Below are 72,089 nucleotides of genomic sequence, written 5' to 3' on the forward strand. Positions count from 1 at the left end.
GGCTGGCGTCGATAAGCAACGATCAAAGGGGATTTTCCCCTGTTTTCCTTTCTGGTTCTTTATTTCACGTTTAGGATTGAAGGGTTTCAAACCCTAATTTGGGGAAGAAGATGAGGGCAATTTGGTTATTTAGATCAAAATTCTTACGTTTAACGTCTACAATTAATGGAGTGGGTGTTTTTGTTACTTAATTTGGAAAGCAAGGGAGGTACGTGGAATTTCCCAAACCTCACAGGTGAAAGTGTACATATTTCCCCCCTTTTTTTTTTTTTTATAGAAATATGGGGATCCTATAGACACATTAGGAAATAAGCATTAGGGGTGTTGCTTAAATTATCAATCCTAAAAATTAACTATTAAAGGTGGCTTCATGACAGTAGTACACATGACTTCCCTTCTCTCAGTAAATTCATCTTTTACTTAAAAAAAAAAAACATAAATAGGGAGGTAGATATTTGTCCGGAAGTGTGGCCTACACCAACCGTCTCGTCTATCTCTCTCCTTTTTATTATTGCCTCTAAAAGCATTCTATAAAGACCTTTAATACTCTTTTTTCTTGTAGTGACAACATTGGCTATTCACCCGGGATAAAAAATTTCATACTTTTAGAAGTTTGTCAATTTCTTTATGGTTTGCAGTTTGACTTTATGGAGCAAAGGCTTTTCTTCTTTGCTGAATCAGCTTCTTCTTCAAGTCAACACTCAGCTTGCGCTCAATCACCTCTCTGTCGATGTTTGGCATGTTGTGTATTTCAACCCTAGTAGGATTCTCAATATTTGGTGGTCTCCAATGTCTCATACATGGTGGGATAGATTTGAAAACCATATTGAACATGCTTAAATCTAGTCATATCTGAACGAGAATATTCCTAGATACCAATTTCTCAACTTTGAATCGTAAATAAACTATAAGCCATTCAATAGTGATGAAAATAGGAAAAAATTTGGCTGGCAAGTAAATACTAGCTAGAGAAAAACAATGGAATTATGGAAAACAACATGCTTCTTCTTTGTAGCTCTCTCGGTCTCTCCTCCTCTTTGTACCCTTGGACTGAGACCAAAAGAAGCACACAAGAATGCATGAAAAATAGTTTGGTGAAAAACACCAAGCGTAAGCCTGTTTTGGAACATGAAGATGGTGTGAGTCTAGTTTTAGTTGTTTAGGTTAAGAATCATCCAAGTGCGTAATCTTTCAAAATAACATCCGACAACAAATGCCCGTACTTGTAAATTGCTCACATGTCAAGTTTTTGTCTCAAATTTAATCATTTACATACCCTCATATGTGTTCAAGCCCCATGTAGTCACCTTCATAGTCCTAGATTTTCTTGGTTTGTTTTGTCACCTGACCAAATCGGATTGGGCTGAAAGTTGACACGTGGACAAAGAACCTGTTGGGGGGTATGATGTCTTGTATTTGGTCACTTGGTTTAGTGGGTAGATTTCGATGGATTGTTAAGAAGCCAAAGGATTTTTGAAGGACTATATTGGCATTTCGGTAAAATTTCTGTATAGGGTTTCGCTACAAATATGTAGCAAGCGTTCTTCTCTGTAACGAAATCTGAGAGAGGTGTGAGGATGAGTGGCTGTAACCCTATTTATTCTTCATTGAAAGTGAAACAGATCTCATCTCATTGTAGTAATAGGCAATCTTGTTGAACCACGTAAATCCTTGTGTTCGTTGTGTGATTGTTGTTTGTGATTTCCATTCTTTTCTACATCGCGTTAGGATTTGTTTTCAACAAACCTTAGGGTCAACTCGTTCATAAAATTTAGGACCCACAAAAATGCCATGTGGTAGATATTTGATTTCATATTATCGTCATGATCAAGATCCTTAAGCTAAACTTAATGCACATGCTTGACGAGCATATTGTGTATACCATGGTTTAAGTAGTCGGTATCTAATTGCCCATATCGGTTGATCCCCGATTCGGTATCGATGTAATGGTATGGACTAGGGGTAAATCTATCTAAATCTTTTTCACCAAAAATGAGGGTAAACCGTCCGATCGAAGCCTACAAACCATAGTGTGTATCAATACCAATTACTTAAACCATGGCGTGTACAGTTGAAAATATTTCCTTCCACTCCAACATTTGATTTGCAACTCTCTCTCTCTCAATTTGTCCTTCCTCCTTTCAGGAGATAGGGCAACTATACTCGAGTGGATTTTGAAGAGTTCAGAATAGGGACCAGAATCGATTGCCCCAATTCTGATCCAATTCCATTAAATCGGTGGATCGATTGAAATCAGTCAATGAAGCCCTAAAATTGGCCATGAATCATCCTAGAACCGGCTTCTGAACCATTCCAGGTTTATTATAATTGGCATCAGCCACGACAATTCCAATTCAAATTGGCAGATCCAATCCCAATTCCTCAAACCCTCATTCAAGTGATAAAACATTGCGAATTTACAATAAACACAAAAGATAGCTAGGAGCAATAGAATAATAATAACTAACTTAACTATCAAATATTAAAATTCAAATTGGCTTATGTGCCATATCTTGAGCCTGTACCACTCTTTCTGGTTTCTGGTGGGCTTCTCACTTTTGCATTTTTAATTTAAGTTGAATGCACGGTGGAGTCTTCTAGTTCTTCATATTTGACCCAAAACTGATCGATCTAGCCATTCCTTGAGGCAAGTTGTTTCCCATGTGCTCTCCATAACCATTCATAGAGGGTTCTAAGTTGCAGATTTTCCATTTACTAAATGCGTCATAGAAAGAAAATTGGTTATATTCAGGTAATTTTTTGGCAGGGCTAATTTGGTCCATAAAGAGACACTCATCTTCTGTATTTTTGGTTGCGCTCTTCTTTGAGGTCTTAAGGTTTTCTTAGAATGTATAAATAGGAATGAAGTTCTCAAGATATTCTCTCACCCTCATGTTCATCAATCCTAGCAAACATTTCCGTCATCCCTAGTATGTTTCTTACCTAAGTTCTTAAAAAATGTTGGTTGCCTCCAATGTTTCATATAACTTTGAAGTGAAAATAAACTAAAAGCTATTAAAAAGTTATAAAACAAGATAAAATATGGGTTGAAGGGTTAATACTAGCATCCTATCAGCCAGAGATGAAAACCAACTTGCTTCTTCTTTGTCTCTCTCTTTTTCTGTCGCTCTCTCCCCCTCTTTGTACCCTTGGACAGAGATCATAAGAAACACACAAGAATACGTGAAAAGTAGTTTGGTGTAAAACACTAAACATGTTTTAATTAGAACATGGAGGTGGTGTGAGTCTAGTTTTAATTCTGCAGGTTAAGAATCATCTAAGTGAGTACTCTTTCAAAATAACACCCAACAAAAAATGCCCACATTTCTAAATTGCTTACATGTCAAATTTCAATCTTAAATTCAATCATTTACGTGTCCTGTCCTCATACGTGTTCACACCCCCATCCCCATGTAGTCTTGTCCATCTTCGTAATTCTGGATATTCTTGGTTTGTTTTGCCACTTGACCAAATCGGATTGGACTGAAAGTTGACACATGGACAGAGGACCTGGGGGTCTACTCGTTCATAAAGTTTGGGCCCCACAAAAAATTTTATGTGGCAGAATATTTGATGCCAGGTGTGATTTCATATTATCGACATGATCAAGATCCTCAATCTAAACTTAATTCACATGCTTGACATGCATACCATGTGTACCATGGTTTAAGTAATCTGTAGCAGTACACACCATGGCTTGTATCGGTTTGGATTCAAAGTGTTTACCTCATTTTTTTGTGAATTTTTTTGATAGATTTACCCCTAATCTATAGCGTTACATCAATTCAAAGTTGGGTTGGCTGGATCAGATGGTTTTGCGCTCATTTTTATGAATTTTTTTAGAGCGATTTACCCCTAGTCCATACCATTACATTGATATAGAATCGAGGATCGGTCGATATGGCCGATTCGATACCAACTACTTAAACCACGGTGTGTACAGTTGAAAACATTTCCTTCCACTATTACATTTCCATTTGCATCTCTCTCTCTCTCTCTCATACACACACACACACACAATTTTGTCCTTCCTCCCTAAAGGGGATAGGACAGTAATATCCAAGTAGGGTTGAAGAGCTCAAAATACGAACCAGAATCGGTTGCCGCTGATTCTGATCCAGTTTCATTCTGGATCAATTAGAATCAATAAATTAAACCCTAAAATTGGCCATGAATCATCGTAGGACCAGCTTTTGTACCATTACGAATTGGTTGTAATTGGGATCGATCATGACCGATTCCAATACAATTGGCCGATCCAATCCTGATTCCTCAAACCCCCCCTCATTCAAGTGCATTTGTGAATTTACAATGAACACAAAAGATAACTTGGAACAATTGAACAATTAGTAAATAACTGACTTAACTATCAAATATTATATCTCTCATTTAAGGCATTAGGACCTATATAATTCCTAACTTAAAAACGAACATTATCGCAAAATTTCCTCGTTGTATTCAATATCTATAAACATCCACCACATAGTTAGTAAATTCGGATTTAAGAATTATTCGGAATAATTCGTTACATTTGCAGTACATGTTTAACATTATCAACCAATTATCAAATTTGGATAACATTTGTTTCATTAATCAAAAAGCATAACAAATATTAAAAATCATAACCAATAGGATCTCAAGTTGAATTTTGAGATGACTTGCAGTTCTTGACCATGTAAATTTTATTTTATTTTTGATAAAACTTCACTATGTGATTGTGATTAAAACAATAGGTCATTTTTTTTTACCTAAAATATTCAAAGTGTTGTTCTAGCACAAAAAGTAGCTCATACAGCACGTTTTGGGATTTTCAAAGGTTGTCCTTTCCCAGTTTCTGCTTTAAGCAAGGAACTTAGGGCAGGAAGACGTGCTCGTGCATTCAATTCAATAATTCAAGTTGAGACCTTTTGAATTGATCATGGATATTTTATTGAGTCATGTGTGCCAAAATGTTTGTTCTTAATGATTCTACAGTCTTAAACCATCAACCACCAAAAAAAATTGGAGTTACTCGACCATTTTTTGCTACCGTGCGACTTCTAAGTTCTAACTAAGTTTTTCTTAAAAAAAAAAAAAGACTTTTAACCAAGAATTACATAGGGGATAATTAATTTTTATCTTGTTTAGACAGCCATACGCATAGTTGTTTAAATCACCGAATAATTCCTCAATCCAAATACATTTGTTTTTTCGGTTTACCAAAGAAAGAAGGTTTTGAGTTTTTTTTTTATATAATGACTGAATAATTCGAATAAAATTCAGATTCGTCGAATTATTCGCAAATAATTTGATAAGTCTCTATATATGGCGAATTTTTCCAACTCAGCTCTTTGAGTTTGAATTCACTAAATTATTCACAAATAATTCGGTGAATTAAACAACTATGATCCACCATGGACGAAAAATCTGAACTTATCTGCATTTTCTAAAGGTAAGCAGGAAGTTGAACGACATAAGTTGATGTTTGGATTGGACCCAACTTCTTAATCAACTCTTGGAAGTTGTATTCTTCTGGTAACGTATCAAACAGATAATCTCCTATACATATGATTCTCTGAATTCTCTTTGGATTAAGAAATTGTCGTTGTCGAACTCGATCTGCATGACTATATGTAGTCATTCTGAATACAAATTTTTGAACATGCCTGAAACAAAAGCTACAATGCCACCCAACCTCAAATAAGATAATATTAGTTTGACGATAAGCCGTAGTATGGTGCGGAATGGTTGGACATTTAAGAAGCATCGTATAACATTTGGAGCCTCTCCCCCACTCTTTCTATTTATATAAAAGCCCTATTAGGGCTTGGTTGCTTTGCGACGTTCAATTTCCTAAACTTAGCCTGCCACTTTGGTGAGAGATCAGATTTCACAATATTAATTTTTTATTTTGCTAATTAAGAGGGAAGAGATAGAATCTAAAATGGATATATTGTCTCTTTTAATTATGGCTAAGAATTTAATCCAATTAAAGTGTATTGTATTGTCATAATTAAAGAGATATATAATTATCCTATTATTATTTCTCATAAAATGCTATGCATAATTAAACTCATTTAATTTATATCTAAGACCATCTACTAAACAATATCTCATAATGAACTGTAGGGCATGTAATCCAATATTGCCTAACCCCAATTCATTGTACATGTCCTTATCAGAGATTCTGTGATCGTGATCAGACGCCAAAAATATTTTGAAACATGTTTTAAATAATAACAATATTATATTTGATATACAAAAAAATAGTTTCGTAAACAATTTACAAAAATAACACTGGATCTAGATTCCATTCCGATCAATCACAAGCATTCTCTCTACTTGATATTCCCCAATAAAAAATGACACTGGATCTAGATTCCAGTCTGATCAATCACAAGCATTTTCTCTACTTGATATTCCTCAATCAAGAATAGCAGATTCTGTGTTGAGCAACTCTTTTATTCACGATGGGCTACCCCGAATCTATTGCACCGATATATAGTTGAGGGACATCAACCTTTTGGTGTACCAAAATCCTTGACATAACATCGCAACAATAAGGATTTCTTAGGTCAAACGGTCAACTGGAGACGAGTACGAATCTCGTCCTTATACTACTAGCAGTAACACATGTAAGATTCATACTAGATTCTTTTCTATACATATACACGTTGTGTAACTACACTTATGTTTTGAAATCAACATTTCTATTGACATACAATGTAACGACCATATAAATACAATGTCCGATCCTATCCCTAGCCAAGAACTATTTTAGGTGAATACCTATGGAACAAATTTATAAACCCATAATAAAATATCACACAAAGAAATAAATCCATGTATCAATCAAATTCGGGTTTAATGGACACGCATTTCCAACAAGATGTACATAGTCCCATTGCTACTGAACTTCTTTAGGAACTGCTGCAATATAATTACTTTAATTATTTAAATTTGAAATGCCTCTTAGAATTTCCCAGATTTTTCAAACTCTAAATAACATGGAGTAAGACTCCCATGGTTAATAAACTCCTCTTTGTCTTCAACTTAGCAGGAGAGATTTTAGTTCACTTAGGAATTTTATTTACTGAGGCTACATTGAGCTACAAGAGGACCTTAGTTTTACAAAATCAATATAACATGTGAGCTTAACCACTTTTGCTGACCGAGTGAGTGGATAATTGAGTATGATGTCCAATAGAATAAGCCCTTCTATTATCCACTTGAGTTGGTTCATGGTTGAACCAATTAACCACTAGTGTAATTATCCTGCTTGAACCATGTAACCTGAACCAAAAATTCTTGCTGCTGGCCGAACCTCCTTTTGTAATGAAAAAAAAAAATAAAAATTAAACAAATAATTGAAGCAAGAGATGAAAAATATAATTGATGTTGACACCGATTCCAAAATAAAATGTGTTGCACATGTACTGCTCAACACATAGATCACAAACTCCCCTTTTGCAATTGGCATTTTATAAACGGGCCTACATGGGTCCTGTAAAGCCCAAATTCCAAAATGGGAATGGGCTTTTGGGCCAAGTGAAAACGAGTGGTTATTTTCAGTCAATTTCTAGCCACGGTTAATTTGATCAATAGAAAGGCTTTTGTTAGAGTTTAGGGTTTTCTTGGAACGTGTAAGTACGAGTGAACTTCTCAAGATCTTCTCTTATCAGAAGGCCTACTCTAAACACACTCAAGGTCATGGTGTCGACGTACCATCTTAAGATGAAATTCCCAACTAGTTCGGGAGTTGGGATATGTAGAGGGGATCAAGTAGCATTCTGATGGCGAATTTTTATCACCTCAAGTACAGTACACCCTCAAGTGCACATCTGACGGTGCACCTTAAAGTGATTTTGTTTAAAACACTCCCCCAAGTGCATGTGCACCGTCAGATGTGCACTTGAGGTGATAAAGATCCTCCGACAACGATGTGATGGAATTAGCAACACTGCAGCCCACAAAGACACAAAAGCCTACCCAACCAACCCCAAGGCGAGAAGAAAAAGGAAAGGGAGTCGTTTCAATGGAATCCTTCCCCATTCACCTCCAAGACCTCCGCGATGGAAGAACCCAACGGAGAAGTGAGCTAACAAAAGAGCTAGTTGAGATCAAGCTCGAGGAAGGGAATGAAACCAAAAAGGGGCTTGCGACTAAAAGGAGCACATCGCAGAGCCCGGGATCAAGTTCCTTCGAGCCAATGCAGACATCTTTTGGACAAGCTTTGTTGAGATTAGTATAATCAATGCAAATTCTCCATTTCCCATCAAAAGACCTTGACGATGTAATGTGTCTATTGGGCAATTAGAATCATCACAATTAAGTGGTAGAATCATCAACAAACAACTACGAAAAGAAATCCTTGAACCCTAGAACGTTGAATCAAAATAATAGAGAAAAGAAAATAAATAGCAAAAGAATACGAATAAACACACCAATTGCATAAGAAAAAATAGATTTGCAAATGCGTACATGACAAAATAAAGAGACTAATTACAAAAAAAGATTTGCAAATGTATTTTTGTAATTATGCCCTAGCAAGGGTATAGCTGTATATTACATTCTTCAATTTCAGATCCGTTAGCATTAATTAACGGCGTGGACTGGCTTTAGGTTTTAGGGGATGCGTGTGGATTTATCAAAACCTTAAGGGGTATGAGGAATATTGGGTACATTTTAGAGGGTTCGTGTATTTAACCTATTTTTTAGTAGTCTATTAGACACTCTGACCAAGACTCTCACTCATATAAATGTATTGTATTTTAAACTTTCTCTGTCGGTGTTTGGCATGTTGTGTTGTTCTTCAACCCTAGCAGGATTCTCAATGTTTGGTGGTCTCCAATGTCTCAAATATGGTGGGATAGATTTGAAAGCCATATTGAACATGCTAAAATCTAGTTATATATGAACGAGAATATTCCTGGGTCCCAACTTCTCAACTTTGGAGCTTAAATAAACTAAAAGTCATTAAATAGTTATGAAACAGGATAAATTTGGCTGGCAAGTTAATACTAGCAGCTAGAGAAAAACAATGGAATTATGGAAAACAACCTGCTTCTTCTTTGTATCTCTCTCGCTCTCTCCTCCTCTTTGTACCCTTAGACTGAGACCAAAAGAAGCACACAAGATGTGAAAAGTAGTTTGGTGAAAAACACCAAGCATGTTTTGGAACATGAAGGTGGTGTGAGTATAGTTTTAGTTCTTCAGGTTAAGAATCATCCAAGTGGGTAATCTTTCAAAATAACATCCGACAACAAATACCCGCACTTGTAAATTACTCACATGTCAAATTTTCGTCTCAAATTTAATCATTTACATACCCTCATATGTGTCCATGCCCCCAAGTAGTCTAGTGCACCTTCATAGTCCTAGATAGGGCAGCAACAGGGTCGGGTTAGGCCGGGCCTTTTAAAACCCTATCTCAACCCTGAGTCCCCTTAGTTGGGCCCAGGCCCGAACCGACCCGACCCGACCCGACCCTGACTTAGGGCCCAAAAAATCCAACCCTGACCTGCCCTCGGGGTCGGGCCGGGCTGACCTTGATTGGGCCTTATTAGGTGGGAAGGGAGATGCATGGGCTGACCAAGCTGGAAAAAGGAGATGAATGGGCTGGTCAGGCTGGGAAAGGGAGATGCATGGGCTGGCTAGGCTGAAGAAGATGAAGAAAGAACAGGAAGAAGACAGGGTCGGGTTGGGCTGGGCCGGGCTTAGCATGAGGCCTCAACCCTGACCCGATCCGACCCTAACTCAGGGCCGGAAATTCCCAACCCCGACCCACCCTCAAGGCCAAGGTATCTCAACCCAGGCCCCGCTAAGCTCAGGGGGCGCTTAGGCCATCAGGGCCAAACTTGCACCCTAGTCCTAGATTTTCTTGGTTTGTTTTGTCACCTGACCAAATCGGATTGACTGAAAGTTGACACATGGACAAAGAACCTGTTGGGGGTTATGATGTCTTGTATTCGGTCACTTGGTTTTGTGGGTTGATTTCGACGGGCCGTTAAGAAGCCATAGGATTTTTTAAAGGACAATATGGGTATTTCGCTAAAATTCTTGTATAGGGTTTTGCTACAAATATGTAACGAGGGCTCTTCTCTGTAACAAAATTTGAGAGAGGTGTGAGGACGAGTGGTTGTAACCATATTCTCCATTGATAGTGAAACGGATCTCATCTCATCATAGACGTAGGCAATCTTGCTGGACCACGTAAATCCTTGTGTTCATTGTGTGATTGTTGTTTGTGATTTCCATTCTTTTTTGCATCGCGTTAGAATTTGTTTTCAACAAAGCCTTGGGGTCAACTTGTTCATAAAATTTGGGCCCCACAAAAATGCCATATGTTAGATATTTGATGCCTAGTGTGATTTCATATTAACGTCATGATCAAGATCCTTAATCTAAACTTAATTCACATGCTTGACGAGCATACTGTGTATACCATGGTTTAAGTAGTCGGTATCGAATTGCCCATATCAATTGATCCCGATTCCATATTGATGTAATGGTATGGAGTATGGACTAGGGGTCACTACAAGAAAACTCATTTTTGGCGACGGTTTTTTTCCGTTGCCAAAAATCCAAATCCGTTGCTAAAAATGATGGCGACGGTTTTCTATACCGTTGCAATCACCGTTGGCATAAATGACGCAGCCAAAATTAGGCGACGGAATAAGGGGTTCCATTGGGAAAAATATATTTGGCGACGGTTAAAATAATACCGTTGCCTAATTTTGGTTTTTAGCAATGGTTAAGAATTTACCGTTGCGGAAGATAATATTATGGCAACGGAACAAAGTTTACCGTTGCAGAAAACTACATATTTAGCAACGCTATTAACCGTTGTAAATAATAAAAAACTCCGTCGCTAAGAGCAATAAAGTTGGCCTTTTTGGCAACGGTATAAAAATAACCGTTGCCAAAACTAAAATAACCAAAAAAAATAAAATTAAAATCAGCATATTTCCTGTAATTACAGTCTCATTTGTATATTTCCTGTAAGTCATATCTGATTTTCGAAATTACAGTCTCATCATTTGTCTTAGAAAAGGAATTCAAGATTAAAGGCCCAAACAAGAAGGTATATATACTTCACTTGGTTGCTTCACCCTTGGAGTTGAAACTTCAGTAGATCTAGAATAACAGAAATAGATGAATTAATTATCCAGAGATGAAATCCTTGCCTCTTCTCCCTCTTTTACAACTCTTAACTAATCAATTAATACAAATATATTGTAGAACATATATCTATATAGTATGCTTATTTTCTAGGATATCACAACATGAGAGATTTCTTGAAGAAAAAGTTGGAAACTTATGCAGCTTATCAATCAGATAATTTTCCATTTCCAAGTTCAAATTTTGTGAAATACAATTTCCATATATTTTTTGTTGCATAAAAATTTACTTCCTGAATAAAACCAGTTAGTACTGACCTCTTCCACTTGATGCCTGTCTTTGAATTTGGTTGTCCCTTGTTCTGGGCAAGGCCTCCTTAGAAGGTAAACCTGTTTGCTGATGAAATTCTCCATCATCATTAGATAAAACTGACTGCATTCCACCATCCATGCCATTGTGATTATTTGAACCAATATTGGAACTTTTGAAGATCCCTCCGGAGCTTGAGTTTCAGTTTTGTCTTGCTCTGGAGGGGCACAAACCAACAAACTAAAGTAAATAGATGCCTTGATGGACTGACAAACATTTATAGATAGATAGACAGTTAGTTAGATATAGATGCTTCAAGTATCTTTAGTAAGGTGCATGCAAATAACATGCTTGATTGATTTGAGCCACTTCAAACTTCTAGTAAGAACATTACTTACCTCTTCCATTGATTGTTTGTCTAGGATCGCCCTGCTCCGGATGAGTCCCCAGAAGAAATCTGTTTTGCATCTTCTGCTCCATTTACATTAATATATATATGCCTTTGGTTGTCAGAAATTCCACCACACTAATGCACTGATGTGCGTACATTCGAAAAAGAGGAAATGGTGGGCTATAAAGTATAAATTCGAAAGAGCCATTACCCAATGCTCCTGTAGAAATTCCACCATATATACTAATGCACTTTAATTATAACTTTGAAAACTCTCTTTTACCCCAACTTAATGAACTTTAGGGAATAAGACAATGGGATTTTGAAAGAAGTTTGATATCCTAAATACACCTATACAAGAAAATCAGGTGCATCAACTGCTGCACCTAATCAAAAGAAGAAAATCAAATTGAAGATCAGAAGGACACATAATTGCAACCTGAGATCAAAATCAAAGTACAGAGCTACATGTAGCCAGAAATTCCTCATTACAGTTAAAATATTCAGTACTTCGAGATCAAGTGTAACCAAACAAACTAAGATTTGCAGAATAGGTAAGGCCAAGGAAATACTATACCCACAGCACCACACGCAGAGAGGAGAGAGAGAGAGAGAGAGAGAGAGAGAGAGAGAGAGAGAGAGAGAGATCATGCATTTTCAGCACAATTCCACCTCCACATTCTATTAAAGATGCTTGTGTAGACATTTTCTCTTGTAAAAAGAGAAACAATCAATTCTATTTTTTCCCTAAGATTTTGAAGAAAAAAACTTTAAGAAAAGATGAGTTGGCCATGCGTATTCTACTGTTGGATTAGACTCTGAGATGTCAAACCCACGTGCTATATAAGCTTCTTCCTAAAAACATAGTGATTAATTCAAAAACTACCCTTCATGCCAAACCAATAGAAGAAACTAGGTCTGCACTACGGATTGGAATGAACTCCCAAGAAGTTGGGAGGTACTGACATATAAGTAGCAGTCATTCTCTAAGCAACTGTGCCCCATGTCATCTAATTATAAAATTGAGTCGGGCTGGGGTTTTCCATTCAGATGAATCAAGTCTTAATACCATACAATGCCTCCAACTCAGCAGTACTACCAGGAAAATAGGGTTGTAGATCCTGCACTAGTATTCCAACAGTTCAAACTCAGTACAAGATATCAGGTATCCAGAAAACTTTATTCAGAAAGTTGAATACCAAATCTGAGACAACAATAAGAAGTATTCTGGAAATTAGCACACCAAACTAGTAGGAAAACTTGATAGAACAGGGGGGCCACAGTTGTTTAGATGCTAGAATAAACTGGTCTTTTGTTGGGATAAATTAAGTTGAAAAATTGAAGAGATATAACAGGTCGGGAATTCACCTGGAATCCCCTTTGGCATCTACCAAGTTGAACCTAAGAATCTACTCAGAGCAAGTACTGATTTGACAATGTGTAGTAGAAAACTGAAATATAATTCATAAACTTATTGGGGGGTGGGGGGGTTTATGCCTTTAAATCTATTTATAGAATTGAGTGGACAGTTTCAAACTCCAATATGGACTACCAAAAATCAAACCCAAAACTTAAAGTCCATAACTGAAAACAAAAACTAAGCTATCGACTGGCTGATGGAGACTCTAATCAACTTAGATCGATAGAGCAGGTCAAGTCCAGTATCTACAACCAAGTCTAGTTTGCGAACGAAACATGAGACATTTAGTAACCAAAACAAGGTCATTGCACAGTCAGGTTCTATTTTTCAGTGAGCACTCTTATAATCAGGTGCATCAACTGCTGCACCAGCAAAATAACACAGAGAATAAAATGCATAGAAGCCAAACAAGTCCACATGAGTTCGAAATTCTTTCAAAATAGCACATGACATGCAAATATGGAGGCAAACAAAGACAAATAAATTGTATACCTGTAGCCAGGTACTCTAGAGCTGCATATCCATAGGTCCCCATGACTCTAGTAGACACATGGCTTTTATCACCGACCATCCTTGGCCAAACCAAAATCAGAAAGCTTTGCATTGTAGCTCTGTGATTTTAATTTTCCAAAAACAGGTTTAGTGTTAGCTGATATAGGTCTAGTAAAATCATTAAAAACATTTGAATCAATTAAATGCATCAATACTGAAAAGTATAAGCAAAATGTGATTTCACAGGTTTCATACCGAATCTAGAAGAATGTTAGAAGCCTTAAAATCACGATATATAACTTTTGTCTCAGCACTGTGAAGAAATGCATGCCCCTTTGCAGCATCGAGAGCAACCTTCATACGGAGGTTCCAAGAAAGTGGTTGGAAGTAAGAACCCTCTGTTCCATTCATTTTTTAGAAAATGCTCCAAGTATCAACATCTGAGGAGTTAAAATCGCAAAACATCAAAGCACCAAAAACTTACGAACCCGAGTGAGTCTGTTCTAGTATTACTTCTATATAGATCGGCTCCCCAGTAGAGAAAGACATGACAGTACCCACAAAAAAGAGAGAAGAGTATATGTTTCATTTTGAATGTAGGCCCTTAGTCTTGTTGGAATACCAAACTAGTTAATATCCAAACAACCTAGACTTAGACTACCTACCCTTGGCTTAACACCAGACTCGTTCCTTTATGAAGGAGTAACCCTAGTCCATTGTTCGCCCAACCCAATGATGGAATGCTGTATTTTTTGAAGAAAGAAAGACAATGTTTTGAAATAAATCAGTTAGGTTTGTGTGTGGACCCAAGCAAAAGTAAAGGGCTTTGCTTATAAGCCCCAAGGGTTGGTGTTCGAACCCTTGACTCGAAACGATGTGTGGAGGATATGACCTCCGGGCTAATGGACTGACATTGTACCCATCCACAAACTCGATTTACAGACCTAAGGGCCACTTTAATGTAAGCCAAATGACCTATTGTTGAAAATCAAGAAATGATTCAACTTTAAGATCCATGGCTAAGAAAGAAAAAGGAGAGAAAAAGGAAAATCTTTTGTTTTTATTGAAAAATACATTTTGAAGGAGAAAGAAGCCATTAAAGAATTTTCATTGAAAATAGACTGCCCAAATCTAGACTAGATTGACCCCACAAATGAAGAGGAAATTGGTAAAACAACACAAATAAAAAAAAATCAGAAAGATATTTTGCTTTAAACCCGAAAATCAATGGTGAAACCACATGAATACATCAAGGTACAACAATGGGGTTGTTGTGACATGAATAACTAATATAGCAATAAAACTTCATGGATGTGAATCTTTACACACCAACATGGTTGCATGGATTCGATTATATCTCATCTTCGTATCAGCAGTATTCTCAAAATAAGTGGGACCTAAGATCTTTACCTGCAATAAAATCCAATTCTGAACCTGATTAAAATCAAGAAGAGAATGGCTAAAACAATTGTCTATTTGCCAAACCGAGAGGAAGGACCTTCCATATATATCCAAAATAGGTTTTAATTACATCCAAAGTAAGTTCAAGGGGTGTACCACCACCCAATCTCCTTCCATATACTAAGGTTAAACTGAAAAAAAATATACCAAGATAACTATTCCACTATAAGAAATGTATTTAGAATTACTTCCATATCAAGATTCCCAGTTCAAAACACTTTAGACCTACAAAAGATGCTAAATTTAAGTATTCAAAAATTTCCCCAAAATGGGAGCCATTGGTACTCCAGTGGTCCTTCTTTTCCAAGTTACCAAGCCATCCTGCAAATCAAATTCAATCGAGATATATTATTAACCAAAATAACATACAATCATTTCTGCAAACATCAATCTTGTTATAATTAAGCCCCAAATCCTTGACAATTTTTTTTGTTTCGTATATATTCTTTGGCAACGTATTTGGCTCAGGAAGTGCCTCTTGCAACAAGTCTAAAAGCATTGATAATGCTTTGTCGGTCATTTTACAGAGACACTTTATATGATAAAGACGAAGAATGAAGGACAATCTAGTAAATTTCACACACCCTGGATACAACTCCTTTCCTGCGTCTTCAATCAATCGCTCAAATTTATCTGCCTCTATACTTGCCCCGTCGGTACGATCATTTATATCATAATCTTCAACTTCTTCATTTGTATTTCTTCCCCGCAGCTCAGCTAATATGGTGTGTGTAACATCATTTGTTTCACTTTCACCTTGTACTATAGAGTTAACACAGTGACGTGATTGTGATGATGTACCTACCTTCCCCATGGGAAATCCATTTTGTATAATTCCATAAAATTCCATCACAAATCAAATGTTCTAACACTTCATTTTTATTCATCCACAGTTGATTTACACACTTTACACATGGGCATAAGATCTGATCCCCTATGGATGCATTAGAAAATGCATATTCTATGAATTTATCGACCTCAACTCTATATTGTGAAGACAACCTAAAAGATGCATCCCTTGAACTTCCAATCCAACTCCTAGACATTGTTTCCACGTGTAACTGCTAAATAGAAAAAATCCTTAATATTAAATGTCATTTTGCATATCTCCATGTCATGCACTAACATGAAGAAATAATATGGTCAAGACATACAAAGGACACTAAATATTTGAGGAGCTAGCAATACAGATCTGTATGAGAAAGCTAGAAAAGGAGTATTTGAATGAAGAAAGGAAGATTGAAAGAAAGAAAACAATACAGTTACAAGCTGAGACCATTCTAGTAATTAAATGGTCCCACTTCTATCTTGGGCTCTCAACCATAACGGTTACTAGCAATAGTAAGGCTGAGAAGGGCACCATGAAAAGTGTGTTAAACTGAAAATTATAGAGTTCTCATAACTTTGAAGTGACAGCCTTGTTAAAGGAAAGAGGCCATGTGTTTGGTTTTTGGACTGTTTATCAGTCTAGAAATATTGTTCCCACATGAACCCAGGGTTGTTAAATAGCCCAGTTTTAGGCATGCCCTGTCTCGATGTACTACCCTACTAATCCCAACCAAACCCTCCTAAACCAAATCAGGACAACCGCCTACTAAAAGCCTGAAACCTTTCCAAGCAGGGTTTTGAAAATCATAATTGAATCGGTCTCCACACTGGAATTCTAGGATTCAGGTTGAATTCGACGGATTCAACTCAGCTGAGACCAGTAGCAAAATACATTAACATCTAAGACAAGAGTAAAAATAAGTTGAAAAAAAACTCGAACTTCATCTTAGCCTCTCTGGTACATATCAATCCTTAAGCTATATACATCCACAATCCCACTTGCTCCACACCTCAAATGCAACTTACATCATCAACACAATATCAAAATCAACCTCCATAAAAAAGATATGGGAGAGAATGAGGCGCCAGCGTAGGAGCCAGTGGGAGCGCACCAAGACATCCAACATGGTGGTGGGGTGGTCATTTTGCCATCCCTGTGTCTGGGTGAGGGGCACACAACCAGACATTTCTTTATACCTATTTTCCAAAAAAATATATATTATCATAATCAACCCAGCGCTCTCTCTTTTTCTTTATGGAACCATAAAAAAGCGTATTTCTAGTTTGGTAAATCAACCAGAAATGAAAACTCAATATCAAAACCATATCCTGCAGATTGTCATGTTTGATTAGGAGAGAATTAACTTTCATTGATTTATTTCCTACTAGGATGAAACATGCTTGAGATTTAAATTTTCAGTTGTGGTGGTGGAGATGAGATCTCAAACAATGAGATAGCTTTGATAGATTTTACCTTTTCCATATGCCTTACCTACCCATGGAACTTATATTAAGTCAAACATGAGTTGTCTTTTAGCATTTTAGAAATTCTAGACGGAGATGGATCACCTTGGCCTTGAATTCTATACAAGCCTTCTGATTATTTAATAAAGATTTGATATTTGACTACACTTCCATTGAACTACTAGTTTCTTTTGCACCCTTTGGCTTTGACAGGTTCATAAAAATAACTTTAACCTCTAGAGGGGTGGTGGGGAGCTTAAGCTGGTTTAAGGAAGCTCCCTTGACCTCAGGAAGATAATTGAGGGAGAGGGTTAATTTTCTCTTAGTTTGAAGTCCTAGCTAATGGTGGAACTTTATCTTGGAATGCCTAGATCAATTTCATGTACATTTCTCTATATTTTTTTGCATTGCACAATCGTTGTGGACATTTCACTGTGATGAATTATGTCTTTAGAATTCGTATTGTTGAGGGAAAAAAATTTGACTCCATTTTGAAAGCTTGATCAATTGTGGTCAGTTTGGTTATGTATAAGTTTATACAAGCAGTAACCTGAATGTGATTCTAGTGGTTAGTGCGCTAAATTTTCTCGAATTTTCTGCAGAGTTCATGGCCTATGCATCCCACTATGTCCTCTATCCTCAACTATCTAAGAAAATAATGAAAACCATATTTCTCTACTTTACCTATTCAACAAGGGCACTTCAGAGAACCTTGAAAACATTGCTTTATTCTTGAATGGATCAGGGTGCCAAAAGAATAATCCAATTAGGTAGAAGGAAAATTGGAACATGCTTTAAAAAGTATGCTGCAAAAAAGGCTAGTGTCTTTAACAGAAGAATGGAAAAAAACAAAGCTACAGAAAATTTATTGAATCCATCTTAAAAAGAGCAATCATGGATACATCCAATTCACATCCATTTTAATCAAGAATGGAAAAAAACAAAGCTACAGAAAATTTATTGAATCCATCTTAAAAAGAGCAATCATGGATACATCCAATTCACATCCATTTTAATCAAGAATGGAAAAAAACAAAGCTACAGAAATTTTCTTTAATACATCTAAAAAGAGCAATCATAGATGCATGCTCCTATCAATTAAAGCGTACATCAGGAGAGAAAGAATGAAGCATGCTCCTATCAATTGACTGAAGGAATTGAAGCTTAATGCCATAATCTTTACTCTTTAGGACTGAAGATCCAGAGAGAGAAAGAGATGGCATCAATGATGTAATCCTTGATTCAGGTTTAAATATAATTTATCTTTTTTTAAATCTCTACATCTATGCTTCCGTTGACATAACCCCTTAAGCTTTTTTCACATCTGAAACACGAGACAGAGAGAGAGAGAGAGAACCTGTGATATGATGATTTCAACTTGTGGTCTCTTGGATGGATGAATGCAAGTACTCCCTTGGCCAATGAATCTCCTCAATAGCAAGTGGAAGGTCCCCAGCAGCCCGCAGCACCAAAGAACGGAAGAATGAGAACCTAAAATCTAAAACTTGCCGTCAACCTTAGAGAGAGAGAAATATTGAGAGAAATATTGAATGGGGAGAGAACCCAACCTAATACCTTCTGATTTTTTCAATTCTCTCGTACCGCAAAGGGTTGGGAGAGGGTTATAGAGAAGGGGTTTGAGCAGGGATTAGAATATATCCTGCGTCGTGTGGGTCATTCAGAGGAGGAGGCCAACTGTAGAGAGTAACTGGTTAGGGTTGTTGGGGTTGAACAAAGAAGGGTTTCCGAGAGGGAGAGCGAGAGAAGAAATGTCGATTGAGATTTGGAGAGAGAGAGAGTTTGATTTCGCGCAGCAATATACAAGGCGGGAAAAAAAAGGTGAAAAATTAGCCGGGAAAAAATTAGAATATGCTACAAAAAATAATCTTCCGTTGCACTAAATTACAAACGGCGACGGTTAATACCAAACCGTTGTCATAAAAGCTAAATAGCAACGGTTAGAATTTTAACCGTTGCTATAAAAAACATACAGCTTTCCAAAATTAATGATATTAGATGACGGTTTATATTATACCGTTGCCCAATATAATATTATACAACGGTTAGAATTTTAATCGTAGTTAAAAATATTTATGGCAACGGTAATTCTATTACCATTGTGATAAATAATATTTTGCAACGCTCTTATATTTCCTATCGCCATAAATAGGACTTGGCAACATTATTTTGCATGCTGTCGGTATAAATTTTCTAGGGCGACGGATAATATAATACCATCGCTCTAAATTATATTTGGCTACGGTTATACTTTTTAACCGTCGCCACAAATGCTTTTTGTTGTAGTGGGTGAATCCATCTAAAAAATTTTCACCAAAAATGAAGGTAAAACCATCCGATCGAAGCCTACAAACCACGTGTGTACCAATACCAATTACTTAAACCATGGTGTGTACAGTTGAAAATATTTCCTTACACTACAACGTTTGATTTGCAACTCTCTTTCTCTCTCTCCCTCAATTTTATCCTTCCTCCTTTCATATGATAGGACAGTTATACTCGAGTGGGGTTGAAGAGTTCATAGTAAGGACCAGAATCGGTTGCCCCAATTCTGATCCAATTCCATTTCAGGTCGGTCAAAATCGGTGGATCGATCAAAATCAGTAAATGAAGCCCTAAATTTGGCCATGAAGCATCCTAGAACCGGCTTTTGTACCATTCCAGATTTATTGTAATTGGCATCAGCCATGACAATTTCAATTCAAATTGGCCGACCCAATCCCGATTCCTCAAACCCTCATCCAAGTGATAAAAAATTACGAATTTACAATAAACACAAAAGATAACTAGGAGCAATTGAATAATAATAACTAACTTAACTGTCAAATATTACAATTTAAATCGGCTTTGATACCATATTTTGTGCCTCCAACCCTCCTTTTGGTGGAATTTACAATAAACACCTTTGCATTTTTAATTTAACTGAAATGCGGTGAAATCTTCTAGTTCTTCCTTTCTTACCCAAAACCAATTGTTCTAGCCATTTCTTGATGCAAGTTGCCTCCCCATGTGCTCTCCATAACCATTCATAGAGGGTTCTAAGTGCTCCAGAACAGATGGCGGTTCGATCTTGATCTTGACAGTTAAAGTAGTATTAAATGATAGAGAACACCAAGGATGTAAACTCCAAATCACATTAATATGCATTTACAAGTTATATTTACTAAACTAAGCAATATAAGAATTAAGTTGCTAAATTATTGCAGATTTTCCATTTAATAAGTGTGTCATGGAAAGACAAATGGTTGTATTCTAGTAATCTTTTGGTAGGGTTAATTTGGTCCATAGAGAAACTATCTTCTTCGATCTGCTTTTTTGATTGGAGCCTTCTTTGAGAGCTTAGGGTTTTCTTGGAATGTATAAATAAGAATAAAGATATCAAGATCTTCTCTCACCCTCATTTTTTTCAACCCTTGCAAAAATTTCTTTCGTCATCCAAAATTTCCTCCCTCATCCCTAGTATGTTTCTTACCCAAGTTCTTAAAAAATGTTGGTTGCCTCCAATGTTTCATATACCCTGTGATAGATTTGGAATTAGGCCCCAACTTCTAAACTTTAGAGCGAAAATAAACTAAAAGCTATTAAAAAGTTATAAAATTGGATAAAATTTGGGTTGAAGTGTTAGTACTAGCACCCTATCAGCTAGAGAATAACAATGGTGTATGGAAACCAACCTGCTTCTTCTTTGTCTCTCTCCCCCTCTTTCTACCCTTGGACTGAGACCATACGAAGCACACAAGAATGCGTGAAAAGTAGTTTGGTGTAAAACACCAAACATGTTTTAGAACATTGAGGTGGTGTGAGTCTAGTTTTAGTTGTACAAGTTAAGAATCATCCAAGTGAGTAATCTTTCAAAATAACCCAACAATAAATGCTTGCATTTCTAAATTGCTTATATAGTCATATGTCAAATTTCTCTCTCAAATTTTCCTGTGTGCCAGTTGGCTGCTGTGACAGCGGTTTCGGTCCTGTTGCCGGGGGATTAGTCGGGCTAATGTATGCGGATACCCCTCGTTATAAATAAATAATAATAACTAACTTAACTGACAAATATTATATCTCAAATTTAAGGATGTCAACGGATATTCCAAAATCCTTATTCAATCCACGTTCGTGTCCGTTTAGGAGAATCCAAAAGATCGATTATTATCCGATTCGTTTAGCAATCTGACGTTAATAAAATGGTTGAAATATATCCTTGGGTCTGTCTATCCGATTAAGTTACATATTGGATTTTGTTTTCTTATTTTTATAAATTTATAAGGTAAGATAATGTAATTCTTTTTCTAGATTTTCTATTGGTTTATATTTATTATTTTATGCACTGTGATACATAGAATCATATTTTTTTGGTAAAGTGATACATATTCACATATCTATTAAAATATATACACAATCAAATCAAAAGTAAAAAACGTAAGAAAATCAAAGACTAAGAAGACTAGAAGAAAGGGTAGTTGCTGAACTCTCAAGTCTCAACCCTAACCTTCATCAAAAAAACAGTAAAGATGTCAACGGATAGTCGAAAATTTATATTCAATTTGCGTTCATATCCATTTAGAAGAATCTGTATTCAAAAAATCATTATTCGGAAACTATCCGAAACCGTCCAAAAACTAATAGGATATTTTCCGAATCCATCTGAATATAATTGGATACGAATATGATAATGCCACTATCCGACCGAATTCGATCCGTTTACATCCTTACTCACATTTAGGGCATTAGGACTATATAATTCCTAACGTGAAAACGAACATTATCACAAAATTTCCTCGTTGTATTCAATGTCCATAAACATCCATCACATAGTTAGTAAATTCGGATTTGGGAATTATTTGAACAGAGAATTATTCGGAATAGTTAATTTTGTTAATTTAAGAATTTAATTAAAAAAGTGGACAAAATAAAATTTGGATTTGAATTCAGATAGGAGAATTATTCATTAAAAAAATAATTAGACAAAAACTTCGGACGCTTTTTTAATATTTGTAGTACATGTTTAATATTATCAACCAATTATCAAATTGGGATAATATTTGTTTCATTAATCAAAAAGCATAACAAAGATTAAAAATCATAACCAATAGGATCTCCCTGTGTGGATCTCAAGTTAAACTTTGAGATGACATGTAGTTCTTGACTATGTAATTTTTTTTTGATAAACCTTCACTCTATGATTGTGATTAAAATATTAGGTCGCTTTTTTTACTTAAAATATTATGAGAGTTGTTCTAGTGCAAAAAGTAACTCATACAACACGTTTTGGGATTTTCAAAGGCTGCCCTTTCCTAGTTCCTGCTTTAAGCAAAGAACTTAGGGCGGGAAGACAAGCTCATCAATAATTCAAGTTGAGACCTTTGAAATTGATCATGGATATTTTATTGAGTCACGTGTGTGTAGACACCCCAATTTTGCTCATAAAAGGTTTCCAAAGTCTTGGAGTAACAAGGGGCATTTTGATCATTCATCAAATCACTCTTTGAGCTTGATCAGGATTCCTAACCAAAATCCCGGATCAAACCGGCTCAGTCCTACATAATTCCTTTATTCATATATCAAATCAACCCATTGACCCATGAAAATAAAAAAATAAAAAAAAGTAAAAGAGGGGTGGGGTTCACCAACCCAAACCCAAGAATCCAGGTATAAGTACTGCGGTCCTTGGGACAAAGGTTCCTCTGCCTTATGGCGACAAAGATTGACTTCGATGAATAACGGCGTATCGTTCCGACATATCATCATGGGGATTGGGATCATACTTCATAAAGAAATGGAGTTGTCACCTAGGATTAGGGCCTAGGACCCAATGGGTGTAGCCCCATCCGGTATTAGCAGAAAGGGCTACATGATTTCATATGGTCTGGTAAGAGATTCAGGGTAAGTAGTCAGGTTAGTAGAGTGGGAAGGTATTAGACACCCATCTCGCCTGGACAAACCGGTCTTTCTACTAGATGCTTGTTTTTGAATATTCTCCCTTAATAATATATCCTATACTAACATGCAAGGCTAAGTTATGATGCACTAATCATGACAAAGAAAGAAAAATCATTTACTATATACACTAAAGCGAGTTACTTTAATTATCTACATTATGTCCAAAATAATAAGAAGGAAAGAGACAGATACCTGTCAAGAAATACAAGAAATAAATGAAAATGCACCAAGTACGAAATATGTGATGTCCCACGGCTCAGGTGGAGATGGACGATCGGCTTGCCTCTTTCTTATCGGATAGAGTAAGGACTATATGAGATGGGTTTCGTTACTCAGACTTCGGGCAGAGCAACGACTATATAAGGGATTCTTGTTATCTGTATACAGATAGAATAACGGCTATAAAAGGAGATTTTTGTTATCTGTATGCGAACGGAATAACATCTTGATTAGGAGGTGAACGTTCTTTACTCAAGCGAGTAATTCATAGATCTACCCATACTCAGGAACCTCACTTTAACGAACACTCTCAAGAGAGAAAACCAGGGCTGAAAGGGGGTGGATCTCACACTAGAAGGGTCTCCCTACCCTGAAATTCCATTGAATGAGGGGAGGGGGACCCTTCTATTTATAGGGGGTATCCCCCACACCCTGTCCTGGATAGGTCCTCCACGGCGCAGCGGAGGACAACCACGGCGCCGTGGATGACGTTAGCCTGCTGACGTCGAAAACCTCCACGGCGGCGTGGTTCCGTACACCATTGCTGTGGGGGACCTCCACAAGGCCGTGGGACACTGTCCACGGCGCCATGGACAGTGTGGTCCCCCTCACTTCACTTTTTTGGGCCCAAATGGGCCATTTTTGGGGTTCAGGGTGATTTGGCTTAGATATAGGGACATGAATTTTTCTTGAGAGAGATACCGATGTCTGTCCATGTCCTGTTGTCATCATCGCCGATGGGGTGACAAAATTCAGTGTCTACACCAGACAATATAAATCAACCCATTTGGTTTAATTCATTGAACCAACCCAAATCAACAAAATAAAGAGACAAAGGAATTAGGGGGCAAAAAAGAAAATGAGAAAAGAAAGAAAAGGAGAAAAAAACTTTAGGATTTTGATAAAAAAGAATATGTTACGTGCATGTATGGGTAGTTATTAAGAGTTTTAAGGGTAGTTATTAAGAGTTGTTTATTAGGAATGGGGTGTGAGTTGGGTGTAGTTAGTATGACATGTAGTAGGAAGTTAGTAAAATTGTTTAGTTTTTCTTTATTATGTGTTAGTGGAAGTGATGGGTTGCTTTAGTTTTCCTTATTATGTGGAAGGGATCAAGGGATGGGTTTGTTAGTTATGTTATCTCTTATTTAAATTACCGTAATAGAATGAAGAGGGGAGAAGTTTTATTCCTAATTAATCTCTTAAGAGATAGAGGCCGGCTCCCTCCAAATTAGCCAAAATCGATTCATATTTCCTCTCTTTCATATTCTTATCTTCTTTTCAAGATAGCAAAGCAAGGGAAGACGGTGCACGTACCAGCTTGGTACCAGAGCCGGAATATGGACGAATGGGTGGAGCGATTAGAGGAAGAAGTAAGTTCTCTCAAGGAGGGACAGCAACAAATTCTTCAAGAGGGTTTTGTCTCGACTCAATGAGCTCTTTGAAAAATTCAGCCCCTCTCAACCTCATTCACAATACGAGGTGGGGGAGAATTCAAAAACTACCGACCCACCACCACAGACGCAACCATTCAGTCATCCAACAGCAACACGCTTCTCCAACTCCCAACCAACGTTTACTCCAAAATTGGTCAAATTGGACTTCCCACTTTACAATGGGGACGAAGACACGACCAGTTGGACTTATTGAGCTGAGCAGTTTTTTGAGTTTCATCAGACACCACCAGAGGAGAGGGTGGCATTAGCCTCATTTCATTTGGAAGGGGACACACAGTTATGGTTTCAAATCTTCAAATAAGACCAGGAAATACGTGCACGGTCTTCCCTTGCTTTGCTATCTTGAAAAGAAGATAAGAATATGAAAGAGAGGAAATATGAATCGGTTTTGGCTAATTTGGAGGGAGCCGGCCTCTATCTCTTAAGAGATTAATTAGGATTAAAACTTCTCTCCTCTTCATTCTATTATGGTAATTTAAATAAAGATAACATAACTAACAAACCCATCCCTTGATCCCTTCCACATAATAAGGAAAACTAAACCAACCCATCACTTCCACTAACACATAATAAGGAAAAACTAAACGATTTTACTAACTTCTTACTACACGTCATACTAACTACACCCAACTCACACCCCACTCCTAATAAACAACTCTTAATTAAAACTCTTAATAACTACCCTTAAAACTCTTAATAACTACCCATATATGCACGTAACAGAATATAAAAAAAATCTTCTGAAAATGGGGAGATATTTTCATTTTGGGGGACAAAAAAGGGAAAACAAAATTTGCATTTTTGGGAAGGGATATAAAAAGCGGAATCGTTTTGGAAAAGAGATCTGTAGAGAAACGAAGAGAAAAAAAGGAGAGAAAGAGAAATGAGAGGCGAGATTTCAGGATTGAGGGTTTCGATCAACTTCTTTATAGTTTGTAGTTTGACTTTCTTGAGCGAAGGCTTTTCTTCTTTTCTGAATCGGCTTCTTTCTTCAAGTCAACACTCAGCTTGCGTTCAATCACCTCTCTGTCAATGCCTGGCATCTTGAGGTCTTCATCCCTACCAGGAATCTCAATGCTTGGTTGTCTCTAATGTCTCATATATGGTGGGATAGATTTGAAAGCTATATTAAACATGCTTAAAGTATACTCATATATGAACGAGAATGTTCCTAGCTCCCAACTTCTCAACTTTGGAGCTTAAATAAACTAAAAATCATTAAACAGTTATGAAAACCAGGATAAAATTTGGTTTGGCCAGTTAATACTAGCAGCTAGAGAAAAACAATGAAATTATGGAAAACAACCTGCTTTCTCTTTGTAGCTCTTTCGTTCTCTCCTCCTCTTTGTACCCTTGGACTGAGACCAAAAGAAGTACCAAGAATGTGTGAAAGGTAGTTTGGTGAAAAACACAAAGCATGTTTTGAAACATGAAGGTGGTGTGAGTCTAGTTTTAGTTCTTTAGGTTAAGAATCATCCAAGTGGGTAATCTTTCAAAATAACACCCGACAACAAATGCCCGCACTTGTAAATTGCTCACATGTCAAATTTTGGTCTCAAATTCAATCATTTACATACCCTCGATCATATGTGTCCATGCCCATATAGTCTTGTGGACCTTCATAGTCCTAGATTTTCTTAGTTTGTTTTGTCACCTGACCAAATCGAATTGGCTGAAAATTGACACATGGATAGAGAACCTATTGAGGGGTATGATGTTTTGTATTTCGTCGCTCGGTTTTGTGGGTTGATTCAGAAGGGCCGTTAAGAAGCCGAAGGATTTTTTAAAAGATTATATGGGTATTTCGGTAAAATTTCTGTATAGAATTTCGCTATAAATATGTAGCAAGGGTTCTTTCTTTGTAACGAAGTCTGAGAGAGGTGTGAGGACGAGTGGCTGTAACCCTATTCTCCATTGATAGTGAAACCGATCTCATCTCATTGTGGACGTAGACAATCTTGCCAAACCATGTAAATCCTTGTGTCCATTGTGTGATTGTTGTTTGTGATTTCCATTTTTTTTTTGCATCGCGTTAGGACTCATTTTCAACAAAACCTTGGGGTCAACTAGTTCATAAAATTTGGGCTCGACAAAAATGCCCTGTGGCAGATATTTGATGTCGAGTATGATTTCATATTATCGTCATAATCGAGATCCTTAATCTAAACTTAATTCACATGGTTGATGAGCATACTGTGTATACCATGATTTAAGTAATCCGTATCGAATTGCACATATCGATTGATCCTCGATTCTGTATCGATGTAATGGTATGGACAAGGAGTAAATCTATCTACAATTTTTTTCACAAAAAATGAGGGTAAGACCATCTGATCGAAGCCTACAAGCCATGATGTGTACCACAACTGATTACTTAAACCATGGTGTGCACAGTTGTAAACATTTTCTTCCACTACAACATTTGATTTGCATCTCTCTCTCTCTCTCTCTCTCTCTGTGTTTACACCCTACTTCTGTCCGGTCTAAAAGCCAAATTAAGGAAGCTTGACTAGACCGAGGCCAGACGAATTGGAGTTATGCTCGGTCATGATAACTAGTCGGTCATGAATGTGCGGTTAGTATACCTGGTCAGAGAATTGTTGACGATTACAACCGATCAAGTGGTTATAACTAACTCTGACATGTTAGGATAAAGGCCACGATTGATCAAGACCTGATACATGATTGATTAGTTATAATTTAGTAGTATAAATAAGAGAACGGGACTAGAAAGAAAGGACTTCAATCAAATACTCAAATTTGCATTTTTACTTTATTTTCAGTTTCCGTTTTTACAATGATGTAGACTAAAGGGATTCGTCTATGGCCCCTGTATGCTTTGTACTGTAGATTGGTTACCTCGAGTGATTTAAAGTGAAAATCATAATACATCATTTTCAGTTTAATTCGATTTTTTTTTTGTCTTATGTGAAAGTCCTTGGATTACTGAGACAGGAGAGGAACATACTATCACCTAGCAAGAAATAGAGAATAATCCTCTGAAGCGACTACGTTTTCAGACTGAAAGACAATTAGGGGAAACACTCTCAATTTTGTCCTTCCTCTTTTTAGGAGATAGGACAGTTGTACTCGAGTGGAGTTGAAGAGTTCAGAATAGGGACCAGAATCGGTTGTCCCAATTCTGATCCAATTCTATTTCAGATTGGTCAAAATTGGTGGATCGATCGAAATCAGTAAATGAAGCCCTAAAATTGGCCATGAATCATCCTAGAACCGGCTTCTGTACCATTCCAGATTGATTGTAATTGGGATCGATCACAACAATTATAATTCAAATCGGTCAATCCAATCAAGATTCCTTAAATCCTCATCCAAGTGATAAAAATTTGCGCTTTTGCAATGAACACAGAAGATAGCTAGCTAGGAACAATACAACAATAATAACTAACTTAACTGTCAAATATTATATCTCACATTTAAGGCATTAGGACCTATATAAATACTAATGAGAAAATAAAAATTATCTCAAAATTTCCTCATTGTATTAAATGTCCGTTAACATCTACAAGGGAGGAGCAATCTGAACCTATCTACATTTGCTATATGGTAACCAAGAAGTTGAAAAACATAAGTTGATGATTGGATTGGACCCAATTTCTTAATCAACTCTTGGAAGCTATATTCTTCTGGTAACATTTCAAACGGATCATCTTCTCAATATAAGGGTGTTAAACGGTCTAGTTTTGATTAAACCATTTAATTAAACGGTCTCCATTTTGAAACCGTAATCAAACCATTTATTAAACAGTCTCACGATTTCGATTTAAACAGTTTGGTTCGATTTTGATAAACAGTCTCTTATCTTTTTCCTATTCTCTTTCCCTCTTTTTTTCCCCTTCTCTTTTTCCTTTTGTTTTCGAACTTAAGCTCAAACAAAGAAAGTAGCTATAAATTCTTATCTACTATCAAAAGGCAAAATATATGTTCATTTAAAACCATAGAAAATCAGTAAGGATGCTTTCTCTTTACCTCCCATCAATAATTTCTAACTTTTTAAATGACTTTCCTAACACTACTATAATAACCAAATCATCCTCCATGTGATGAAATTCTCAATTAATCTAATAATGTTTTAGATGAAACTAAAGACAATGTTTCAACAAAATCCACTGTTATATTTGCTTAAGAGATTCCCAATGGAGAGGAAAAAAAAAAAAAAACTTTTGAATACTCATGCTGTTAATTGAACTCAATTTGTTGTGATTTATAGAAATTAGGGGTCATAGATTTAGTTCACGGTATCAGACCGGGTATCAGCCAGTTCTAAAATAGATACTAATATTTATACGTATCAGATGTTGTTGCCTTGAAAGATACCGATACTAACATGGATTTTGACCATTTTAGCCTTTTTCTGTATTGTATCACTGATCCGGTATTGACGAAGTATAAACAGATCCTATACAAATTTCTAAAATCCAAACTTAAGGGTGTCAAATGTTGGACCGTACCAGTTAAAGCCTGACACTGACTAGCTAGTTAGTTTAGTTTAAGCCTGACCGAGACCAACCAACACCGTTAACAATCCGTTTTATAGACTAGTCAGCCATTTATACCTCATTCAAAACTTGATTATGGACTGGTAACTAATCGACCCGATAGAAACGTGATTATGCCTGACCTATGAGGTTCGATTAACTAAATGATCGATAACGAGGTGAGGCCTTAAATTGGTGGGGCCGATTAGGCTTGATAGAAACTGACTAGATCCAAGTGGCTGACCAATTGACAAGGAAAAGCAGGAAGCAATTAGCAAAGTTGTGTGAGTGTGAGAGAAATAGTGAGAGGTTGAAGAGTGGTCGTGGTATCTAAAAAGGAGAAGCTTATATGGTGTGTTCGTGACCAATACCGTGTAGAGTCCAGCTCACATTCACGTACGTGAGCATATGGGAACAACTCCCAACTGTTCAGATGGAATCTACTTTGTGGGATGGTGCAATGGGCAAAAGTTTTGAGAGAGTTGCCACTCAGGATCAACTCCATCTTGTCTGGCTTATTCACTTCTGCATTGAAGCTCTATCAGATAAAAGTGTCCTTTCTTCTTTAATTTATCATTTTTACCTGTAGCAAACCCTAACTGGAAAAAAAACAAAAAAAAAAGAAGAAACCTTTAGCAAACAATTTGTACCTTTCATTCCCTCCTTTCCAAGGTTTGTAATCTTTGGATTGGGTTATGCAGGTGTTAGGCTTTTGATCCTATGAGTTTACTTTGTAAGTAGCCATTTTAATGAACCTCAAATATGGGTAGAAAGTAGAAAAACGGTATTCATTTTAGTTTTCTAGTCAATTTATGTTACCTTATTAATTAAGGATTGTCTTAGGCCTTTTATTTTTAATGTTTGAATATGTTTTTGAATCTTCTATGTAAGTTTTTAAAGGGCTACGATCCTGTACATGACTTTGATTAATGAGATTGAGGGGGGGGGGGGGGGAAACATACGTTGTGCTTTGCTCTGTGACATGCCATTGGTGAGAGACCAAAATACGGTGAGAGGCTGTGGGTTAGAGACCCTAGAGAGAGTGGGTGATCTAATCCTATCCTTGTTCTCTATGCTATTTTCTTCTTTGTTTTTATTTCAATCGATTTCGTAGTATGATCTGCTACATGTTCTTCAATTGTTACTCAAACTTTTGAAGAGCAAATCATCTTTAAATTTTATTCAAGAAAATCATGTCTGAGGCTAGGTCCCTTCATGATCCATCTCTAATATGAGGACTTCGAGATCAAATATAATATGTTTCTATTCATTCCTTGTGAACCACTTATTTCTCCGAAACAAGAAATCAAAGTGATTTGACTCATTTTTTCCAATAAGTTGACAACGTTACACCATTCGGATACTTCGAATCTACATTAGGTAGGATCGGCCATTATTGTCCAATCTGTATCAATATCGGCCAACATTGATATTGATATTGGATCGGCGATCTACTACAGACAGAAGGTAAAGTGATCAAAATCCATGTTGATATTGGTATCTTTGAGGGCAAATAATATTGATATGGATCGATAAGTATCAATATTCGGATTGATGTTGGAATTAGCCAATACCTAATAGTGAACTAAAATTATGCTTGGGGGTGATTTATCTAACTCACCTGATCAAGTCTTTTTTTAATAGCAAAACCCCTAGGGTGATAAAATAAAGCCTTGGAAAAAAACCAAGACCACGGGAGACTACACATTATTGGTTAGAGTATCATAGACATTATGCATACCTACACATTCAGAGTATTTGATTAAATAAGCTCTAAAATTTGATACATGGCTAATCTAAATCATGTCTTCTCTATCTACGGTTGGAATATCCTCTTCATCTTGCCACATGGCACAATGAAGATGGGCCTACCCTCTCATTTTGCCCACTTGAATATTTACAAAAATATACACTTTCAAGTTATAACTACCAAACTATACAATATGAGAGCTAGCTAAGTTGCAATAATATTGCAAGTATTCCATTTTATAAATGAGGCTTACATGGGACATGTTGAAGTTGCCTATTGTTATACCAAATAAAGATCCACCAATGGGAAAAGGGACACGTGGAAGATAACTTGGGTCGCACGACTCCCAACCCTATGCTCCACACTCCTAGTTGGACTCTAATCCCTGACGCAACTATAACGGGAAACAATCCCATAACTTAGGGAACACGGAACCCAACCAAAGGGTTAGGAGAGAGACGTACTGAAGCAATAGCATCACCACCTCGGTAATCAGAAACCCTATATATAGAGGGAGGGGGACCACAAAGAGGTACGCTCACTTTTCAGGCTTTGACTCTTTCAGTATCCTTCTCTTACTGTTCTGCTGGCCGGACTGACTTTAGCATCAGAGAGTCCCCCCTCGGAGTCCGCTCTGGATCTCTTCAATGCCCTTTCCCTTTTGTAGGTCACCACGTCATCCAGCGACATTCCGGCGGCAACACCTATGTAAGCACAAGACCGCTTTTTCACATAACAAATTTCAGCCCAAGTTTAGTTTGCCAAATGATGAAACAAAGTTCTGAAAAAGCCAAGACCACAGGAGACTACACAACAATGGTTAGAGTACTGCAGACATTCATGGGCATATACAAAGATGCATTCCTATACACGCGAAGTTTTTGATTGAATTAAGCTCTGAAATTTGATAAGTGACTAATATAAACCATGTCATCTCTATCCGAGAATTGGAATATTCATATCATTTACCCACAAAACACAATAAGGATGGCCACGCAAGAAAGCCTTCTTAGGTGGGCTACTGAAAGATCATTTTTTCCCATTTGAATATTTTCTAAAATATACACTAACTAGCTAAGTCGCTATAATATTGTAGGTGTTCCATTTAATAAATGGGGCTTAAATGGGCCAATGTAAAGCCCAAATTCCAAAACAATTAATGGGCTTATGGGCCAAGTGGGAACAAGTGGTTATTTTCAGTAAATTTCTGGGCAGGGTTAATTTGGTCAATAGAGAGGGCTTAGGGTTTTCTTGGAACACATAAGTACGAGTGAAATTCTCAAAATCTTCTCACCTTCTTCGTGTTCCTCAACCGAAGCAGGCTTCTCTGTCTTCCCTGGTACGTCTCCTCCCCAGATTGGTATTTGTTTACTTCCGAGTGACACTGAAAATTCATGAATTTAATGTTTTCTATCAATCCTTAACGAATCTAAGGTTTCTGAAGAATTGGTTTGCTTTAACGTTTTGAGCGATTGTTTCTGGTATTAAATTCAGACTTTAATCTTAAAAGAACGATATATTTTTTGTGTATACCAGTGCGTAATGATAGATTTTATGTGATGCAGGTATCTCGATTTTCCTATTTTGAGAATTCAAAGCACTTGCCAAGATGCAGAACGAAGAAGGGCAAAACATGGATCTTTACATCCCAAGGAAGTGGTAAATATACGTTTTGTGTTCCATCCTCTAGTACTTAACCCTAGGAACTTTTCATTTTTTGTTGAATTTTTATGGTTAATTCGGGTATGAATTTTATGACTCGTTACAATGTGTTTGTTTTACAGTTCTGCTACAAATAGGCTGATCACTTCGAAGGACCACGCTTCGGTCCAGATTAATATTGGACATGTCGATGAGAATGGCCTATATACTGGCCATTTTACTACTTTTGCCCTTTGCGGTTTTGTCCGAGCTCAGGTTATTACTCCTGCTCATTTTACTGTTTCTTAATCACTGTACTAAATTTTATTGTAGTAGCCTGCAGGCCCTGCACTCTGTTCATGGTGTTCTGCAACTGTGCTATATCATTGGTGGTCAGCTGCTGATTCTCTTTTGTGGTTATATGTTGTATCTGTTAGTGTATACTAATATTAACTTTCAACTCAAATTATGCGACTCTTTTTGAGGAAGGATTTGGTTTTATACCCAGAAAAAGAAATGAAGGATTTGTATTTTTCCTCTGATTGTTATAGAGAAGTGGTGGTAGTTTATAGTGATGGCAAACTGACGTAGGAGGGTAGGCTGAAAAGGATCAACACTCACACACCTACAGTAGACCAGAATCGTAGCAACCAAAGACAGAATATGGAAGAGTTAATAACTCGTGTGCAAACCAATGGATGGGGGGGGTGATATTATAACAGAAGGATGGTCTATTAGAGTATTAGGATAGAAGTTGTACCTAAAATCTTAGGTTCATCCACTGGTTGGATAGAGAGAAATTGACAATAACAAAAGTAGAAGTTAAGGAAACAAAATTAAAAAGTTGAGGAAAAACTAATGCAACCTTCAATCCTGCAATCTGGTGGATCCCAAACTAGGATCGAAGGGAGCTGGCGAGGGGCTGAATAACATAGTAACAATTCCTAGTAATCCAGTGGGCAGGTCTGTAGAAATCAGAGGGAGGGAGAAAACTCACATTTGAAAGCTGCCAAACAATCATATCGCAGACACAGAACTGAGCAGAAAACTACACAACAGATTAATGGAATGAAGGATAGAAATATTAAATTAGATAAACATTCAAACAGTATTCACCTATTGTCTGTCCTAAACCTATTCATCCCGACTTAAAACAGACTGAACTGACCGATTGACACCCCTAGTAATTTAATTGGGAAGGGAAGCGTAGTGGTACTGATGCAACCTTGGAGCTACATGAAGAAGCAATAGAGGCTAAGGGTACATGCCCAAAATCCCTTAAGGCGATCGGCTAGGATAAGGAACCACACCAACCAGGCTTGACTTGGACCACCTAAGGAGTCCACGACCAAGGCTTCCTATTTTAACTCTCGGCAAGCTTATCGCAGGAGTTCTTGTATATAGGAACCTCTATTAGCAATTGGAAAGAAGATATGGGGTTCTAACTTTCCTAAATCGGACCCTTAGTATTTACATTGTGATCATTAGCGGCCTCTAACCCCCTCCCACCATTTGCTAGTTTTGCCTAAGTTTATCTGAGATGCCTGTCACATGCTTGGCCTCTGCCGCTTTTCTTTCGAATATGTTGGTGTTCTTCCTTTCTTCTTCTTGGTTTAGCTGAAGGTTGATGATTGGAACTTCCATCTCTAGGCGAAGGTGGAGAACTCCTTGATCACTTCCCTGTTTTCCCCCTGTAAAGTGAAGTGCTTCCCTACTGATGGCTTTAGCTGGAAGCGTACAGAGAATTTATGATGCTGTTGAATGATTGGGAAGCTCCATCATTGTTGTAAGCATTATTATTTGTGTGTTTAGATCGAAGACGGAGTATATGGTGTATAATTGTAGCCCCACTAAGAACGATAAAATGGTGATTATTGAGAAAGCGATACCACAAAGTGATTATTTTAGATATATGGGGTCAGCCATTAATAAAGAAGGTGGAATAGAGGATGATGTCTCACACATAGTTAAGGGTGGGGTGGATGAAGTGGAGAGGTGTATTCGGAGTGTTGTGTGATCGTTGTATCCCTTTAAAACTTAAAGGAAAATTTTATGTACGTGGCGGAATGTTGGGTAGTTAAGAAACATGATATAGATTAAACTAAGTGTAGTAGAAATGAGGATGTTGAGATGGATGTGTGGTAAAACTAGGAAGGATAAAGCAAGGAACGACCATATTAGAACTGAGTTGGGAGTTGCCCCGACACACGATAAGCTGCGAGAAAGTCGTTTGAGGTGCCATGGCCATGTATGCCCCAGTATAGAGGAGTGATCGGATCCAGATCGAAGGGACCAAAAGAGGTAGGGGCAGACTGAAATTTACCCTCGAAGTAGTGAGGAAAGACATGCATAGTTTAGGTCTTGTTCCAAGTATGACCTCGAATAATGCTGAATGGGGGGCAAGGATCCATGTAGCCGACTCTATTTAGGTGGGTTATCGCTGAGTTGTTGATAATGTTGTGCTTTTTTCTTTGTACTTGCTTTATTATTTTATCTTTCGCTTTTCTCGGATCAATGTAACCGACCCCATTTAGTTGGGATAAGGCTTAGTTGTTGTTATTATTGTATACAAATTTCTGGTAGGGGAGACTGCGGATTTCATTTGAAGAGGAGCTACAAAATTTTGTGAAGTATAGGGTAGAGTGATGCTTACATCTTGTTGTATAGTTTAATTAATTGGAAGCCTATGAGTCTATGACACCATATGAAGACTAAAGTTGAGAAGTTAATATTTGGAGGATTCTGAATATTTGCTGAAAAATTCACAATTTGTGCCTAACTTGAATTAGTTCCATTATATGTACACCTTGCATGTGTTTGTTTTCACGGTTTTTTGAACTATATCTAGTCAAATGGCTTTCCGCTTCTTGTTCATTAGGATGCATTCTTGTGTTTGGCCAAGTTTGTTAGGGTTGATTGAATAATTGTCTTGCACAGTTGCATGTTGGGGGTGTGGTTATTGTATCTTGTTGTGGTTTTCAAAGACTCATTGTTGGTTCGAGGGTTGTGTCTGTTGCTTAGTTTGAGTATTTATGAACTAATACCATGAATTCTTAGAATTCTGTCTGTAAACCTTTCATGCAATCGTCCATATTGTGACTCTTTTTTGTTCTCTTAGGTTTTGTCTCATGTTTTCTGATCACTTCTCGCGATTAGATTTTATAGTTGTTTTGCATTCCTTGTTTTGATTACCATATTGTTTCAGTTCGGAAATGTATCTGTTTATTTAGTAGTAGTAGTAATAAAGTGGTTTATTTTGCAGGGAGATGCTGACAGTGCACTTGATCGGCTCTGGCAGAAGAAGAAGGTTGAGGTTCGACAGCAGTAAATAGATAAGTACTACTTTTTAGGTTGGCTTTGCTACAAGACCCTGCTTGAGGGGGAATGGGGAACTTTTGTCATGACTTTGTTTTGATCCTACTTTTAGCTAGTATCGGATGGTAAAGAACTAGAGATATAGTACTTCTTCATCATTGTGTCTTTATTTGTGGAGGGTTCAGATTTTTGTTATTAACAATTTAAAAACCCTTAGTTGAACTTATATCAACTGCTATGCCTACAGTAAGTTTGAATGCTATATTTTAGTTGTGAAGCAGTCCCCATGTTTCATAGGTATAATTTTGTGGGCAAGAGATTGCTGTCTGGTTGTGCAGCGCTTGACTAGTGCGGGAGCCAATAAGATTGCACGTAGGAGGATGGTATTTTTTATTTGGGAAGCAGTTTTCTGTACGGGAGTGTGGTCTACCCATGAGTCTATCTCTCTCCTCCTTAAATCAAGGTGGCAGAGGTGTCTTTTCACAAAGGGAGGAGAGAGATAGACTCATGGGAGTGCTGGCATAGGCCACACCCCCGGACAGATCTTTTTCCTTTTTTATTTCACTGGGGGTGCTGAATGGTAAAATCACGTGATCCTGTTTCTGAACGTAATAATCACGTAACCAGTTACCGTTCTTTTCCCCAAACTTTGGTTAATTCATGAACCTGGTTCAGATGCAGGTTGGTGCTTAGATCTTGTCCATTCATCCACGATGCTCAACCTGGCGAACCAGGTCATGACCTGGAATTATGGTGTCAATATGAGCAATTGATAGTTTTGGTGAGGCAAATGAGCTTTGCGCCATTGGACTAGAGCACTAACCCAGTTCTGACAGTGACCCGGTTCAACTTGGATCCAACTAAGACTTGGAATTTGAACGACAGTTGCCATGGCCGCCTATTTTAATTTGAACAGGGATTGTTTGAATGACATCTCTATTTTATAGGTGTATTCAGAATTTGAAACCTTCATTTAATTGCCCTTTGTCTTATTTTCAATAGTATTTAACGATTTTTAAATTGTTTTTCATGCATTACATAACTTTTGGGAGTAAAATAAGGGATCAAAAAAGTAAGACTACAAATTTATGGACTATAATAGGGGATTAAAAAAGTAAGGGTAATAGTGTCTACATAAAGTCCCTTGTATAATCTAGATCTTTTACGGTGCGTTGACCATAGCGGCCTTATAGGTGCACAAATAGGTTGTGGCACAATGATTGCCTTACCCCTGCTCATGCGCCTTGCCTGAGTGGGGGTAAGGTGGTTATTGTATCTTACCTTATTTGTGTGCTGCTCAGGCCGCTTCGGGCAGTGCGCTGCTGTAGAAGATCATGATCCTCTCTTGTATGCAGAAGCCATTGAAACTACATACATGCCCCCTTTCAATCAGGAGGACTTGAAGGTTGAAGCCCTTTGCTCCCTTCCATTGTGTATTTTGATGGTACAGGGGCGATCCTAGTAGACTCGGCTTGTTCTCAGATTAACCGGAAACCCTATAAACAATTGATTAACAAGAAAACCATATGAAGCATTGAGGAAGAGATGAGCAATGCATACATAGGGTTAAACGCAGGGAAGATAACAAATTCACCACACTATGATGCGTTGTCCTCTTTAAATCCAGAACAGAGAGAGAAGAGAATTTTTCACAATGAGGGGAGAAACTTGAGGAATTGAGATGACATGTCATGAGTCGTTATCGTCTACGGTTTTCTGATCGGTGCGGTTCTCTAGTTCCTCTCACAAGAGGGGGGTGGGACCCACCCGGAGCACCTGACCAACAGTCTGCCCAGATGGGGTCCACCCTCCTCTTGTGAGAGGAAGTAGGGAACCGCATCGATCAAGGAACCGTACACGAAAAAAATTCAACATATCATAGATCAGATGTGGAAGAATCAAGTTTGGTTGATGAAGAAGTCGGCGCTTTTAAAGCTTTGTAGGAACTGCACCAAACTATCTTTCCAGCTCCGGTCCAATCTCTTCAGATTCGAGTTCGAGGCTTTTCACTTGAAAGAGTCATTTCCATACTCGGCACAGAATACAAATGAGCTAGAAAATGCGTTTCAGCATCGGCCGCGTTTTTTGATGCATTCTAGTATACAAGAATGAGAATGCATGCCTAACAATTTTTTTTTAATAATCTCAAAACATATACGCAACTTAAAATGCAATTTTAGAATGCATATCAAACGTAGAATATGCTAATTACAATTGAGAGCTCTAAGATGCAAAGCTTAACCAAAGGATCCTTAATTTAAACGAACTGTTGTATAAGTACCTCTTTTTTTCACCCAAGAAATATTGGTATTAAAGTCAGAACGCTCCTCCATAAGATTCTCAATGCTAGCAAAACTTTTTATTTTTTCTTTCCTATGCCAACTAAACACTTACTATGGAAAAAACAAAAAAAATCATTTTTTACCATTTTTTTTTTTCTTTTATACTTCTCTTCTTTGGTTTTCTTGCCAAACAAACATAGCATTAATGAAAAGTGATGACTTCAGGGGGTAAAAAATTGATGTGAAATATCTTGGAACGAACCTTATATGAATTGAGATCCTTTTTTTTACAATTCTCTGATCTTAATCTTTTTTTTGTGGGCTAAAAATCTTCCCTTTTTACTGAAACACTACCACTTGATGGGTGTTGGGGCACCTACCATTAGTCGTCTATAGGGATCTGGGATTCGGTATTGAATCAATCCAACACTTCGTTTGGTCACTTCAGAAGTCAAATAAAATACCTAATTCTATACGTTTTCCTTGACTTTGTTCACATTCAGTAGCAGCTTGTTGGTGTCCCTTCAGATTAGGAACTCCTACAATAGGAAGCTACCTTCATGGAACTTTTTAACCCTACTCTCATTTCTCTCATGAGGTAGCTCCTATTTGTATTCGTGCTTCTTAAGTTGATTAATACCTTTACATAAGTCAGATGTTGGAAGGGGAAGCTTCCCAAGATATGAGTACTGTACCAGTCAAGTAATACCCCTTAGCCTTATAATAGAGTAACTAAGAGCTTCTGGTAATTTAAAAACGTAGGCGTTGCCCAACTAGCTTTTGGGGCCTTTGAGGGATGTCTTAGACTGCGTTTGGTTGTGTAAATCGTCCGAACATCATTCTGTTGGACCATGTTTCTGAATTTTTTAAACCGTTTGGTATCCTAATTCCAATGGACGACAAGAATTACGTAATTCTACATTTTACACTATATTAGATCATTCATTTGAGTTCACCTTTATAGGAGAACTCAGATTTGGATTACAAATTACAGCCTAGGTATAAATAGGATAATTCAAGAGGATCATACCTATCTGCCCTAAATCAAAAAACCTGGCTATCGCGACCTACGTTCTCTCGCGACTGAGAAGAGAAGGGTGAATAGGAGTGTCTCGCGAAGGGAAGAAGAGAGCAAGATCAGATCTCACTCTCAGACTCTATACCTCCCTCTCTGCTACCGTTCGGAACAGGAGTGTCTCGCGATTCTCTCGCTCCCTGGGTATGTCGTTCCTAAATCTCATTCTTCTTTTCATCTCTCTCTGTCGGATTCTGTCGCTCCCTCTCTGATATTTCATACCCATTTTGCATATGTGCTCTCTCTTTCTCTCTCACTCTCTGTCCTAGAACATGGAGTTTGCAGTTTGTATTTTTTGTTTTTTAGGGTTTTAGTTCTAATTTGAGTGTTCTTCTTTCAGGTGTAAACTGAAGATTTGTCTAGGGTTCCTGTTCAGGTGAGTTTTTACACCTGGATTTTTGATTTAGTCTTTAATTCGTTTCTGCCTTTGTACATCCAATCTTAAGTGGCAGACTACAACAGTTTGAACCAAAATAAGGAATTAGCTAGAAATTCAAAAAATAGGTGATTTTTTCACCTTCGGCTGTAATACCTGCCATTCAATGCTTTCACAACCAACAAACAACTCCTTCATGAGATGGATGTGCTCTCCTTCATTCAAACGTACATGTTCCCATTGAAGAAAAATAGATTGTAGTTTATCAATCTGAACAAGAAAAATGCAGAACAGTTAGACACATTCAAAAAAAAAAATTAAAAATACAAAACAAACAGTAGGACCACCTTCCCCTAAACACACACCAACAACACAAACAGAGAGAGGGAGAATGACCTCCATTGAGCCAAATGACCAAATGTTTGGATTCTGGGAGATGAACAGCTTCAGTGAGCCAATATAAGAGAGCTCTGCCAGAGACTTTATTAACAGAAACATAGGCAGAGTACTCTGTTTTACACATACCCATGCCCATGGCCATAGAAGTCCAAGACTCCCAAGTAGTATTAGTAGAAAAAGACCAGACGAAGAAGCAGAAGTGACTGATGGGTATACACCACCAACCAGCCCAGATGCCAACTAGTAGTAGCCGAGTCCGTCTTAGTGTAAAATGCTCTATTTTTGATGAAATAAATAGCACATAGGGAGAGAGAGTTTGGGGTATTTTCAAATTTTTTTTAAAAATTATAAATAGAATTTCTCTTTATTTCTTTTAATGGTGAAAGGGGTCACATGGTCTCCCCACCCCCATGCCCTTGTTTCAGTCCTTGAATCCTCCATTAATTCCTCTTATATTTATTTGCTTGTGGATTTGACTACCTTGCCCCTAGCTAGCTAAGGGAACTACTCTCTCTCTCTCTCTCTCTTTGTACTATTTTAGTTCACCTGAGTTGTATTCTTTAATTGCATAGATTGATGCTTCGGTACCCATGCCCTCATGCTTCTGTAACTTCTAGTCCAAGTGGTTATTGTAGGCATAAATCTGTCAAAACCAGGTCCAAATACTTGTCCATTTAGTGTTTATTCAGTATTTTTTCCTGAATTTTTTTTAGGGTACTTGGAATGATTTTACCGGAGTTGCTAAAATTGCAAGCGAATTAGAAATTTATTAGATTTGAGTTTCAGGTCGAAAATTAGAAAGCAAGTCTTTCAGTAACTTTCTTGGATTCAGTTACTTTCTATATTCTTTTCTTCTACCTCATCTCCCCCCCCTCCCACACACACACACACAAAAAAAGTGTCATTGGGAGGAGGTTACTAAATCCAAAAATTTTGAAAGCCAATTCGAAGGGGAGTGAGGGGACAAAGGGATGATAGTGTATTGAGATAACTGTTAATGAGTTGAAGTGGAGTTGATCCTTCTCTTTTGCTGCTTGTGGTTGATTCACCACTTTCTTGTGCCTACCTATTGCTTGTATGAAAACGTTAATTGAATTTTTTGTTTTGAAGGGGGGGGGGGAAGGAGTTGCAGTTCACACAGTTAGTTTTTTCTTTTCCTTGTTTAGTTTCTGTTTTTGTTTTCTTGGATAAGGTTCTCTGAGCCTAAGGTGTACACTATCCCTCCTCACATGCATTATTATAGTAATTTTTTTTATAGACAGAGGAAATATGCTAGTACATCATAACTATACCTGATAATGGGATTGTCTGGATGAAAATATGCTAGTACATCAAAAGTATAGCCTACCACATTCAATCTTGCCGCTTGATACACTGGTTCCAACTTCTTTACACCGTGAGGCCCTGCATTGGGTTGCTGGATCAATAGTTGTAACTCATAACTTACTACTGTCATATTGCTAGTGTTTTTCGCTCTTTAAATGATTTCTGTTCCATAGGTCTAAAGTTGTTGGCCCAAACATATTTGAGGAGAAACATAATTGTAGAATCACTTAATCCCCCACATAATATTGTCTATTTATTTTATTTTTTCAATTACTTATCTTTCAATGAAATTTCTCCATGAAAATTAGAAGAAACAAGTAAACAAAGGGAAAAAAAGTGCTTGAACTTGAGTAATCCAGGAAGGAATAGGAAAATATTCTTCATGTAGATTAATGGACATTCTCATTTTCCTCTCTTAATCTTCTGTTTCCAATGATATTTCTTGTATGGCTGTATTGCTCTGGATTTCAGAACCTCAAATGTACATTGATTGTCTAACAAAAAAAATGTACATCGATTGGGAAACAAGTAGCCATTTCATGATTGAATCTGTGAATTGGAAATTCAGAAAGTAAATTCTAATGCAATGAAACAGTTTTCCTTGGGGATGGGCATCTGTAAAATTATTTGATTCGGACAGTTTTCCCAAACTATTTAACCATTGTCTTAGATGTACTCCAGCTTGTTTTCTTTCAGCTATTACTTTTATGATTGAGATGTAGTATCGTTATTGGAAGTTCTAGAGATATCTATATTTGGTTTTATCTGTAATCAATGTAGTTTAGGCATGGATTCTTTTTATAAAAACCTTAGTTATTGGACCATTTAGAAAGAGAGGAATGCTAGATTTTTTCCAGTTTGTAGTAGATCCATCCATAATGTGATAAAGAAGATTTTCATCAAGTTACTTTGATGGCTAGATTCCTCTAAAATTCTAAGTCCCAATTGATTCCACCTTGAGAGGCTTATAGGAAGCCATTATTATTATGTATAATAATAATGGGAGAATCTTAGGAGACTCTAGTTAATAGCATAAGGGATAGATCTCCAAGTATAGGATACCTCTTCTAAAACTTAGATTGAGAGTTCAACCAATCTAATTAGATAAATAGGGGAGAGGCCACAATCTTGACAAATTTTGTCAAAGAGGCAGGCTGGCCTGCTTTTATTAGATATAACAATCAATTTTATGAAGATTGTTTTTTACTTGTTTCTTCTTTTGTAGATTTTTCTTGTTACATCAAGTATGCACATTGCTTTGTATTAACGATTTGTTTTTTTTTTTTTTGTGTAATTCAAGAATATTTAAGAGATAGGTGAAAGAGAGTAATCATCTTAGCTTATAAATGGATTATGATCGAGATACTGATGATGACATGAAAATAGAGAGTGATAGTGACGGTGAGATTGACAAGAAAACCATCCAGACAGTAATCATCTTGGCGGCTACTGCTGTTGCAATAGCAGTGGAGAAGTATTCAAAACTGTTCCTTCATAAAGAGCCTTACCGTATTCAGAGACTCCGTGGCATTACTGAGACACAACTAATTATTGATGGTTCAGAAAGGACGTGTCGAAACTTGATAAGATTGAACAAGAGGGCTTTTTATAGCTTATGTGACATGCTACGACAAAGGGGTCTACTGTATGACAACAAATTAGTGTAAGTGGAGGAACAAGTGGTGATATTTTTACACACAGTTGGCCATAATGTTAAGAACCGAGTAGTTTCACATATGTTTGGCCATTCTGGGGAGACTATAAGTCGATACTTTAACAAGGTATTGGATGGAATAATGAAATTGTACCCACTACTGCTCAAGCCTCCAAGTACAACAACGCATAAGCGAATCACAAGTAACGGTAGTAGATTCTATCCATACTTCAAGGACTGCGTTGGAGCCATAGATGGTTCACATATCCCAGCATGGGTTCAAGTAGAACAACATCGTTCATTTCGTGATAGGCATGGATGTATATCCCAAAACATCCTAGCTGCATGCGAATTTGACAAGAAGTTTACATATATACTTGCTGGCTGGGCAGGATCGGCATCAGATTCTCGAATATTGGATAATGCCATACACAGGGTAGGAGAAGGAAGGTTAGTGGTACCTGAATGCAAATTCTATCTTGTTGATGCTGGGTTTTCTAATCAGAAAGAATTCTTGAGACCATTCCGTAATGTTCGATATCATGTGAAAGAGTGGAAAAACTCTAATTTGGGGCCGCAAGATAAGAAGGAGTTGTTTAATTTGCGACATGCCTCTTTGCGTAATTGCATTGAATGTGCGTTTGGTCTCTTGAGGAAAAGATTCAAGATATTGAAAAATCAGCCTGAATATCCTTTTAAGACACAAGTCAAGATTGTGAATGCCTGTGTTCTTCTTCATAATTTGTGTTTGACTGTAAATAGTTAGGAGGAAGAGGAGTCATTTTTCGAAGCTGAGGAAGAAGAAGAATCTACTTCCAACAGTGTTAGCATAACAGTAGAAACAGATGTGGAACCTGAGGATGATGACAATGTTGTTCAAGGTACTGGTAATGTGGAATGGGATCAATTCTGAGAAGGTATGGCTGACAACATGTGGGGCAGCTGGATGGGAGGCGGTGTAGATGATGATGATATGTATGATGATCTCAATGGTTTTGATGATGTGAATGATTCAGATTGAGTTATCTCAATTTCTTTGGAACTCAAATGTTTGAATATGTTTGTAATTTGCTTTTGCATAGTCTACTTTGAACAAGTTTGAATATGGACATTTTGTATGATGTGGATGTGTTTAGATTGAGTTATCTCAATCTTTTTAGAAACAATATGTTTTGATGTACAATGCCCATTATTTTTTGCTTGTGCTACGCATATGTGTATTTTACATTAAACTAGTTTGAACAAGTTTTGTTTGGTTATTGTGATTACCATATTGTTTTGTATGTCAATATGGTATGTTGCACTTGTATGCATTGTTAATTTACACTCTTTAGTATTTCTCTTATATGTACAATAGTTTTTTCATCAGTCAAGGACAACAGATTTAATGACTACAGAGGAAGGTTCCACTGGTTTTCCATCTATGCCCATTTTGTTTCTATTTTTCTTAGTCTAGGCATTTTAATTTTAAATTTAAAAAGGTAAGAAAAGAGGGCCATGTATTAAAATAAACAAAATAAAAAATATAAAAAAAAAAACATAATTCCAACTGACATAGTGAGGGTAACCAAACAATATTTCAGATAGATTTAAATTGATTCTAACTCACAGACTCAGGGTAACCAAACAGTATTTCAGATAGATTCAGGGTGAATCCAAGTGACAGACTCAGGGTAACCAAATAGTTTATCCAAAAGAACCATGTCACAGAATCATGGTAACCAAACAATTTATTTTCTGGAATTACGATTCATTTGATGGTAACTCAAATAGATGACAATCTCCAATTAGACAACATCCAAAGGATTTACGCAACCAAACGCACTCTTATGTTTTCCTTATCTAACAAGCTAGAAGCCGCAAGCTGTCACTCGTAGGAGGTATTGGTGTCCAGTCCCTCAGTATCAGTATAGCCGAGTAGAGATGTTATTGTTGAACCGGTTGTTGGAGAAGAAAATCAATATATTGCTTATGTAGCTTACCCTTTAGATATTTTTCAAGAACATTCTATTACTAACATGTTTACTTCGATTGTGGGTAATGTATTTGAGTTTAAAGCCCTATGCGTCCTACGTTTGGAGGATTTGCGAAACCTTCTTATGCTAAAACTTTCCAAGGCCCGCCTCAAAAAAAGGGAAAGGAAGAATTAGACACTCTTTCCTAGTATGAAGGCATTGTAGTACCAAAATCTGAGACTTATAGTGATCCATCCATAGAGTCTTAGCCTGGGTCCTTGTACGCTGAAGTTGTCATGTCTGTATGAGGCGCTATAAGCGCTTCAGGAGGGGCGATTTCCTTTTCGTGTCGCCCTCTCCCTTGCATTCCTATAAAATAATAAAGAGAAGTAGATCTATTCTACACCCGATAAGTACTAATACACAATGGGTTTGGAGAGAGAGAGAGAGAGAGAAAACTATCCACAACAGAAAAATCCCACCAAATTAAAACGTAGCCATATGTTCTTTGGATGATACTATGATCGATACTACTTAATATATATCCCTTTCTATCCCAAAATTTTTTTTGCTCCTACAATTACTCTTTAATATCCTTTATACGCAACAGGATTCTTTGTGTTCTCTTTGATTCATGCATGTTCTCATTCAGCCCCTCTTGAAGGGCTGATGAATCTAGAACTAGTCCTTTACTCACTCCTTGTGCTTAAAGTTGACATGTAAGATCCCACTAATTATTAGATGTCAAAACTCAATATATTTCATTGACTTTTAGCCCTCTTTTTTTTTTGCATTTCTAGCCTGGTTGGGATTTTTTGAATTTATCCCACTTTGTCTAAATAATGAATCTATCTAAAGACTAAACCAAGTGAAAGGATAATAAACAAAATCAAAGTTTCCCTATTTTCAAAGAACAAATGATAGAGAAGTTCAGTGATAATCTTGTTGATGCTTAATTTGAAGCTTTTTTGCGCCGAAAAAAATATAAATTCGGCGAAAACAAAGATTCGAGAAAATAATGAACAATGAATGAAAGGGACATCTAAGCTACATCATCAAAATTAAGTAAGCAAGCATTATGAAATGTCTTTGACAAGTACTAGCTAACTAATGATAGATCAAGGGAAGGAGACCTTGCTAGCTGTTGTAATGACATGAAACATGATAACACACACATTGTTACAAATCCATAGTCAATGTAAATAGTTCATGAATGTAATTCACTACATTGTTCTAGATATAATCATAGAAGGTGATTATGTTGATCATGAAAAAAAAGTTCTACAACTTTTATTTCAGTTCTATCCCCTTCCCTCCACCCTGCCTTGGCCTGTCCCAAAAAGGGGGAAAAAAAGAACCAAAAATTGGTAGAAGTAGATAGCTGGCACCCTAAGATGCTTTTTAAAAAAAAAAAAAATCAAATATAAGAAGCTATTAATTAAGTTTTGAGAAGATCCCTAGGTCCTAACATTTTAGCTATCAAAATGCTAGGGATATTAAAGTGTATTTTGAATGATTTGAGAGGGAGAGAGACAGAGATTGATTTTGGCTCTTGATTGGTTTGACCACCTCTGGTCCACGGAGAGGTTTTTTCTTATATTTATATGGTATAAATGGAAGGATTTATTTTCATATTTCCAAAAAATTGATTTTTTTTTTTCTTACTCAAACATACTTTTTGCTCAACTATACCCCCCTCCCTCCCAAAAACAAGAATTTGTTTGTTGAGGGTCCAACCCAAAACCTTAAAGGGCATAACTCCTCTAGTATATAAAAGCACCAGAGACTGAGTTCAACTAATGTGAGATTATACCTATGTAACTCCCAACATCTCAACAAAATTTCATTAATAACACAAACTACTAATATAGTGTGCTAGTGCTGCTACCACAAGGTAGGATTATCCTCGCCACATCTGATGAAGATCTAGGTAGCAAGAAATGGAGTTCACCTACTTTGGGTTACACGAAGGTTAATTGTGATGCGGCCATGCTGCATGGAGGTTTAAAAGGCGGTATTGGATATATCTTTCGGGATCATCGGAAGACCATTAATTAAGTTTCCTTTTGCCTCAGCTCGGTTGGTCAAGGAGAGGTCTTAGCTAGTCGCCACGTGTTATCTCAAGCCCTCGAATTTGGGTACAACCGATTTCAAGTTGAATCGGATAGTAAGGAGATTGTCTCCTACATTCTTGAACTGCACCAGATCTCACCGTTAAATGTAGCAACTATTATTGATGATGTGAAGCGCCTCTCTACTTATATTTGTTTCGATTTCGTTTCAATGTATTCCACGGCCTCTGAATGTTGTAGCAGATGCCTTGGCTCGAAAGGCCCTGTCTATCATGTGTATGATAGATTGGCTGTGTTCCATTCCGTGACTTCATGACCATTGCTAGTCTGAAGCTATTGGCTGTTTGCATGACTCTTTTATTCAGTAAATTCCTTTCTTATCAGCAAAAAAAAAAAAAAAGTAAAATTATCCTCGCAATTAAAAAATATATATATATTTCTCAAATAGGAGTATTAATTAATTTCTACCTCTTTAATTTTCTTTGTTCCTATTTCTAGTTGCTGTCTTTTTGGTGTAAGTTAATAAATTTGAAATGTACAAGGGATGCAAAAGCAGCAAAAAAGGAAATGAACTTTGCATGCGCATGTCGGGAGAAGCATAAGCAAAGTTGTGGGGAATCGTCTTTTACTGCGATGGGTGATGAGAGAGGCTACTTAACAAAGCCAAAGTGATAATCCAGTCAAAAGACATCGCATCTAAGCAAGAAAATGACGTATGGAATCCTCCACGAGAGTCGAGATGATCTGTATGATAATGATACCAATAATATATGAGGTATCATATCATGTCATGCTTAATTAATTGTTGGGGTGGTGGCCAAAAGGATTCTGTCCAGTACCCTGCCTGGGCTGCATGTGCAGCACCGGACTTGATGAGGCGTGAAAAGACCACCGCACTCATGCTCGGGTAGGGGTGAGGCGGTCTTTTCACGTCTCATTGTGTCCGGTGCTGCACATGCAGCCCAGGCAGGGTGCTGGACAGGAGCCGAGTCCGGGGTGGTGGTGGTGGTGTTGCTTAATTAATTAATGTTCGATTTCCTTAGGGAAATGTAGTACCTTATTAACCCAATTAAAGAGGGATCCGGATCCTCTATTGTCGAGCTGCCCGGTAGGACCGTGCTGCCCAGACACGGTGCTGTGCGCAAAGACCGCCTTATCCCCACTCGGGCAAGGTGTTTGGGCAGGGGTAAGGCGGACATTGCGCACAACACCGTGTTTGGGCAGCACGGTCCTACCGGGCAGCTCGGCAGTAGAGGATCCAAATTGATTAAAGAGGCATAAAAGCAACGTGGTCTTATCTCATTGGTGTGGTTAGGCAAATGGAAAGAAAATGGTTCAGTTTTATTTTATTTTTGGTTTTCTTCCCCAGCCGTCACTATGCCTAGTGAAGTATAACATTTCACTATTTGCCACATGACAGTACATGGGTTAATCCATGTCATAGAGGATCATGCAAGCATCTTATTGGTACAATTTCAGCTTTAAATTAGTAGATTGAGAAAGCAGCTAAATTTACAAAAGATGTCATTTTGTATTTTATATTCATCTCCATTTGATGGCATTTTGGTAATATTATTAAAACTTTGAATCAGAGCAACTTTCCTAGTTTACATGTCATTTGTTTATATGGACTAAACCATGTACTGCCAAGTGGCAAATTATGAAGTGTTATACTTCACTAAACATAGTGACACTTAGAAGAACCTTTTTTTTTTTTTGCTTCTTTTGGAATAGGAAAAGATCAATAACTAAGAAAGAAGTTTAGATCCTCTCCATGTGCGTACAATTTACTCTCATCATATGCTCCAATATTGCCATCTGAGTAACAATTCTCTATGTGTTGGGAGAAGATTCAGACTATCTTCTTCTGATGATAAAAGTGAAGTGAGCTTGTTGGGAGTCTGACTCCGCTGCACGTATGGCCAACGCTCCACATCTGTCCATTTTAATTTATTGTATTTAAAAATTTTTATAATGATTTTAAGATTCAAAACACTTCATTAAATGTTTTGGTTTATAAAGGATCGATTTGATTATCCCACAAGTGCATGCATGAAATTCTCTTGCTCTCCTACTCTCTTGAAACCCTCTCCTTGTCTCATGTTTCTACACTTTATTGTTTTGCTAATCTTTCCTTTGACTTACTGAGCACTACAATTAGACTCCATACGAGCCAATAGTTGAGTGCAACAATTACAATCTTAGGGAGAGTGACTGGTGGCACGCCGTAGCCCACCTTCAATCTCATTGTATAATGTGTCAAGAACACAATAAATGGTGTTCATGATTGTGTTATTGGTGCTCCTACCATTCATAGTCACTACAAATATTTTGGTAGAGTCAAAAAGACAAGTGTTTTATCCCAATATATTGGTATTATTTACTATATTTTTGCCACCAGAAATGCCCCAGAAATGCTTCTTTGTGTACTCTAAATGGCAGTAGGTGGTACAAGTGTTGAGTAATACTCGCACATGTAGCACATATACATGCGACATAACCAGTGTTGAGGTAGTCCAATTCCTCTACACGTATAACAGAGGTATCCACCTGTCCCATTTTTACCATTTACAAGGGGAAAAGGGGTATTAATAGAAACAAAAAGGGCAAGTGGTTATCTCTCACATGTACGCTCACTTGCAGATACGTGTAGATAATCCATTCTTGTATTGTGGAGGTGTCAATGTTCTTCGAGTGCTTGCATGTTTTGTATTGTCTTAAGCTATCAAATTAGAAGTTTTTTAAAAAAAATCCATAAATCGGGGTTTTTTCATTCAAAAACTAGTGACACTTGAGAGAGAGAGAGAGAGAGAGAGAGAGAGTCATGGCTCTTGTACTCTTGTTTGGTTTGAAAACAAATCCCCTTAATTTCTCTTATTGATTAAAGGATCCAGGTTCCATATAGGATTCCTAGGGCTAAAGAAGGAACCACAAACCCTAGAGTTCAGAAGGTTGAGTGCAGAGATACACTTGATACACCTTGGTGTCTTATATTGGTTAATGGAACCTCCCTGGCTAATACAAAAGTCCATCAATGACTCAAACGTTCCCGGTTCGACCACTCTTATCTCCAAGGGACCCACTGATCTATCCAACGTACGACATCTCCTATATACGTAATCCAACGATTCCTCTACTGCCATGCAACAATCTTCAAGTACGTGGGTTTCGAACTGAGTCAACTCGTTCATTGCCGACGATTGCCCGTGACTTACGATCTCCCAAAATAATACGTAATGGCCTGGTATAGTTGATGTATCTGTACAACTTGTGTACTCCACCAGTAAAGCTTCGTATGGTTCTAAGAGTTTCTTCGCCATTGTTACACTCTTGTGAAGGTCTTCTTCACTTGTTTTATCTGTGTCGATGCTCAGAACCACGTTTCTCCGGCAAACGAACCGGAACTGTGGTGCCTTGTTGTGGAATCCGGTCACCTGAAGTACATCTCCGATTCGATACCTATACAGGCCTGGTTACCATAACCAGGGAAAACCAGTGGGAGTACAATTTTTCATCCGCTCGTATAAAGCAATTGTAATTTGAAAACTTAGGGTTAGAAACTTCAATTCAGATCCTCTCCGGTGCAGCTGCCCTAGCGGCTTGAGCGGTGCAGACACAGCTGTAGGTGCAATGACCGCTTTACCCCTGCCCGAGCGGAGGTAAAGCGGTCATTGCATGTGCGGCTGTGTCTGCGCCGCTCAGGCTGCTATAGGGCAGCTGCACCGTAGAAGATCTGTATCCTAAAAACTTAGTAGGGCTTGGTATGCATTCTTGAAATGCATTCTAGGTCAATTTTGTATTCTCAGATGATAAATATAATTGTTTTTATCAATCAAAAATACAAAATCGACATTAAATGCATTCAAAAAATGCATACCAAACACGGACCTGGCTCTCCTCCAACTGTTTGGTAGACTAGATCCTCCAGCTTCCGCCATGGCTGAAGGAGAGCTGAATACACCAAACACAGCCTATAGAATGCTTACCAGCAAAAGTAGTAACAACGATCTCGTAGTAGCAGCCAAGGCTAACATGCGCCAGGTCGATCAGTTTACCTCTTGCTACCTCTTCGTTTTCGTCGTCTGCTAAAAAAGAGCCGTTGTTGTTGTTGCCAAGAGGTATGAACTCGAAATAGCCCAAGTTGGGCAAAATGGTGTATGCCACGTCAGCAGGGTCACATAAGGGTTTCAAGTTGACTCCTAAGTAGCACTCGGAGGATGCGTACATGGTGCACACCATAGGTAGCTTCCCTGCACTGTAGAATTCGAGGGTAGGGATGTATTGGGCCATGGTCCCAGTTACTACAGCCTCAATGTACTTGGCCCTAGGCCACAACTGACCCAGTATCCCCTTCCAAGACTTATTACTACAGATGGCTTCGATCTCGTCGGCGAGAACCGGGTTTGGGGATTTTAGTAAATCCAACATGGCTGACCGACATCCGGGGTCGGTGATGGATGGGTCAAGATGGCCCGACCGGATGTCATTGCAAAGGTTAACCCAATTACGTTCGAGGAAGTTGATGGCTCGGAGTAAGGCAGAGGCGAAGACCGCACCGAGCCGGAGAACATGATGTCGGTTAAGTAAACCGGCTAGAAGCTGGCAGTACATGCTCTGGCGACTATCAGTGCAAAGGATGGTTTGGTCCGGGCTGGTGAAGTCATTGAACGGGTCGCGTGACCGGCACTTAAAGTGTTTGCTCTTGTAGTAGCTTGTAAGAACCGGTCGAACCGGTAATCCAGAGGGAGTCGACCGTTCTGGCTTGGTGAAATAGAGGTACATAGCCTTTCCCTCGTCTAGTCCCGGGACATACCTGGTAAAAAACTCAAAACACAATAATAAAAACGGATTAAAATGGTTGGTTTGGTTGAAAAAATCAGACCATCATCGAATGGTCGGTCCGTGGTCAGGCCGGTAGACAAGCGGGAGTGGGACACGCCAACTCGCACTATATATGAGGGTAACTTTGTCATTTAAGTCTTCAGGATAAGATTACGCGATGAATCGTATGGGTTTGGATCCTCTACTGTCGAGCTCCCCGGCAGGAGCGCGGGGTTCAGGTATCCGTGGTTGTTTACGGAGATGGAAAGGGAAAAAGGCATATTAAAGCATTCCACTTCCTTTTAGCCTTGTAGCATTATAAAGAACTGAATTACCGAAATAACCTTTTGAATCAGATTCATATTTTCCCACTGAGTTAGTCTAGTCTTACTGGTTCATGATGGGCATAATGAGGTTATATAGGAAGGTTCGACGGTCCAGATCCTCTGCGATCGACGGCGTCAGCTTTGGTTCTCCGGCGGAAGTCCCTGAACTGCAAACACTAATACTCATTAATGTCCGATAAGAACACTCTATAAGAATTATGAGCTTAATTAATTATTTAGATTGATTAGTTGATAAGAATCAAGTTGCATAGATCGATTCGATTCACTCTCTAGTTTAAAAAAAAAAAAACCAGAAGAAAAGAGAGAAACCTGCATAACATCTCAGTAATGGGATGAGAAGATAAAAGAGAAGAATCCTCGCCGTTGGCGATTCTCTGGATAAATGGACAGATGGAGGAGTAAGTGATGACAGGAACAAGAAGCTTAAAGGTGGAGATATCGGTAGATCCCTTCATGAACTGGTTTAAGTATTCCGTTGCTGCGTTTCTCTTCAAGATATCCTTTAAGATACCTTCCTGCACTTCTCCGACCTTCACAGTTGACTTCTCCAGCTCCTTTAGTGCTTCCTTTCCTTTGTATTCCAATCTCTTCCCATCCATGGTTACTAGTAGTGCAAAGAAAAGCAAAAATGAGGAAGAAGAAGAAGAAGAAATTAAGGAGGAGAAGACCCTTCTTCTACCTTCTCCTCTAAAGAAGTTATATTAAGTGTTTAGGCACAAAGACAAAGGGTGTGTATATATATAGACTATATATAGGGCAAAAACGGATTCCATCATGATTCCTTATTGTGTATTGTGGGTCCATGCGAACCTTTTGGATGGTGGATGATGTGGGTCTCCTACTAATTAACATACACCTTTTTCACCTTACCGTACCACCCTCACAAGAACATGTACGTATGCATAAAATGGTTTAATGTCTTCAATGATCCAAATGCTTGCCATGTGGCAGTTTTGTTGGTTTCGAATCTATCAAGTCATCCTCCATCAAAGAAATAAATTTACTGTTAACGTGGGATATGACTGAAATGATGTGATACCAAATTTGACATATGACTTATCTTCGAAGTGTATGCAAAATTCATTGATCATCATATACTCGTGGGTTGTTTGCTAATGCAACCTATGTGAGAAGAAGATTTTTCAATCACATTGAAAAAAGGAAAAAGATCCCCATGGCGATAGCGTAGGGATATTTTTTAATGCTCGTTTACATTCCGACATACAGGGTACATATTGACACTCTCTCTCTTTTCTGACCACGTGGGCATCTTATTGGATGAAACCATTTTCTGAGCTGTGATTGGTGTAGGTTAAGAGATTCCTTTCACATTGTCAAAGTGGGAAACCCTCTCCTGATAGGAATAACCAAACATCATAGGCATTGGTAGCAATGACGAACTTTATCTCTGTCATGAGATCGTGTTAGCTAGCTATGTCAAAAACTTAGGATCGATGGGCATGAGTGGATCTATTTTGATAAGAATAATATACAGAATTAATAATGTAAAGTGAGTTCAACATTTCATAAAATTATATGATTAAGCTAAATTCGCTCCTTTGCTAAGAGGATGAAGTAAAAGAAGTCTGGTTCTATTTTTTTCGCCTTTATTGCTATTAGAACTCATAAATTATGGAACATGGAAGCAGAACAATATTAAACTGATCTTCATTATTATTGCATACCTTCACTCATTGTTTACAAAGAAGGGGCTTAATATATATAGGCCTAAGAGAAACTACTTACCTAATATAAGAGAAATTACTTACCTATAATAGTAGGTATATATATGGGTGAAGGAATCCACATGTTGAAAACTCAATCACCTATAAGGATTATAATATGACATTATACTATTCATGAAAGATTGAGAGAGATACATTGAAGATTGCATAAGATTATGATATTGATTCCTATTATAACTGAACTACTTACCTAAAGTGCTGTTGAGATAAGGATGGAAGATCCTTCTCTTATTCTAATACTAATATATTCCTAATATATCTCTAATACTCCCCCGCAAGATATGCGTGGATAGAAGAGAAACGCTCAACTTGATTATTGAATTGAAAGGCTTACACAATTTGCAACACGCATGTGACTGAAATGACGAACGCCGGATGGCGAGCGTCTTGGATGGCAAGGTCGTGGGTGCTCGTAGGGGCTTGGTGTGGTATGATTCATCGGCTGAGATTGGGGTGCCCGCTCGCTGTGGAGCTGCTGTTGGTGCACAAGTGAGAAAAGGACTGAGAAGAAATTGGGGTGCCCACACGTTGTGGAGTTGCTACTGGTGCACAGATGAGACCAGAATTGAGAAGAAATTGGGGTGCCCGCGCGCTGTGGAGCTGCTGCTTGTACACGAAATTGAGCTTTGTGATTTTTTTTTTTTTTTTGGGTTGTGTTGTAGTCTTAAGCCCTCTACTTGAGGCACGCCCCTAAAAAGGGACCTCAACTCAGGGCACGACTTAAGGATGACCGAAAAAAGATAATCAAAGAAAGTAAAATAAAAAGGCAGAGATAAGAGGAAAGACAAAAGAAGGTGGAGAATTTTGGATGCTTAGTATAACTGGGCCGATGGTGGATGGGTTGTTTTTTTTTTTTTTTTTTGGTGATGAAAGGGAATTAGGCCATGATGGATGAGGTGGTGATATAATTGCGGTTGCAGACATGAGATTTCAAGAGGGAAGGGAATAAAAACGAAAACTGGAAGTGGGAAGAATGGTGGATCGTGTGCTCATTGGAGCCTTGAAGGAATAATGGTGGATCGAGTGCTCATTGGAGAAGAGAAGATTGAAGAAAAAGAAAATAAAATGAATCTCTTGCTCGGTGGAGCTAGAGGCTCTTGATACCATATTAGAACTTATAAATTATGGAACATGGAAGGAGAGCAATATTAAACTGATCTTCATTATTATTGCATACCTTCGCTCATTGATTACAAAGAAGGGGCTTAATATATATAGGCCTAAGAGAAACTACTTACCTATAATAGTATGTGTATATATGGGTGAAGGAATCCACATGTTGGAAACTCAATCACCTATACGGATTACAATATGATATTATACTATTCATGAAAGATTGAGAGAGATACATTGAAGATTGCATAAGATTATGTTACTGATTCCTAATATAACTGAACTACTTACCTAAAGTGCTGTTGATATAAGGATGGAAGATCCTTCTCTTATTCTAATACTAATATATTCCTAATATATCTCTAATACTCCCCCGCAAGATGAGCGTGGATAGAAGAGAAACGCTCAACTTGATTATTGAATTGAAAGGCTTACACAATTTGCAACACGCATGTTACTGAAATGATGAACGTCGGATGGCGAGCGTCTTGGATGGCAAGGTCGTGGGTGCTCGTAGGAGCTTGGTGTGGTATGATTCATCGGCTGAGATTGGGGTGCCCGCTCGCTGTGGAGCTGCTGTTGGTGCACAAGTGAGAAAAGGACTGAGAAGAAATTGGGGTGCCCACACGTTGTGGAGCTGCTACTGGTGCACAGATGAGACCAAAATTGAGAAGAAATTGGGGTGCCCGCGCGCTGTGGAGCTGCTGCTTGTACACGAAATTGAGCTTTGTGATTTTTTTTTTTTTTTTTTGGGTTGTGTTGTAGTCTTAAGCCCTCTACCTGAGGCACGCCCCTAAAAAGGGACCTCAACTCAGGGCACGACTTAAGGATGACCGAAAAAAGATAATCAAAGAAAGTAAAATAAAAAGGCAGAGATAAGAGGAAAGACAAAAGAAAGGTGGAGAATTTTGGATGCTTAGTATAACTGGGCCGATGGTGGATGGGTTATTTTTTTGTTTTTTTGTTTTTGGTGATGAAAGGGAATTAGGCCATGATGGATGAGGTGGTGATATAATTGCGGTTGCAGACATGAGATTTCAAGAGGGAAGGGAATAAAAACGAAAACTGGAAGTGGGAAGAATGGTGGATCGTGTGCTCATTGGAGCCTTGAAGGAATAATGGTGGATCGAGTGCTCATTGGAGATGAGAAGATTGAAGAAAAAGAAAAAAAAATGAATCTCTTGCTCGGTGGAGCTAGAGGCTCTTGATACCATATTAGAACTTATAAATTATGGAACATGGAAGGAGAGCAATATTAAACTGATCTTCATTATTATTGTATACCTTCGCTCATTGATTACAAAGAAGGGGCTTAATATATATAGGCCTAAGAGAAACTACTTACCTATAATAATATGTGTATATATGGGTGAAAGAATCCACATGTTGGAAACTCAATCACCTATACGGATTACAATATGATATTATACTATTCATGAAAGATTGAGAGAGATACATTGAAGATTGCATAAGATTATGATACTGATTCATAATATAACTGAACTACTTACCTAAAGTGCTGTTGAGATAAGGATTGAAGATCCTTCTCCTATTCTAATATTAATATATTCTTAATATATCTCTAATAATTGCTTCCTTTAGAGACTCTTTGCGACGAGTCTCTTAAGGCTGACAACTCCTCTGTCGCCTCCTCGTAAGAAACCTTGGAAACAATACCTCATGAAGATAGTGTAGATCCAAATGAAAAAAATAAAATAAAATCCATGTTATTGAATGACGGCCTCCCTCTTTTACTTGTCTCACCAAGGTTGGTGTGACTATTCTTGAAAAAGCTAGATGATTTTCTAGAGGGTTAGTATACTCTTACTGGGAGACGGAGTCATCACATCAGGTTTTCCCAGTACTATCTTCCATCAAGAGACTAGAAAGCTTGATAATTGTTTCCCAAGGAATGACTCTTGGACTATACATAGATTTTGTTGGTTGTTTTGTTTGTTTTGATTGGGGTTCACCCCTTGCCTGATCTACTTGGCAGGTTTTTTTTTTTTCTTTCTTCTTTTAATATATATTTTCATTTAACAAAAAATAAGGAAAAAAAAATATTAAGCTAAAAGCATGCACACAACCACACAAAGAATAAAAAAAAAAAAAATTTATACTGAGGGCAAAAATCTTTTGCCCGGGGAGGGTTGGGGTGGCATGGGGAAGGGAAAGGTTAACTCAGACAAACTTCTTCGGAACTACTCGAGAGGGCCCCATATAAAAGTAGAGCCAACAAAAGTTTAAAAATCCAGAATAAGAGAATCTTTTTGGTCTGCTATTTAGAAATTAATGGAATAGTGAAGATCTTATCAAGATGCCTTGTATCTAATATGGGCTGCTATATATTATTGAATAAATATAAAAAATATGATACTAAAAGGGCGAAAAATAAGGTTATATATAGTCCGAATCCGTTCTCTGTATATGTATTTTTCATGTATGATCAGGTGATGACATGTATTTCTTTTGTTTTTATAAATGCTCCTCCATGAAATCGAATCAATCAAATTAATTGAATGCGACTGAACAAATTCAAGCCAAATCGAACCGAACTGACCCGCTTCTATAGCCCCTTGTGGCAAGTAATTTGTGCCCTAATCACAAGATATTGTACAACTTTTTGCATTAGATCTTGTCTCAAAAGCATATTAATTTTGTACCTATCACAATTAGAATACAAATATCATAATCTCATTTTTAATATGTGTGGATAAAATTATCCTCTCTTGAGATTGATAGGGATTCTGATACATCTCAGATCAGAATCTAAATCTTGGAGATTAGTGAATTGAATTAATTCTTATACTTAGATCCTTCTCGAATCTAATTTGATTAAAAACCTAACCCAAAGTTTCTTAAAAAGTTTAATTCCTACTCTTAAGTCAAAAATAAATAAGGATTCTCTATCTAAAAAGAGAAGAAAAGAAAAGAAAAGGAGTTACCATAGATATGAACATAGTAGTTAACTACCATTGTAGTCTTATATCTCATACTTGTTCCTAGTAATTGAACCCTAGAAATTGGACGAGGGAAGAGGAAACAAAGTTTTTTCCTAAATATGTGATTTTTTTTTTAGTTTTTGATTTAATAAATTTTGGATTTTTCTATAAGAGATAAGTTTCATTGATTTTCTGTTATAATAGTGACTAAAAGAAGAGCATAATGACAAAAATGAATATCAAACATGATTAATGGGTGATTTGAGAGAGGATTGCAGGAATCAATTGGAATTGAGATCAGGCTTAGCCAATACGATTCGAATAGTTTACCTGTCAGTAGCAAAGAAAAGCCTCCCAAGATCTACCATCTCAACTAGTTTTTTGGAATGTATTTTTCATAAATTCCAAAAAGCTCACTTGCTCGTTTGCATGGGGTGGGAAAGTAAGGAGACAACATGCATGACATTAAATGATTTTGTCTCGATTTCTTTCCTTTCTTTTATTGTTTCTTCACCTCATTACATGTGGAATGCACACACAACATATCTTTTTCCACCCCTTTTTATCTGCCAAACAAACGCCCCTGTAGAAAACTGACTCAATTCTTACGCATCACGGATGAGATTTGGCCGTTATCGGGTTCGACATCATGAAATCTACATGTTGGACCTCTTTGCATCCCTCACTATCAAAATTACTTGACAGTAGTGGGTAATTGTCAAGAAACAATAAGCACACTTTTAAGGCATATGTTCCTTTTTTTTTTTTACTTCCCCAACTTAATAAGAATACAATCTAAGGACACTGCAATTTTCCCTTGATAGCACTTTTTGTGGAAAAGCATCATAAGATTGTTACCAAAAAATAAAAAAGCATCATAGGAAAGGAGAAAAAAGAATAACCACGAAAATGTCATTCAACAACCCCATGTAAGTGGTGTAGGGATATTTTTCCATTTTCTCTCATATTGTAATAATGATGACGACGACACATTGACACATACTCGCTCCTTTCTATCTATGTGGGTCTTTTATTGTCGAAAGCATTTTCCATGTTGTAATTGTTGTGGCATGGGAAAACTCGTGCCCTAAAATTATTCCTTAGCATAGTTATTAAGGCAACAAGGTGACCAAGGTGCTTCTTACCAAAAAAAAAAAAGGTGACCAAGGTGTTGAAAAGGGCCTAAAATCAAGGCGACACCAACAAGACGGATCAAGACATCCAAGACGCGCCCGCGTAGGCGACTAAGGCGCCCAAGGCGAACAAGATGCCTAAGCTTCGCCTTGATAACTAAGTTCCTTAGCTATTCCTTGAAATTAGTTTGCAAGGAGTATTTTGCCAATACTATTTAATCACAAGAGTTTCATTGATGTCTATCAATGTCTTTAAAAGATGTCCTATCTTTGAATAGGTTGATGCCTCGCCGCATCCCCTTTTAATCTTTTATGGTATAGGGTTAATACTTTTCTCATAAGTAAACCAGGGAAAGTATCTCTGGTTGACAAAAAAGAGAATGAGGGGTTGCGATTTGAAAGGAGGGGCATTTTGGTCATTTTATCAATAGAGAGGGAGACTTTGGTGCTCAATTAATGCTCCCGACAACCTCTGGTTGGCAGAGTAGAAAACTTTTGCGTTGGGGTCCTCTGTAGCGCGACACAGAGTGTAGCGCATATCCAACACCCCACCTATGTGTTGGGCTGCATGCCCAAGTACTGTGGGCTGTCAGATGATGCACTATACATTATGTCGCGCTACAGAGGACCCAAATCCAAAACTTTTGTCCATTAGACAAATATATCTAAGGATTTATTTTGAGATACTCAGACTCACTATTTCAATGATTCTTAGCAAAAGGGATAAAGGTAGTGGGTAAGAGTAAAGACACCATTCTTTCCTTTTCCAGGAAATTTTGTAGTAATGCATGAGAAAGATACATGTACGAAGTTCTTGTTTTCTTTCCATCTATAGCACGTTTGATTCCCTAGCTAAATTATGGTGCTCCCCATTACCCACCTGAGGTTGAAGGTACAAAAGCCATTGGAAGTGATTGAGAGCTAGCTAGCATAGATGATCAATATAATTCTGTGATAGAAGGTCAGCCACCTCATGAACCACTGTGGAAATGTGGCTTCCAGCATCCAAACAACATCCATGAAAGTCCTTATCCAAATCTTAAACTGTTACATGCATGAGTTGGTGGATGACAGGTTCAGTTGGGATTATGGAGTGTTTTATTTAATCGTATAATAAGTTATTGTACGTGGGTAGGAGATCTGGTGTTAGGTTATTGCATGTGAGTGGGAGACGTGGTAGGAGTGGTAGAAAATAAGTGTAAAGAGTTGTAACTAGCATTATGTAATCCTATTGGCAGCTCCCAATTACGCCGGGATGTTATTACTTCATCAGTAAAGCAAAACCCTATCTTATTCTCTCTCTCTCTCTCCCTATTATTTCTTTCTTTTTTTTCAGATTATCTTTGCACGTACCACAAACAATATTGTCCGGGTTCTTGAGCCAATCATCTACTGCCACGTACCAAGCTCTCATTGCCCTATGAAGTAAGCTTCTCACTAGTGTATAGGAACTTACATTCTCTACTAGTGTAATGAAAACATGTGAAGTTAAATGACAAAGTAGACAACAAAGGCAACACAGAAAGAAACACTTTGAATAAAGGGGGAGGAAGGGGGGATGTTGTGTGTACGTTTGCTGCACGGAGCATAATGGAGACAGCCTTTTTGGACACAAAGAAGTGGCTGAGTTGATAAGAAGAAAGCTGGGCATAATATGACACAAAGTCACAAACAAAAACCCTTTTCTTTCATTTCTTCCTTTCTCTTTTGTTTCTTTCTTTCTACTTTCAAGAAGAGTAGATGAGATGACTTGTGGTGTGGTGTTCTTCAATGATCCTATACTTCATTTTGAAACACTATAGGGCTTGCTTTTTTCTCTTTGAGAGAAGTGGGAGGGAAAGGAAGGTATTGTAAAGAGAGACACAAGTGATGCATTGAGTGGGTGCATCGATCCTTTATTGTCCTTGTTACCTTGCTATTGTTTAAATCGTGCAATTGTTGTCGGAGCAATATATGTGTGCATTTCAAGTACAATTGTTGTATTCTTTCGGAGGTACTGCACTTGTGGTATAAAGAACTAATCCTAAACCCTACTTGTTTCCGATCGTTTGAATACCCTAACGCTATGATGAACGGTTCATTATTGAATTTTTTTTTATTTGGTATCACTTCCGCCAACAGAAATTCCAAGATCTGCGCATGCATGGTTTAGGTCCCCTTCCCCTCCATGGCTCAAGTAAAGAGAGAACCTCTTAAGCCATGACAATACCAAGTTTCTCGTCACCTGCGGTGAACAGAGAACCTCTTAACCATGACATCTGAGCATTGGATTGTACTGGGAGTTTAACGATGAAAGTGACTGAACAGAAATCCAATCATGTAATCCTTGGCACCGAGAAACTTTCTTCTCCCCCCCCCCCCCCCGGTGGTGAGTATAGCAGTCTTCCCGGTAATAATCCTTCTCCAGGAATCAAAAAATGAGATGGACCAACCTGAGCTCAGGCAAGCCCAAACTCATCCTCAGATTGGATGGGACTGCACCAGAAATTTTTTGGTTTAAGCTGGGCCAGTCTGCAAGGTTATGGCAAGGCCCAAATTATATCTTTCCAGGAATTGAAAAAGGAACCATGCGTGTACTTTTTGTGGGGGGAGGGGCGGAGGGGTAAAGCCAAAGCCTAAAGGACAAACTAGGGGTGTCAATTAATAGTTGAAATCTGTTTCCGTATCTGTTTAGCACTATCCGAATCTATTCGAAAGCTAAACTGATGCAGATACGAATAGGCTATAGCTATCCAAAAAATTTACATGTAAACGGTTAAAATATCCATTCTGTATCTGTGTCCGTATCTATTTAGCACTATCCGAATCCGTCCGAAAGCTAATCGAATGCGGATGTAGATATAACACTATCCGAGCCAAATCCAATCCGTTTACATCCCTAATACAAACCCATAGTTTCTCACTTTCCCAGGTACCAATAGTTCTATTGTCTATTTAATTTCACAATGCACCTAAAGCCTGGAAGTGCATCAAGTAGGAGCAATCTAGTATAGTTTTCAATTAGTTAATTTTTGGAATTACATAACCCCCCTCAGACTTTCAGGTGCTCTGTTTCATCAATGAAAATACATAGAACAATAAAAACAGGTGATTCCTTCTCGGTTAAAGAGGCTATTCATCTATATTATACAAGACCAAAGAGGGATTGGGCACATATCCCTCAACTTCTAGGTGTTTGCTTATCCTACTTGCAACCTCATAAACCTCTCTGCAGTGAGGGTGAGACTTGTCATTCACAAAGAACTCATGAACAACACTACTGACCTCAATAGAGCTGCATCCAGGTACCTTCTCCTCAGTTCCAATATTTCTCATCATCTTCCTCATTTTCTCAACTTCACCCCACTGGTTTCCAGCTGCATAAATGTTTGATAAGAGCACGTAGCACCCACCATCTCCCAATGCCATCTTCTTTAGACCTCTAATCACCTCCTCACCAACAGCACTGTCCCCATGGATTTTGCATGCAGTTAGTAAAGCCCCCCATACAACTACATTCGGCTCCATTGGCATGTTTTCTATTAGAATTTTAGCTTCATCGATGAGACCTGCTCGTCCAAGAATATCTACCATACAACCATAGTGTTCAATCTTTGGTGTGATGTTGAACTCCTCCTCCATTCGATCAAATTGCCTGTGGCCCTCATCTACCAAACCAATATGACTACAGGCAGAAAGAACTCCAACAAAGGTTACATCGTTAGGAGTCACGTGAGTGATTTCCATTTGTCTGAAGAGCGCTAGTGTATCGGCTCCATGGCCGTGCATGGCAAGCCCACCTAACATAGCATTCCAAGAACACACATTTCTTTGGGGCATACTGTTAAAGACTTGAAGGGCTGTGTCAATGCATCCACACTTGGCATACATGTCTACAAGGGAAGTGCCCAAGAAAACATCATGCCTTAGTTTGTTCTTGCCCACGTAGGCATGGATCCATCTACCCATGTCTAGTGCCCCAACTTGAGCACAAGCGGAGAGAACACTTGCCATGGTGACACTATCAGGCCGAACCCCAGAAAGTTGCATATCTTTGAAAAGGTTCAAGGCCACAGCTGCACTTCTGCTCTGGACATAGCTTGAAATGATCACACTCCATGAAACTAAGTCTCTATCAGGCATAACATCAAACAACGATCTTGCAACATCAATGTGGCCACGCTTAGAATACCCAGAAATAACAGCATTCCATGACTCAACATTTTTGTTGGGCATTTCATCAAACAGCTTCTGCGCATTCTCAATATCATCAGAAGCAAAACACGCTGATATCATTGTATTCCAAATAACCACATTATCAGTGGGAATTTCGTCGAACAGATAACTCGCAGCCATGTTGTCTCCGCATTTTGAGTACAGATGGATCAGCGCGTTACGAATAAATTCATCAAAGTAAAACCCAAGTTTCAGGAGCTTCCCATGAAGGATTTTGGCTTCCTGATAATTGGGTATTGAAGAATATGCTTTGAGGGCAAAAATGAAGGTGAACTTATTGGGTTCAACCCCTTGTGATCTCATCAGATAATAAAACTCGATTGCCTTCTCTGGCATTCGGACCTTGACGAAGCCCCTGATCATGGTTGTCCACATATAGGCATCTCGCAATTCGATGTTATTGAACATATGAAGAGCATAACCCATGTTCCGAGCAGATACAGCACAGAATTCCAACATCTTGGAAGCAACAAAGGAATCCAAAATTTGGCCGGAACGGAGGATGTGAGCATGGATTGGCTTGAAATCCTTCATGGATGTGCATGATAAAAGTAGAGAGATTATTCTCTGGTTTGAATTTTTGAGCTGCCATTGAAGAGAACACAACGAAGAGGAGATGCAAGACATTTTCAACCGCCATTAGGGGTTGTCGATAATGTAGAAGGTGAAACTTATGAAACGCCGGATCTCATATTCTCATTGGGAAAGGATCTGCATAAACACGTACTCCTCCCAGGCAAGCACTTGGGAAAGCAATCGAACACAACATACCTTGAGTAGTGATCAACATTTTGCTCAAACATATTTTCCCCCCTTCTCACGATGCTTTCTTAAGCATCTCTTTTACATTTGCAGAAAGAAACTTGAGCTGGGTTGCAATCTGAGACTGCAACAACAGCGTCTGATTCACGAATGATGTTTACTGAATCACAGGAATGTGAGAGAACTATGGTAACAGTGCCATCTGCTTTAAGAAGTTCAATACATCCCTGAACAAAAAGAACCATCACTCAAGATCTTGAATCTTCAAAGTAAAATGCAATGGAAACTCCAGATTAAAATCCATATGCAAAGCCATTGCGCAAAACTTTCGTTCTTTCCTCCACTGGAGAAGATTAAAACTAAGGTAAATCTAAAAAGTCTCTGAGAGAGCACCACCTCCAGAAAAGAGCATTGAGTTAATAACAAAAGAAAATGTTCATGATCACAATAGAGCAGCAATTACTGTTATATTTCGATTCAATTTAGGCTCTCTTTGGTATCATTTGTATTTTTGTTTTCTTGACACAAAACGTTTTTGCAAGTGTTTATGGTCCTGATTGGCCCTGAGCCTGTTTTGCCATCCTGACCCTGACCTTGACCTGATACAATTGATCAGAATACAAAAAAAAAGGAGGGAGGAGGGGGATGTTTGGATATTCTAAGAAGCCAACACATGGAATCCAGAAAAATTCAAGTGCCGTAAGATCAAACAATGTATGTGATCAGATTCTCAATTATTAGAGTTAAATGGAATTAAAGAAAAAAGAAAATTTAAACCCAACAACATAAGAGTATATATGATCTACCAACACCAAACAAAGACAATTGAGATTTGATTTGCCAAAAATACAATTACACAACCATCCCAATTGCAAAATCCAACCAAGATAAGCCAGAAATCAGACTGGAAATTAGAAACACTTTCCACAACTAGATAGCCAATTGGTGCTTCAAATGCACCAGGATAGATTGAAAATTCTTGAGCCTAATTGATCCAAAAACATTGCAGAAAAAAAAAAATAGACAAGTCATAATGTCATAATGTCATAATGCATGGGGAGTGCAAAAACAATAAACCAAGCAGCACAGTGAAAAAGCAACACATGAGAAAAATATAACAGTATCAATCCATATACACTGGTCTTATGGTGCAAACACCATTCAGTAATATGGACAGAAAAACAAACGATCTATACAATTTATTCAAGAGAGAAAGGGAGAAAAAGTAGAAAGGAATCAAAGCCATCACAACTCCAAATCATTCACAATACCCCTGGAAAAACTTCGTAAACTTCAAAACATACAAAACCACCCCTAGGAAACCGAGACAAGTTTCAAAGAGGCAAGGTAAGAGAAGACAAAAGCACCAAACGGAGACGGAGAAGAGGAAGGAGCCAAGAGCTTTTCAGGAAGAAATTCTGAATAAATGCATCGATATCTCAAAATGGAGTGTTCAGCCGGAGAAGAGAGGACTCGCCTTGGAACACTGTGTTCCCACCCGCTGACCAAACGGGGACGGAGAAGAGGAAGGGGGCAGAGGGTTATTGAGCCTGAGGCAGACTCGCCGGCCACCGCCGAGCTCAAACGGAAATTCCCGCCGCTGTCGAAGATGAAGGGGGCAGGAGCGCTAGGGTTTTGTCTTCGCGTTTTCTGTTTTGAAAGAAATTATCAATCGGGAAGGGAAGGGAAGGGAAGGGGGGGGGGGGCAGGAGGTTATTGAGGCTGAGAGGCAGCGGTCGCCGCTGTCGAAGATGAAGAGGGCACGGAGCCGCAAGGGTTTTGCACATTTGCCATTGCGCTTTGTGTTTTGAGAGAAGTTTTCAAAATTTACACGTACCTCCTCTGAGGTAAGGCCTAATTACAGATTTACGTGTGAGTTTTTGATATTTATGTATACCTCCCCTGCTTTCCAAAATAATTAATAAGTAAGTTCACTCGTTTAATTATTTCCTTCTTTAATTTTGAGTTGTGTTCATAGCCGAATAATTATCACCTCCAATTCCTCCAATTCTTCTAATAGGGAGAATGGACCCCACCTTGGATAGTGCTTTCGGGCAGGGAGTAGGGTGGTCATTTTTACCCCCATGTAAGGAATTGGAGGAATTAAAAAGGACAACGAATTGGAGGGGATAACGATTCGTTCATAGCCCTATGTTTGCTTTGTTAATGTAAAAAGATTGTAACAATCTTCTAAGTCTCATGGAGAAGTAAAATTATTAATTTTTTTATGAATTGAAAAAATGCATTAATCATCAAGAAAATAAACATACATCATCCGACATAGATTTGGATGCTAGATTCAAGGATATATTTGCTAGCAAGATATGCTAGGTTGTGTGCTAGGTAAATATAATGTCTGGTTGTTTAATAATAGATACAAAATTACAAAAACTAAGGCTAATCTTAATATCAAAGATCAAGTGGGGGCAGGATGGTCATTATGCCCACTCTCATGTGCCTGGGTGCAGCCTACGCTGCGGCACCGAGAACAGCACCCCTTGATTGAATTAGACTCTTAAAATTGGCATATAGCTAATCCAAATCGACCATGTCCACTCTATCCAATGGTTGAAATGGACATATCATCTTTTCATGTGACAAAATAAATATTTCGTGACACTTGAATAAATAAGAGACCTTTGTGAAAATAATAATTCTCCTTGGATCCTCAAGGCATGGTTACCATCCTTGGCTTTGGATGAGTGCTATATAACATTGAAGGTTATTTTGAACCTCCAACAAATAGGAGAAGGGAGAGAGTAATAATGACCCTAGATTCATGGGTGTTTCTTTTGAGGAAAGCTTCTGCTTTAATTTTTCTAGGGAAAAAAGTATGCGTACGATATTAATGTGCAGATTCTTGCGCACATCATTTTACATCCCACCCATAGACCCAACTATCTTTTTTCAATAAATGCCCCCTATTTAACGATACTTCACCCGCCCCTATTGGTGCAAAACTACACCTTGGCAATTGTGGGGAACCTCTCTCGATTTTTCTATTGTGCTTGGTTGATGAAACATACTCTCTTTTTCATTTTCCTTCTACCCATTGAAGTAAACTTCTTCTCAAAACTCAATCACCATGGAACAAAAAGATAAGACAATTTAATTACAGCTATAATATGAGAAAACTAACCAAATCCTTATTAATGTGCAAGTAAAGAAGAAGAAGCCAAATCCAAATAATTACAAGTACAATTTATTATAATTTATCAGATATAGAAATGGATCTCTACTGTTTTTTTTACAATCTTTGTTGTGTTTTTCTTTCTTTTCTTTCTCACTTCAGATGAGTCCAAACAACAAGGTTTCAAGCCTGACTATGTGTGATTCCATGACCCCAAGAACATAATAGTTCTAATGGGGTCTTCAGTGGTTAAGTTTGAAGCCTTTCGTCTCTCAATTCCTTGGGAAACTGAAACACTACGCTTTCCCTTCTGAGAAACATTAGTTGCCAGAGAATATATGGCAACATCATAAGCATTCTTCAGTTTCTCTCCCAGTGTCTTCTTTGCCTCATAAACCACAGAATTGTCGCTGGGGAAATGCTGTGGCTTCATCTGTTTTTTCCAACACTTAGGATTTGAGAATTGGAGAGAAAGAAAAAGAGAGATATTGGGAAGAAACGAAGGGGTTTGTGTATGTTCTTTTATAGAGAAAATTAGCTACAAACAGATTGGGTATCTATCTCTGTTTTAGTAATGGACACCAACTCATCAGCTTTAATTGCTTTGGAGAAGGATTCAACTATGCAATAAGGTCCCCCACCTCACTAAAGCTAAATCCTTTAAAGGGAAGAAAAAATTCCCACTTGTCCAGTGGAATTTGTATTGTTCGATATGCCCATCTCAAAATCGAATTTGCTTTTGAGAGATACTATTCCAAACACTACAAAACAAATTTGATTTTGAGATGGGAAGTGTTGATCCGGAGGGAGAATAATATCTACACTTGCTTTAGGCAAAAGTTTTTATGCAAGGCCATGCAAGTGAACTATCATGTTTATGGGCGTAAGATGGGAACAAATAGGGGGTCGAAATGACTAAAAAATCTCCCTATTTGATGCATCATCGTCGGTTTCCAAAAACCCACCGTGCTTGAAAACTGTCCCCTTTTACTCTATTATGAAAATGAGATTCTCAGCAACACACTTAACCCATGTGTCTTAATTGGAAAGTAGGGTTATTCCTCCAATTTATTGATAACCAGTCATTTATGTTGGAAATTATTGTCAGAATATTGAGAGATCAAACCTAATTGTTGCCTTGATGGTAAGAAAATTTTCAAATTATCTCTTGCACTGATTCTTCTATAAACTTGTAATAGAAATATGTTAGAAAAATGGTGTGCTGAGTCGTATCACTTGACACTGTCCTTAAGACCGTAGACGCCCCCTATGATACAACCCGGAATATGCGAATCGGCCTCCAAGATAAAACAGTCTATTGGCTCCTCCAATAATCATGCACTCAACTACTAGACCCCTTCGAGTACCACAGGGCTATGCTCAAACTAAAAAGAAGAACACACACAAGAATACTATTTTCAAAACTCAAAACATTGAAGAACAAGGAGGATTCATGCAATACAAGCATATGGATAACACAAGGCAAATTCATCTCAAATGGACCTTGATTAATCCCAATAGAATCTTGATTAATCTCAAGAGAGACTTAATCCCATCTTAAGAGGGACTTGATTCGTTGGTTCTCCTTGAAAGGGATAAGTCCTTCCCCCTATTTATATTGGTAGGATTATGCATTGACAAGGAGGAATAACGAGAGGTCTTTAAGATGATGGATTTAATAATCCAATAACAGAATAGAGTTTCTCTTTTCTCAAGAAGCTTCAAAGGGAGATTACGTAGCAACAGAAGAACCAACATGAAGAGACATAATTGTCTCCTAAATGAACTGAAGAGATAAGTAAATAAAGAGATAAATATTAATAAAACTTATTTTGTATTTAAATCTATTTTGAATCTTAATTTATTTTAAAACTTCATTTAAAACCAACAATTTGAAATAATAAGGAATAACCATCACTTACATCAAGAATGTACAAGATCATGGATAAAGGTATCGGTATCGTATATGTCAAAGAGATATATATTCTATTTAAATACAAAGAGATGAAGAAGATTCCATTGTCTATGTATATATAACAGATGGAGAAGATTTCTCCATAATATTCTAAGACAAGATAACTAAGATACGTACAACAATAAGGAATCTATATAATTAAAAGGAAAGATTACAATGAAAAATATGTTCAATATTTATCAATTCAGTAACAACAGTTTTTCTAAGGGTGTCAAATGGTTGGTTAGTCCAGGTATGATTGATTCTTTCAATTTTTATATGGGAAAATGTTCTCTATTGTTTTGGGGGTGGGGGGGGGGGGAAAGGGGGACGGTCTTGGCCAGACACAGTGGGGGGACGAAATGACCCCCCCATGAAAGGCGGAACTCCCACCCCCCCGAGATATCAATGCACATTCTCATTGGTTGTCATTGTCACGTGTGTGGCCCCTGCACTCCCCCATAGAGAACACTCTCCCTATACTAAGCCAGACCAAAGCTTGAACGATGAGGTTTTCTGTCTACAATCCAAATCGAAACCAATAACTATCAGTCCAATCAATTTCAGTCTAGGATTAACGATGATTTCTAAAAGCCAAAAAAATAAGAAATCAATAAGAAGCTCAATCACCCAGTTTTGGTTCGATTCAATCAGTTTCAATTGGTTCAATCGGTTTGGTCTCAGTTTTTCATCATCTTTTGTTGTAAACATTATTCGAATAAAAAATGGTTTGGGCATTTGAAGTAGTATAAATTATAGAATTTCTATAAGTGCAAGGAAAAGATATCAAGGATAGAGTTGCTGGATTCACCACAAACACCCAATGAACTAGGAATCGATTCTTCAGAATAGATTCTCATTTCTCAATGCATAAATGAATTGGGAGATTTTTTCCATCACCAATGATTTCTCTTCACCCACCACTATGATCTCATCTTTAATCACACCTTCTATTAACATGAAGGCTCAAAATACCTTTTTCAAAGTAATTAAAAAAATATAAAGAAGAAAAAAAAAAAAAAACAAATTCTTTTCATACACAATAAAGAAAGCTACACATGCTCATGCATAGAGAGTTAGAGACAATGACAAACGAGGCCCCTTTCATGCATAGTCCACATTGGAAGATCTTGTGAGGGCTTAAATATACTTTACGAAGCGATTCAATTTTGTGTACAAATAGATCCTATGGTCTCTTACTCATATCAAATTTAAACTAAAATAGAATTTGTCAAGTGGCAAAATAAGACTTTGATAAATTAAGATTATGGTAGAGATATAGAGTGCACGTTAGTGGTTGGAATCGTAAATGTGCGTGAACATTTGGAGATGTATGTGAACACTTAGGTGTATTTGATTGAACTAAGTTCTAAAATTTAATAGGTGACGATTCATCTTAACTATGTTCTCTCTATCCAACAGTGAAATAGTAGCATCATCTACCACTTGTCAAGAAGGTTGGGTATAGAAAACAACTTAGTGGTCAATTTGCCATGAAAAAGGGTTTTTTTTTTTAAATTATTGATTTATCTATTGATAAAATACTATTTTAAAAATTAGGGTAAATTACAGATCACCCCCTGATTTTTAATCGAAACTCAGATTACCCCCTGATTTTTTTAAAAATTCAAATCACCCCCTGATTTAGACCACAAAATACCAAATTAGTCCCTAATGCTAGTTTTATGTCCTTAAGTGATGATGTCACTCAGTTAAATAAATTTAAACCCCTAAACTACCCTTGACCAATGTAGATTTACTATTTTATCCTTGAATCTAGAAACCCCAAAATCATCTTCTTCACATGACATGCAACTCAAAATCCATGAATGTTCTCCATAGAATTCTTGTGCTGTCAATTATAAATCCATGAATGTTATTCCGAAATATTCTGAAAAGAGATCGATTAGATCTAGTGGTCTACGAGAAACTTCTGTGAAACCGCTGAATGGGTCAAGAAAATCTACAAGTTGAGACCTTCCCATGTCTAAGAAGATCACCGAGGTACTCTAATAACGAAAATACACCGGCATTTGTCGACAACAAGGCCGGGAATAATCAGGCAGAACTATTGGTTTGCCGTAACGGAAATGATTTTTAAGATAAAGAAATATTGGAGTACAAAGGGTTTTCACGAAGGTGGCAGGAAAAGTTAATAAGGGCGTTAATGTCCAATGAATTGGCAAAGTACAGGGAAGGCATTGAGAGAGAGATTTCTACAGGTTCTCCAGCAATGACGCCAATGGGAATGGGAGGGATGAAAAGGAGAAGCGATCTTTGAATGATATAAGCGAAGTTGTCAATCTGCACCCCCCTGTAATTTCTCTTGATTTTCATTTTGAGACCGTTTTCATTCTTTTAAAGCCAAATCCAACTAAGTTTATATAAACTGGATTTTTTTTTCATTTTTGTGCGGTCATTCTAATACAATTCGAGGTGGGTTTTTTAGGGTTTAAGGGTGAATAATCTGCTTTCTCTTTGATAAGAAGT

At 37.7% G+C, this 72,089-nt stretch overlaps 4 protein-coding genes across 5 annotated transcripts; 2 read left to right on the forward strand and 2 right to left on the reverse strand.

Annotated features, from left to right (window-relative positions):
• The first annotated feature begins 2,907 nt into the window (after positions 1 to 2,907).
• LOC122658867 (40S ribosomal protein S21) lies at positions 2,908 to 36,569 on the forward strand. Of its 2 annotated transcripts, none has more exons than XM_043854005.1 (4): positions 2,908 to 2,930; positions 32,908 to 33,001; positions 33,127 to 33,259; positions 36,246 to 36,569. In XM_043854005.1, exons 2-4 carry the CDS (start codon positions 32,952 to 32,954, stop codon positions 36,309 to 36,311), a joined length of 249 nt encoding a protein of 82 aa, XP_043709940.1. In that variant the 5' UTR covers positions 2,908 to 2,930; positions 32,908 to 32,951; the 3' UTR covers positions 36,312 to 36,569. The 2 variants fall into 2 exon arrangements, with proteins under 2 accessions (XP_043709940.1, XP_043709939.1); XM_043854004.1 differs by lacking the exon at positions 2,908 to 2,930 and adding an exon at positions 32,651 to 32,681.
• Positions 36,570 to 43,552: 6,983 nt separating this feature from the next.
• On the forward strand, positions 43,553 to 44,323 carry LOC122659540. Its single transcript, XM_043854642.1, has 2 exons — positions 43,553 to 44,125; positions 44,177 to 44,323. The coding sequence occupies exons 1-2, from the start codon at positions 43,553 to 43,555 to the stop codon at positions 44,321 to 44,323; spliced, it is 720 nt and encodes a 239-aa protein (XP_043710577.1).
• Positions 44,324 to 50,292: 5,969 nt separating this feature from the next.
• On the reverse strand, positions 50,293 to 53,227 carry LOC122658866 (putative indole-3-acetic acid-amido synthetase GH3.9). Its single transcript, XM_043854003.1, has 4 exons — positions 52,915 to 53,227; positions 52,650 to 52,751; positions 51,424 to 52,250; positions 50,293 to 50,906 (listed from the first exon to the last, which is right to left on the reverse strand). Exons 1-4 carry the CDS (start codon positions 53,202 to 53,204, stop codon positions 50,302 to 50,304), a joined length of 1,824 nt encoding a protein of 607 aa, XP_043709938.1. The 5' UTR covers positions 53,205 to 53,227; the 3' UTR covers positions 50,293 to 50,301.
• A 9,422-nt stretch (positions 53,228 to 62,649) lies between these two features.
• On the reverse strand, positions 62,650 to 64,287 carry LOC122659541 (pentatricopeptide repeat-containing protein At5g66520-like). Its single transcript, XM_043854643.1, has one exon. It carries the CDS (start codon positions 64,285 to 64,287, stop codon positions 62,650 to 62,652), a length of 1,638 nt encoding a protein of 545 aa, XP_043710578.1.
• Positions 64,288 to 72,089: the final 7,802 nt, after the last annotated feature.

The sequence above is a fragment of the Telopea speciosissima genome, chromosome 4 (assembly GCF_018873765.1).
Source record: "Telopea speciosissima isolate NSW1024214 ecotype Mountain lineage chromosome 4, Tspe_v1, whole genome shotgun sequence".
In the NCBI taxonomy this organism is placed as follows: domain Eukaryota; kingdom Viridiplantae; phylum Streptophyta; class Magnoliopsida; order Proteales; family Proteaceae; genus Telopea; species Telopea speciosissima.

Excerpts from the sequence above, each read along its gene's own strand:
- LOC122658867 (XM_043854005.1), top strand. The coding sequence starts at position 32,952 with ATGCAGAACGAAGAAGGGCAAAACATGGATCTTTACATCCCAAGGAAG. Across the intron at positions 33,002-33,126 it reads CTTTACATCCCAAGGAAGTG|TTCTGCTACAAATAGGCTGA; the intron begins GTAAATATACGT and ends TTTGTTTTACAG. Across the intron at positions 33,260-36,245 it reads GCGGTTTTGTCCGAGCTCAG|GGAGATGCTGACAGTGCACT; the intron begins GTTATTACTCCT and ends TTTATTTTGCAG.
- LOC122659540 (XM_043854642.1), top strand. The coding sequence starts at position 43,553 with ATGAAATTGTACCCACTACTGCTCAAGCCTCCAAGTACAACAACGCAT. Across the intron at positions 44,126-44,176 it reads TTAAGACACAAGTCAAGATT|GAGGAAGAGGAGTCATTTTT; the intron begins GTGAATGCCTGT and ends GTAAATAGTTAG.
- LOC122658866 (XM_043854003.1), bottom strand. The coding sequence starts at position 53,204 with ATGGATGGGAAGAGATTGGAATACAAAGGAAAGGAAGCACTAAAGGAG. Across the intron at positions 52,752-52,914 it reads ATTACTGAGATGTTATGCAG|TTCAGGGACTTCCGCCGGAG; the intron begins GTTTCTCTCTTT and ends TAGTGTTTGCAG. Across the intron at positions 52,251-52,649 it reads ATTATGCCCATCATGAACCA|GTATGTCCCGGGACTAGACG; the intron begins GTAAGACTAGAC and ends GTTTTTTACCAG.
- LOC122659541 (XM_043854643.1), bottom strand. The coding sequence starts at position 64,287 with ATGAAGGATTTCAAGCCAATCCATGCTCACATCCTCCGTTCCGGCCAA.